Consider the following 72,089-nt stretch of genomic DNA (forward strand, 5'->3'; position numbering starts at 1 on the left):
CATATACCCATAAGAATCTAACTGAAGTCACAATGTAGTGAGTGCTATAATATCAATAAAGATTAAAATTTAAATGGAAGGGCCGGGGATTTAGCTCAGTGGTTTCGCTGCCTGCTGCACAAGCACAAGGACCCAAGTTTGATCCCCAGTACCAAAAAAAAAAAAAAAAAAAAAGAATTAAATGGAAAATACCTAGCAGAATATAGCATATTAAGGTTCTAGAACTTTCTGACAGGTAAAAGATGCTCAGTTACTTGTTGAATGAACCAGTAGTGAAGCCTCAGTATATTTGGTGGCTCAAATCCAGTAAGTGGCAATATCTTATCCCCAGTTGTGATAACCAAAATTCTAAAGATATATCCAAGAGTCCATTAGAAATAAAATTGTTAGACCCAGAGATTTAGCCCAGTAGTACTGCACCTGCCTCATAAGCCCAAAATCCTGAGTCAATCCCTGGTACAGGAAAAAAAAAGACAAAAAAATGTCCCTAAAGTATAAAGCCTGCATAGAGCAAGAGAGGTGGAAACATCTTGACTAAGTTGCAAATAACATTATTCCTTTGTATCTAGTTTGTAAGTTTGGCTAGATTGCTTACTTGCCTGAGCTCAGTATCTACAAATATAGTAGGCAGTCATAAAAGTATTGACCACATTGAATATATTTTTATGTTTAAATTTTTTGTTTGCTTGTTTATGTTTTAAGAGATGGTCTTTGCTATATTGCCCATGCTGACTATGAACTCCTGGGCTCTAGTGATCCATCCACCACAGGCTCCTGATTAGCTGGCATTACAGATGCATATCACCATATCCAGCTAGAATGGATTTTTATGAGTAAATAAGAATATATTTATGAAGTAATAGTCAAGACAACATTCACAAAAAGATTTAAGTGCATAACTTATACATCAAACAAGGAGGGTTATGTGTAGCCTTAGGAAAAACCTGTTGCTTGCGCTTGCAAGGCAGCTGCTGGAACCTCTGAGCTAATTCCCTGGCCTTCAATCAAGCTTTTTGCTGAGACATTGCACTTTGTAGGGTAATTCTCTAACTTGATTAATTGTTTAATTAATTAATGTATTTGTTAATAATTTTAGAATGTCAAATATTTAAATTCAATGGCAATCTTATTGTTGACAAGAAAGTGAATGTTATGGATGTACAATTACATGAGGGACTGGAGAGGTGATATCATTTCAGTAAAAGTAAAACATGTTTCCAAGGATCCTTGACTTTAGCAGGAGTAAAAAATTGGGGCATTAAAAATGAAAGGATATTTAACTCTTTAATCCACTTCAATCTTAGTTTAGTGCACAGTGATAGGTATGGGTCTAGTTTTAATCTTTGCCAGGTTGAAATCTAGTTTTTCCAACACCATTTATTGAACAGGCTGTCTTTTCTCCAGTGAGGGTGATTGGCTCCTTTATCAAAGATAAAGTGGCTGAGTATGTTTGGAGTTGTTTCTGCATCTTCTAATCTTTCCACTGATCTTCAGGTCTATGTCTTTGCCAATACCATGCTGTTTTTATCACAGTAGCTTTGTAGTATAGTTTCAAGTTGGGGATTGTGATAATCCCAGTCATGTCTCTGTTGCCCATGAAAATGATTAAAATGAATAATTGATAATTTGAAATAGGAAAAGGTCCAAAGGTGGAGGGGTGGTGGGAGGGGAAGGGGAAAGGGAAGAAAAGAAAGGAAAAATTATATGAAAGAAATAAAATGGAAACAAATTTTATGTAAAATAGAGAAGGGTGGTGGGGATGAAGGGCGCACAGGTAATGGGGAAAACATAAGAACTAAGATGCATCATGTACAGGTACAAACACCCAATGATAAATGTAAATGTACTGTATACCTAAAATGTACCAATTAATATATAAATTTAAAAAAATGAAAGTATAGACAGTTAAATGAGAGCACTTCCTTTTTATTTGTAAGATTGGGCATATTTGAATTCTATATGGATGAGGAAGACAAAGGAAGACCAATAGATTTCTTGCAAATACTACCTTTTAACATGACCTCCTGTGTCATACATACTATGATATGTCTCAAACTGTGAATTCACATTTAAAATTATTAAAAGTGAGAATAAGTAGAGGTTATACCCATGAGCTTTACTGTGCAATTACTTTTTGACCCATGAAGGGTAAATAAATCTATGAGTTTTTAAAATGTTTACCTTCCATACAGCGAATTTTTTGTGGGAATTCTTTTCCTTTTCTTGAATGGTAGAATGTGTTGCACCCATTTTTACAGCATTTTTTCAAAATTAATAATTGGACTTCTGCCAAATTTTGCACTAGGTATTTTGTTCCTTTATATATTGTATATGTAAATGTATTTGGAGGGAATGTATGAAAATTTATAAATTATGTTTCATAAAAGATAAGAAATGTTGTATATTATTTCTTAAATGTGGAAAGTTATGCATCACTGTAACACATAAATCACTTGTTATGCATATTTCAAATTTGCTTTCATATCTCTGTTTTTTTGCTGTTATTTCTTATTATGCCTTATGTGGTTTGGTGATTAGATTTAAATGTTGCATTTATTTCTAAAAGTTCCATAGCTTTCATTCATAATTTCACAAGACTATCATTTGGTTAAAATCACCTGCATTTTTAATAAGCATATTTGAATCTTTATGTGTTTATATAAGGTGAAATTATACTTTCAGATCCTTTTTACTCCCAGCAGTTTAAAGATTCCTTTGTAATTTACTTCCAATTCTTTGTCAATTTAACTTTGAATGAGTGCCTCATACTGATATCCTTAAACAATCACTATTTCACATTTTTTATAGTTAACGTTAGATTTTAAATACATTTTATTTCCTACATATTGCAACCACTGTAATCTATTATAATCTCACTGCTGTTTTAGTTCCTTGGATTCTTACATTCTCTTAAGACAGCTTTCTATGTTATATACATGCTCTTGCTCATGCACTTTTTTTGCTCGTGCACTTTTTAGACATGTATGAAGAGACTTCTATGTACTTCATGAATATTCTTTATGCTAGCACTGTATTTTTGCTAGCTTTTTATCCTTACCTTGAAGTCTCTCCTATGACTTAGTGTAGTGTTTAGTTATTTCAATGACTACATCGTTTTTATCAACATGTTTTCAAATACTGTTTATATTAATGTTTCCACTTTTGATAGTCATTGATACTTCTTTAAATTACTATCATAAAATCAATCTACAATGATTTATGTAAAGATATTTGAGGATTGTTAATTTAAAACTGGTTCTCAGCAGGATGCAGTTTGACCCTTAGGGAACACTGAGAGGTAGCTGGAGACAGTTTTGACTGTGCCATTGGGAGGGATGGTGATGCTGTTAAACTTCCTGCTGTATCCAAGACAGCCCCACCAGGAGTGTTCCTTCAGGTTCAGAATGTCAATAGCTCCATGACTGAGAAAACTTGAGTTGATTATTTACATTTTTGATATCAATAGCTTTCTTAAGATTTTCCCCCATGAAATTGTAATATTTCCTATTTTTTTAAGAATAAGAGCATGCACCTTCCACTTCACATCTAAAATGTCCAACCCCTCAGTGCAGTATGTCTTTGTGTTTTTGCATGCTGATGGGTATGAAAGAGATTTCCTCCTTTATCCTGAAATGACTACTGGATTGCAAGAATGTTCATATACCTAGGCATAAACTTAAAATCTCCCAATATAACCAAATATTAAGTACTATTAATGTACAGTAATACCATTTCTAATTAAAAAAAACAGATATTTAAGGAGATGGGAATGTTAAGTACCTTGAACTAATTAGCATATACTGTGTACATGTATCGGGTTATCACTGTTCACCTCGTATTTTGCACACTTTCAAGATGATCAAATAAGACTGCATATAAAGGCATCTATAAACATCAAGATACATATTCCTTCATATAAAATCCTTTTCTTCTGTAACAAAAACTTGTTATATACTTAAAAAAGAACTTTATGTAATTTTCTAACATTTATTCTTTACTTTCATAATGAGGTCTTTTTTTTGTATATCCTTTTATTGGTACATTTTAGGTGTACAATATAATGAAATTCATCATTGGAAATATGCACCTTTACATACTCTCTTGGTTCTTATTTTTTCTCCTTCCCCTGGCGTCCCTTCAACCCCTCCATCCCTCCCTAGTTACAAAGACTTTGTTTCCTTTTTAAAATTTTCTCATATTAATTCCATTCGCTTCTTTCCTTTCCAATGACCCTCCAATTTCCCCTTCAAATTTGCCCCATTTCTTCCTAATTTACATTATCTATTATAACTTTAGGTCCTTATTTACACTTTCAGTCTCACACTAGAGAAACTATTCGGTATTTAAAAGTGTGTCCTATTTATTTCACTTAAGAGTATCACCTCATTGTGCATCCATTTAGCAATAAATGTCTCTAATTTCTCATTTTTGATGGCTGAGTAGTACTCTATTTTATTTAAAAACCACACTTTCTTTATCCAGTCTCCAGTTGATGGGAATTTTGGCTGCTTCCAAGTTTTAGCTATTACAAACTGTGCTGCTATGAACATGGGTGCACATATATCACTGTGGTATGATACTTTTAATTCTTTTGGGAAGAAACCCACCAGGAAAATAGCTGGATCAAATGGGACTTCCAGTCCTAGTTCTTTGAGGTATCTCCATACTGATTTCCACAGTGTTTGCACCAGTCAACACTCCCACCAACAGTGGAACAGGGTTCTGCTTTCCCCACAACCCTGGCAGCATTTGTTATTGGTTGATTTAATGACACCAGCCATTCTTTCTGGAGTGAGGTGAAATCTCAGCGTTATTTTCATTTGCATCTCTTGAATGACCAGTGATTTTGAACATGTTTTCATATATTTATCTGCCATTTCTGCTTCTTTGTGTAAGCAATGTTTGTTCATTTCAGATGCCCATTTTTGGATTGGGTCTTTAAATTTGGGAGGTCTGAAATATATATATATATTTTTTGGTACCAAGGATCAAACTTGGGTCCTTGCACTTGCACAGCAGGTGGAGAAACCACTGAACTAAATACCCAGCCCAAGGTCTGATATATTTAACTCTTTATAGATTCGAGATAGTAGAGCTTTGTCTGAGGAACTACTGTTGAAAATATTTTCCCACATTGTGGACTGTCTCTTCACACTGCTGGTGGTTTCTCTCGTTGTGCAGCTTTTTAGTAAGAAAAGATCCCACTTGTTGATTGTTTGTTCTAGTTGATGGGCAACTGAGGTTTTGTTCATAAATTATTTTCTTACATCAAAGCCTTCAAGAGTTCTAACTAGCCTCTTTTCCGGCAGATTCAGCGTTTCTGTTTAATATTTAGATCTTTAAATAAATTCAATTTTAGTTTAGTCCGTGGTGAGAGCTATAGGTCTAGTTTTAGTATTTGGCAAGGTGAAACTCAATTTCTCCAGCAGCATTTATTAAAGAGGCTATCTTTCCTCCAGTGAGGGTATTTATATCCTTTGTCAAAGAAGTGGTGGCTGAGTTGTCTGTAGTTGTTTCTGCATCTTCTAATCTGTTCCACTGTTCCTTGGGTCTGTTTCTTTTCCAGTACCATGCTGTTTTTATGACAGTAGCTTTGTAGTATAGTTTCAAGCTGGGGGTAGTAATACCCCTGGCCACGTCTCTGTTACCTAGAATTGCTTTTGCTATTCTGGGTCTCTTCTTATTCCAAATGAATTAAAGGTCCATGAAGTATGGTGCTGGGATTTCAGTTCCAATTGCATTGAATCTATATAGCAACTTTGGAAGTATGACAATGTTCACTATGTTTATCCTTCCTACCCAGGAGCAAGGGATGTCTTTCCATTTTCTGATATCCTCTTCAATCTCTGTTTTCAAAGTGCTATTTTTTTCAGAGAGTAGGTCTTTGATTTCTTGTGTTAGGTTGATTTCTAGGTATTTCACTGTTTTGGATGCTATTGCAAAAGGAATTTTTTGCCCTATTTCTCTCTCAGTGAGTCTGTTGTTCATGTAGAGGAAAGCTATTGATTTTTGCGTGTTGACCTTGTATCCAGCTACTTTATTGAATTGGTTTAAGTCTAGAAGACTTTTGGTGGAGTTCTTGAGGTCTTTGATATAGAGTATCATGTTATCTGGAAATAACTGACAATTTGAATTCTTCATTTCCAACCTTTATTCTTTCTCTTTCCTTCTCTGCTCTGATTGTTGTGTCTAATGTTTCCAAAACTATATTGAACAGAAGTGGTGATTGTCAATATATCCTTGTCTTGTTCATGATTTTAGTATGAAGGATTTCGGTTTTTGACCATTTAGTATCATATTGGCTGTTGGTTTTTCATAGTTGGTTTTTATCAGATTGAGGTAGAGACCATGTATTCCGATATTTATAGGGTTTTTATCATAAATGTGTGTTGGATTTTGTCAAATGCTTTTTCTGCATCTATTGAGAAGATCATATGGTTTTTGTCCTTGGCTCTAATGATATAGTGTATTACCTTGATTGATGTGCATATGTTGAAACATCCCTGCATCCCTGGGATGAATCCCACGTTGTCAGAGTATATGATCTTCTTGATGATCTTCTGCATTATATTTGCCAGTATGTTATTAAGGATTTTTGCATCTATGTTTATTAGTGAGATTGGCCTATAGTTCTCTTTTTTGGTTGGATCTTTCTCTGCTTTAGGGATCAAGGTGATGCTTGCTTCCAGGAAAGAATGCAGGAGTATTGCTTCCCTTTCAATTTCGTTGAAGGGTTTAAACAGTAGTGGCAGTAGTTCTTCTCCAATTATCTTTTATAATTCAGTGGTGAAGCCATCAGGACCTGGGCTTTTATTGGTTTGTAAGATTTTAATTACATTTCCAATTTCAATGATTGATATTGGGTTGTTTAGAATATTTGTGTCTTCTTCATTCAACTTTGGTAATTCATACATGTATAGGAATCTGCACATTTCCTATGTGTTTTCCATCTTATTGGCATATAGGATCTCAAAGTAGGTACTGGTGATCCTCTGGATTTCTCCTGGGTCTGTTGTAATTTCACCCTTTTCATTCCTACTTACATGGATGTGGGCCTTTTATTTCCTTTTTCTGATAAGGTTGCCTAAGCATTTTTCAATTTTGTTTATTCTTTCAAAGAAGCAACTCTTGGTTTCATTGATTTTTTTGTATTATTCTCTTAGCCTCCATTGCATTGATTTCTGTCCTGTTCTTCATATTTTCCTCCTTTCTATGGGTTTTTGGTTTCTCCTGCTCTTCTTTCTCTAGAAGTTTGAGGTTCAACATCTTCTTATTTAATTGGTCTCACTCTGTTTTCCTAATATGGGTATTCTCTGCTATGAATTTCCCTCTTAAGACTGCTTTCATTGTGTCCCATATATTCTGATATGTTGTATTGTCATTGTCATTTAATTGAAGGCAGAGTCTGATTTCTTCTTTAATTTCCTCTGTGACCCGTTGGTTATTCAGAAGTGTGTTGTTCAGTTTCAATGCTTTTATGAAGTTTTTGTGGATTCTTTTGCTATTGATCTCCAATTTCACCACTCTATGGTCTGATAATATATAGGGGATTACTTCAATTCCTTTGCACTTACTTAAATATGTTCTATGAGTGAGTATTTTGGAGAACAACCCATGTGCAGCTGAAAAGAATGTGTATTCTGATTTTGGGTGTGGGAACACTCTGTAAACATCTGTTAAAATGATTTGTTCAAGAGTTTGTTTGAGTTCTAGTTTTCGTTATTGGTCTAGTTCATCTATTTATTTGTGACAGTGGGATATTGAGGTCCCCCACTACTATTGTATTAGTCCTTATATGATTTTTCATGTCCGTTAGTATTTGTTTTATATAGCTGGGTGCACTAGTATTTGGTGCATATATATTTATGGGTATCATCTCTTCTTCTTTGATTGTTCCCTTTACAAGGATATAGTGTCCTTTGTCTCTCTTAAAAATGGTGGGTTTGAAATCTACTTGATCTGCAAAAAGGATAGCTACTCCTGATTTTTTTTCAGGTTCCTGTCACATGGAGTATTGTTTTCCACTCTTTAAAATTCAGTCTATGAGTTTCTTTTTGTATTAAGTGTGTTTTCTTTGATTTTTTTTTTTTTTTTTTTGGTACCAGGAATCATACTCAGGACCTTGCACTTTTGAGGCAGGTGGTGGAACCACTGAGCTAAATCCCTCGCCCCAAGTGTGTTTCTTATATGCAGTATTTTGTTGGATCTTGCTTCTTGACCCATTCTGCCAGTCTATTTCTTTTGATTGATGATTTGAGACCAATAACATTGATGGTAATAACTCATATGTATTGAGTTATCATTGTTATGAATTTTGTTTTTGTCTGATTCCCCTCCTTTGCTTTCAAATTCTTGTCATGCCCAGTGGATTCATTCTGTGGGGCTTCCTGAGGTTGTGATCCTCATTGTCTTTTCCTAGGATTTTGTCTAAAATTTTTTGGAGTGCTGGTTTTGGTATTCACAAAGCTCCTAAGTACTTTTTGTCATGAAAGTATCTTATTTCTCCATCAATTTTTAAAGATAGTTTTGCAGGGTACATCAATCTGGGTTGGAGGTTGTTTTCCTTTAGGGCTTGAAATACATCACCCCAAATTCTTCGTGCCTTGAGGGTTTGCGTTGAGAAGTCAGCTGTGAATCTGATGGGCTTTCTTTTGTATGTGATTTCTTTTCTCTAACTACTTGTAGAATTTTGTTCTTCTGTTTGATTTCTGGAAACTTAACAATTATATGCCTATGTGTAGATTCTTTTTCATGAGGGCTAGTTGGAGTCCTATATTTGTCGCTTATGTGTATGTCAAGTTCCTTTCCCCTGCTTGGGAAGTTTTCTGCCATCACTTCTGTGAACAGGTTTTTTATGTCATCTGCACTCCTGTTTCTTCATTGACTCCAATCAGTCTTATGTTCTTCTTTCAATCATCTAGCTGCTGCTGGATTTATTTCTCATGGCCCAATACAATTTTAAAGAAATTTTTCTTTTCCTGGGCACTAATTGCAATCATATCTTCTATATCTGAAATTCTGTCTTCACATTGGTGCATTCTGCTGCATGGAATTCAATGGAGTTTTTAATCTCTTGGTAATCTGTTCGGATCTGTTTGATGGATTCAATTTGTTTTCTATGTTGGGATTCTATCATGTTCCTCAGTTCCTCAATTTTTTTATTTGTGTCCTCTCTAGATTTATTAATCATGTCTTGCACTATGGGCACAATCGCTCCTGTTATATGAGAAATTATTTCTGATTTCCATTTTATCCAGATCCTCTTTTGTTGCTAGTTCAGGGAGTCCAGTTGGTTGAGTATCACAGTGTTCCATCTCCTTTCCCTTTGGGTTGCTGTAGGTGATCTGGAAGTGTGGTTCTGGGGCTTGTTTATGTGTCTTCTCATTTTAAAGGTAGGGGTGTAGTAGTGCTCCTGGGCCTGGGCAGCTCACTTCCTCTTTGCTGGAATCTGTGGCATACCTACCCAGAAGCCTCCTCCATGCTGGAAGCCAAAGCATGCCTAACTGGAAGCTTCCTCCTAGCTGGGAGCCATGGCAAGCTGACCCATATGCCTCTTCTGGGCTGGGAGCCATGGCATGCCTACCCAGAAGCCTCCTCTGAGCTGGTATCCATGGCACACTGACCCAGAAGCTTCCTCTGGGCTCTGAGCTGTGGCACACTGACCCAGAAGCCTCCTCTGTCTAATGAGGTCTTTAATTCTTCTGATTTCCATAAGATGTATGACATAGGGAATCAGCTTCCCTCTCCTTTTAAGAGATCCTCATTTGCCAGCTTTGGTTTTACTCTCCAAGATTTTCCAAATAAATTGAAATATAACCTTGCCATGTGTAATGTCTGTATACACTTAGGTAGAATTCCTAATTCAGTAAATAAATAATAACTGAGTATATGCAATGTGTGACATTAGAAGAATTAGTATTATATTATTTTATGTGTTTGTATTTGTCTGTTAATTATCAATACATCTTATCATTAAATTATTGATATTATATATCTTCTTTGACATAAGGCTTGATTTTTTCCTTTCAGTTTTGAGTTGTTTAAAATCTCTGTGTTTAAACTGATTCTATTACTTTGCCATTATTTTAAAATCTTCTCTTTTCCTTTAAATATGTTCTATATAATCATTACATATTTATATACCACTGTGAAAATAAGAAGATCATTAATGTATATAAAGTGCATACTCATTTTTAGTTTGCATTAATTCAGCTAAAAAAGAGAACATTCAAATATATGTAAGTGTAATGTTATGTCTATATGTCATATATCATATAGAGACCATTATTTGATGTAAACATTTATGGTCATGTTTTGTGCAGTATTTTTTTGATATGATGAGTGGAACTATTTATATGTTGAACAAACTTTAAGTCCAGGAATAGAATGTGCCCATTGGGGTTGTGAATAAAAATATTCTTCATAGACTTAGAGAGTAAAATAGTGGCTGCTGGAGACTGGGAAAAGTATAGGAGATTAAGGAATGGAAATGTGATGGTTAACAGATATAGGGGTGATATGCAGCTTGATAGGAGGAATCACTTCTAATATTCTGTAGTACAGTAGGGCAACTATGGCATTGACAACAATTAATTAGATTAATTACTCCAAATAGCTGCTGAGAATATTTTTGACAATACAAAGAAATAAGTGCTTAAGGTGATGAAAATGTCACTCTGATGTAATCATTACACATTGTATACATGAATTAAAATATCACACTGCACCCCCTAAACACTGCACCCCCTAAACGTATACAGGTATCATGCATTGCTTAAAAAATACAGAAATCAACCCCAAAGCCTAAGAATAACAAAGAGAGGGGCCCAATGAGAAAAGCATGACAGGGTGCTCTCTCATCTGCTGTCACATTATGTGAAAACCACTTGATCAACTAAATGTAGAAGGGTCACGGGAAACACAATTCCTCTGCATTCTCGTGAAAAAGACAAGAGAACATTTTCTTCTTTTCTGTGTGATTTTTTTCCATCAATTGTTAACTTATTCTCAAAACTCACTGATTTCTTTTGTGGTATTAGATCTGTATGTTTCATGACATCAAAATGTATTGTTACATTTTTCTTTCTGATAAATTTATTTGTAATCTTATTATTTAATATTTTTGCTAGGCATGAAGGAGATACCATAAAAATTGGAATGCTGCCAGAAACAGGAAAGCTTTTGCTTCCTTACTTTCTCTCAGGTTCCCCTTGAGCTTAGTAGAACTTTTCCCCTTATCAGGGCTATTTGTCTCCATTCATTGTGTGTACTTCTTAAAACATAAGTCATTTGTTGTTGGTTGATTTCTTGATAGCAGCCATTCTTTCTGGAGTGTGGTGGAATCTCAGAGTTGTTTTCATCAGCATCTCTCAAATGACCACCAATGTTGAACATTTTCTCATATGTTTATTTGCTGCTTTTACTTCTTTGCCTGAGAAATGTGTTCATTTCCGATACCGATTTTGAATTGAATCTTTAAATTTAGGGTGTCTGATTTTTTCTTAAAGTTCTTTATATATTCTAGATAGTAGTCCTTTGTCTAAGGAACACCTGGTAAAAATTTTTTCCCACTTTGTAGGTTGTCTCTTAGCTCTGTTGGTGGTTTATCTTGCTGTATAGAAGTTTTTTAATAAGATGAGATCCCAGTTGTTGATTTTATGTACTAGTTCCCATGCTACTGAGGTTTTGTTCATAGAGTTCTACCTAACCGACATTTCAGCAAGTTTAGTTTTTCTGTTTTAATATTTAGATCTTTGATCCAATTCGATTTTAGTATAGTGCATAGTGAAAGATATGGGTCTAGTTTTTAATCTACTCAGCAATAAAGAATGAGAAACTAGAGATATTTATAGCTAAATGGATGCACATTGAGGCCTTACTCTTAAGTGAAATAAATAGGACACACATGTGTAAATACAGAATAGTTTCTCTGGTGTGAGAAGCTGAATGTGTAAGGATCAAAATGTATAATAAATAATGTGAAATAGGAAGAAAATGTCTAAAGGGGAAGGGCAACTGGGAGGGGTAGGGCAAAGGAAAGAAAAAATATTAGAAAAGGAAAAAATTGAAACTGTTTTTGTAAATAGGGAGGGCAGGGAAATGGTGAAAAATTAGAACCAACATATATCACATAAAGGTACAAATTTCTAATGATGAATGTCATCGTATTGCATACCTAAAATACACCAATAAACAATGAATAGAAGAAACATAAGGCAAATGGTATGCATGCAAAATTGGAGCCCCAAGGCTACATGTGATGGAATAAAAATGAATTGGATAACATTTCTACATTCCTTAGAAGAAAGTAATTTGATAATGATAGATTGCCTTGTATATATTTCTTTTGAATAATGCAGCTAGGAAAGAGAAAATTATGGAATGAATACATTGTGCTGTATCTCTACAATGGTTGCATGTGTGTGTGTGTGTAATGAGAGATGCAAGCATATTTCAGAGAATGAATACTTAGCCTCAGTATGAAGAAAGTTTTCAATTTACTGTATAATGGTTTGACTTGACAATGTTTCAACTTTACAATGTGTCCCGGCCCGCGGGTAAGTCAACGGAGACCCTAGAGGGGGAGCGAGGATGAGAGGGGACAGGGGACACGAGAGATGGAGACAAGACAGGTTTCTGATCAAGTCTCGTTTATTGCAGAAACTGTTACAACATATATACCGTAGGGCTAGAGGGGAGGAGCAAGAGGAGGGTACTGGGGCTACTTCCTTGTTGCCGGGTAGATTTGCAGCAGGCCCGGATATGTCCGTAAAAGGCACTCAAGAGTTCTAGCGGGGGGGCAAGGCCCCCCACAGGTCCTCCCTTTAAAATTATAATTTTAGAAAGGCGTCAGGAGAGCCAAGCCTGCGGGGGCTGAGCCTGTCTTGGGTCAGAGCAACACACGTGTCTGCACCGTGCACCTTACCCGTCATCGGTTAACCAGAGAATCAAGGCTCTGGCACCTGTCTTAGGCGGCACACGAGGGCTCTCTCATTGCATGGCACGCTTGCTCAGTTGCCCGTCATTGGCTTGCCAGCCCACTCACCAGGTGGGGCGAGAACACTTTGCCACGGCAAGGACCTAATCGATGGTCCGACATTCGTCCTGGTCAGCCATTGCCAATCTATTATAGTAGACCTGTATGGGCGCTGTTTTTATTGCCTCTATCTGGGCTCTAAGAAAGGCCATGATTTTGTTATAAAGTACGGGCCCTAAAGAAATGAGCAAGAGTAGACCCAATAAGGGTCCCAGCAAAGGGAGGAGATAAGGGAGGAAACCATTGAGGCCAGTCCAGAGGGGATTTTGAGTGAATTTTTGTCGTCATCTGTTTAAATCTTCCTGAAGTTCGCGAATTTTTCCCCTGACGATCCCAGATTTGTTGGCATAAAAACAGCAATGTTCATTTAAGGCTAGACTGTGAATAAGAGAGTTAAGCTACCCTGATTAAGCTTTTGAAGATAACCAATGTGGACATGCTACAATAACATATTCAGAACTTAACCAATATGAACGTTTTGTAACAACATATTTAGTGCTTAAATATCAAGGACAACCAATACAATCAATTTATAACATATTTAGATAATATTCATTGTGATATGTCTCCCATAAGATTATATAATATAAAATTTACTAGGGGGTCCCTTTAATGAATTAAGACCAGAATAATCATTTTCTGGGTGGCCACTTCTATATTCATCAAAGGGAGTTCCCATCTATAATCGTTTTGACAAACAATTAAGAATATATATCTTTTTATTTTATAACTGTTAATTGTAATTTGATTGTTGCGTGTGGGTAACAATGCACGTCACTTTCATAAAATAAATTTCAGTGGTACTTTGATCAATTAACAACCTGGGAAGAAAAGCATGTCTTTAGTTTAATAATATTATCTATAAGTCAATTTAACAATAGGCGAATATCCTTTGAAGAGGAAGGAACATATTGAGCTCAACTGTACAAACACAAACAACAGACAATAGACAAACATATAAGACAGTGTGTAAAATTAGGGTGCACCCAAATATAACTAGCCAAATTGAATTATACTATACTCTTGATGATTATTAGATTGTAATTGTAGGTGCCATTGTTAACTGGTTAAGATTGGACAACGTCAGGTCATCGGCATCATCAGCACACCTATCAACTTGTTTTACTAGGCGTTCTGGGAGCCACCTGGCTGACTTCATTTCCTTGGAGTAAATACACACCGATCCTCAGCCCCAGATAAGTACAGGATCCGGCCCGTGCCATGAGTGGTCCAGGGGGTCTTTCCACATCACCGAGGCAAATTGTCGTTGCGTCTCTGGTTGCCAGAAACGATTGGCTGCAGATAAACCTTTGGCATCCAAATTTAAGAAGTTAAGAATAAATAGTGCATGTGATATCAGATTTCTAGGAGACCCCTTAGTAGGATACCATTCCCCCTTTTTTATTTTGTCTAAAGTAATTTTAAGTGTGAGATTAGCCCTTTCTATAATGCCTTGTCCCTGTGGATTATATGGGATTCCCGTTATATGTGTTATTGTAAATTGTTTGTAAAATTTGGAGAAGCCAGAGCTGATATAGCCAGGACCATTATCTGTTTTAATTTGTTGTGGGCAGCCAAGCACTGAGAAGGCAGTGAGGAGATGAGCAATGACGTGTTTAGTAGCTTCCCCAGATTGCAGGGTGGCAAATATGAATCCACTATATGTATTAATGTTGACATGTATATATTTAAGATTTCCAAATTTAGGGTAATGTGTGATGTCCATTTGCCATAGGGCATTTGGAATCAAGCCACGAGGATTAACTCCCAGATGAGGTGTAGGAAGGTGCAGAGTGCACGTAGGGCAGGCCTTAACAATTTGTCTAGCTTGTTCTCTAGTAAGCTTATACATAAGGCGAAGCGTGTGAGCATTAAGATGATGGAATTGGTGTGCCTTCTGTGCTTGGTCAATCGGACTGGGGGCATCAGTATTTATTGAATAGGCAAAAGCCTGAGGTCTTGTGGCTAGGTCTGCTAAGCGGTTGCCCTCTGCAAGTGGGCCGGGTAGGTTAGAGTGGGCTCGAAGGTGCCCAATGAAAAAGGATTTGGATCGTTTTCTGATTAGATCTTGTAATTGGAGGAAAAGACCACCAGTCTGAGAGGCAAGTTTGATCAGTCCACATGTTTCTAATAAGGGAACAGATTGGGCAATGTAAGCACTGTCAGTAAAGAGATTAAAAGCTCAGGCAGGAAATGCGGTAAAGACCGCTATGACTGCCTGGAGCTCGGTTAACTGGGCCGAAGAGTGGGCGGTTTGGAACTGGACAATGTTATCATCCCACACATAGGCAGCCATTCCAGTGGAAGAACCGTCTGTAAAAACGGGTAGAGCCTCTGGCAGAGGAAAGCAAGAAGTGATCTTCGGGAAAATGAAGTCATGTCTGTTGGCAAAGTCAATAAGTTTGCTGGGAGGATAGTGGTTGTCCAATAACCCTGAATAAGAAGCAAGAGCAATTGGGCAGGAATCGGTGGTTTGTATAAGCCAATCGACCTGGTCCTTAGGGTAGGGTTGGATAATGACATCAGGTTCTTTTCCAAAGTACATCTTTCCATGGTCTCTGCCCAAGATAACTAGGTCTGCAACTGCAACATAATAGGGGTAAAAGACCCGCTTGGGGGAAACTGGGAGATGAACCCACAAAAGGGGAGCGGTTTGCCAAAAGACAGCAGTGGGAGAGAGGGAGGTTTTGCAGATGATATACTGTAAAGGAGAGTTATAATCCATAAAAGTAATTGTTTGATTTTGAATGGCTTGTTCCACTGTACTGATGGCTTTGCGCCTCTCGGCAGTGAGCTGTCGAGGTGAAGTAGGGTGGTTATCACCTTGTAGGGTATCATAGAGAGGCTTCAGGTCATGTTTAGTGAGCTTTAAATAGGGCATAAGCCAATTAATGTCTCCTAGCAATTTTTGGAAGTCATTTAAAGTCTTAAGACCGTCCAGCCGCAAGGTAAGCTTTTGGGAGGAAATGTGACGTCCCTTCATCTGAAATCCAAGGTAGTTATAAGGGTCTTTTAGTTGAACCTTATCAGGGGCAATCTGGAGGCCATGAGATTCAAGTGCCCGTCGAAGGTCAGCATAACAAGCTAAAACCTCACTTCCTAATTGCCCCGCTACAAGGATATCATCCATGTAATGGATAATATACATTTGAGGCCAATTGTCTCGGGTGGATTGGAGTGCCGCGGCTACAAATGACTGGCACAGGGTGGGACTATTGGCCATGCCTTGGGGCAGAACCAGCCACTGAAAGCGCTGCATTGGGGTACAGAAATTGGTCGCTGGAAGGCTAAATGCGAAGCGTTTTTGATCAGCAGGATGTAAGGGAATGGTGAAAAAGCAATCCTTTAAATCAATAATAATCTTGTAATACCCAAGGGGAATGGCTACCGGCGAAGGGAGACCAGGTTGTAAAGCTCCCATGAGTACCATGGTTTTATTAACTGCTCTAAGATCTTGTAAGAGTCTCCATTTTTCCGACCGTTTTTTAATGACAAAAATGGGAGTATTCCAAGGGGAGTGGCTAGGAATAATATGGCCAGCATGAAGCTGTTCCTGCACCAACTGTTGAGCTGCTGACAATTTCTCCTTAGAGAGGGGCCACTGATCGACCCACACTGGATCATCTGAGAGCCAGGTAATCTTTTCAGCATGGGCCGCAGGAGTGTCAATGGCCCCTATGGAAAATGGCCTAGTCCTGCCCGAGGGGGCCGAGGGACAGGCTCAATGGGGTGAGTAAGGTTTGTAGGGTGTTTCCCCAGTCCCGTTCCTGGAATGTACCCATTTTTAAACATCTGCATAGTGACAATTTCATTGGGGCTGGAAATAATTATCCCCATTTGTGATAGTAAGTCTCTTCCCCATAGATTAATAGGTAACCCTGAAATGATATAAGGTTGAATGGTGCCCTGATTACCATCTTGGTCTCTCCAGGTCAGATCTTTGGCACTTTGTTTAGGATTTTCACTCTGACCTATACCCCCGAGATGGGTGAGGGTGTCTTTTAATGGCCATGCCTGAGGCCAATCCTCTCCCTTTATGATAGTTACATCGGCACCAGTGTCAACCAGCCCAGAAAATTGTCTCCCATCTAACCACAAGGTCACGAGAGGCTTTTGTGCTGAAAGTATCTCTGACCAGTAAACATCAGATGAGCCGAATCCCTGGCTGCCTCGGGCGTTGTTTAGAGCCTTATTAGAGGTAGAGAGAAGGGGAAGGAGTAGCAATTGAGCAAATCTTTGGCCTGATTGAATGGTATTAATAACTTTGGGAGAAGAAACCATAACTTTAATTTCCCCAGAGTAGTCATTATCTATCACTCCTGGGTAAACCAACAGCCCATTTATGGTACTACTGCTTCGGCCTATTACGAGGCCAAAAGTCTCTCTAGGTAAGGGTCCAAAGACTCCTGTGGCGAGGGCCTGGACTCCCATTTCTGGGGTCAATACTGTGTGGGTGGTGGCACTGAGGTCCAATCCGGCACTTCCTTTTGTGGCTCTGATGAGGTCTGAAATGGATTGCTGTTTATTGGAGCAAAATTGAGCGCCCCGTAAATTTGTTTGGAGTTGGGGGCCTGGGGCTGGCCCCCTTTCCCGTTTCCCGAATTCGAATCCTTAAGAGGGGGAAGGGGTCGGCCCTGGGCATCAGTTTTGGATTGGCACTCACTCGCCCAATGCCTCCCCCGATTACATCGGGGGCAGGGCCCGGGGGGCGGAGCATTGGGGCCCTGCATTTTAGTGGTCGGGCATTCTCTAGCAAAATGGCCGGTGGCCCCACACCGGAAACACTTATTGCCGACGTGGCGTTGCAAAAATTGTTTGACTGTGAAGCCTTGCATGGCGGCCGCCATGGCAAGGCCCTGTTGGTAGGCGGCCCCAATCTCAGAACAAAGGCGAATGTAGCCGGAAAGGTCAGTTTTCTTTTTATAGGGGCGGATAGCGGCCTGACAGGCGGCATTGCGTTCTCAAAAGCAAGCTGTTTAACAAAATCTGTCCCTGTCTCCGCGCTCCCAAAAATCCGGCCTGCCGCCGTGAGAAGGCGGTGGACAAAGTCCGCAAATGGCTCGTCTGGGCCCTGCCGAATGTTAGTGAGGGAGGCACTCACGTCTCCTTTGGAGGGGAGCTTTTTCCAGGCCCTAGTGGCGGCTGTCTGAATCTGGGCATATAACCCCGCATCAAATTGTATTTGTTGGTCGTTGGCGGCGTAGGCCCCCTCCCCAAGGAGCATGTCAAGCACCCATCCATTCCCCGCCTGAGCATTGCGCCTAGCAGTTTCTCGGCAATTTTTAACATATTTAGATTTCCATAATAAATAATCACCTCCTGTAAGGGTGGCGCGGGCCAGAGTCTGCCAATCAATTGGGGTGAGCCAATTTTCTGCCACCGATTCTAAAATAGCCATGGTGTAAGGTGCAGTGGCCCCATATTGAGCTGCAGCCGTTTTAAATTTTTTAATGACCTTAAAATCAAAACCACTGTGGTGTCTTCACGCCTGTCTCTGTGCGTCAGTAGTTTTAGTTACGGGAAAGGCTTCCGCATTTTTAAGTTTCAGGGATACTCCCGACCCGGATGGCACCCTAGGGGCCGCCCCTCTAACGGGGGGTCGTGGTTTAAGTTTGTCTTCTCTACGGACATTTTTATGGGCTTTGCCTGTTCTTAAGCCTTCAAGCTGGGTAATAAGTTCTTGGTGTTCCTTTTCTAACCTTATCTGTTCTTTTAGAAATTCTATTTTGTCCCGGAGTTCCTTTTGGGGATCAACAACAGGACATGCCAGAGTGGGAGTGTCGGGGCCTGAAGAGATATAAGGAGGGGGATATCCGGAGTCGCCCCACAATGCTCCCCCCGCGGGCTCCTCCGACCCGGAGCCCTCTTGGGGCGGATCTGGGGGCGGAGGCGGGCCACGATAGGCTTGAAGGGAGGGATATAGGGGCGGAACCTTCCGCGAGGGTGGGGCTGTCCTAGAGGCGGTGGCGGAAAGCAAGGAAGCAGGGGTTCGGCGAGGCCCTGCCCTACAGGGCTTGGCAGGGTTCGTGGCCGTTTGGGGTTGGTCCGAAGGGACGTCATGTCCGTCGGGGGCGGGATCGTCGTCACTGTCAAAGGACATCAAGTCCTCTTCTTTGTCTGACAAAGAAGTCGTGGTCTCAACGGGCCTGGGCCCCGGCGCCATATTGGCCCGGGAGACTGCGTCAGAATCACTGGCGGGTGTCAGCCCCTTACCATCTCGGAGAGCTACCTCCCCAGCCTGTATAGCATGCGCCACCAGTGGATCCCTCGCTTTATGAGAAATAATATCATTAATCAAATTCCAATATGAGAACGCCGCAATAGGGACCTTCCCGGGTCCGCAAGTGGCATAATAATCCTGGAGAGCTTCCCCCACCTTTTTCCATCTCTGTTCGTCAATGGTTCCCTCAGCAGGGAACCAGGGACAGAGATCTTTAATATAATCAAAAAATCTTAACAACTGTTTGACTGTAACCTTTACCCCTCGTGCCTGTAATGTCTTCTTGAGACCTTGCACAAACAATTCGTGCTGACTAATGCCCTGTCCCATAATCGCTGCTCAACTTACCGAGGTGCAAAAAGACGGCAGGTCCACGTCAATTGCAAGCCTCTCCCGTGTCGAGTGTGCTCTTTGTTCCTCAATCTTAATCTTAGGGCCCCTGAGCAGCGTCCTTCACTGGATCCCCCGTTCTCTGGCCCCACGTTGGGCGCCACTTGTCCCGGCCCGCGGGTAAGTCAACGGAGACCCTAGAGGGGGAGCGAGGATGAGAGGGGACAGGGGACACGAGAGATGGAGACAAGACAGGTTTCTGATCAAGTCTCGTTTATTGCAGAAGCTGTTACAACATATATACCGTAGGGCTAGAGGGGAGGAGCAAGAGGAGGGTACTGGGGCTACTTCCTTGTTGCCGGGTAGATTTGCAGCAGGCCCGGATATGTCCGTAAAAGGCACTCAAGAGTTCTAGCGGGGGGGCAAGGCCCCCCACAACAATGATGCCAAAGTTATAAGCTTTTCATAAAAACAATACTTGAACTTTGAATTTTGATCTTTTCCCAGGGTAGTGCTATGTTATATGACACTGTTTCATGATGCTGTGCACTTCCCATGAGCCCTACTTCCACTGATAAGCCACTTATCAGGAAGGTGAACAACTGATACTCTGGAGCACACTGTGTTGCTAAACTAAGATGTTTGGTGTGTTAGATGCACGACATGCACTTTGAATTGTTATATTTTCAACATACAAGGAGTTTATCAAAATGTAAATGGATCTCAATTTAAAAAAACAATTGATTTCTAAATGGTGGTTCATAATACAGAGGCCAGATCTGAAGACAAAAAATGGAAATTCAACGAAAAATTTTGTAGCTAACCTAATATAATACAAAGCCAAAACCACTGGGCACAGTCATTTTACCTTCATATTTCAGCAGCAATAAGGCCTTCTTACCTCAACATTTTAATACAATTTAAAGTACATTTTAATTTAGTGTAATTTAAAATATATTTTAAAATAGGTATATATTTATGGTACATATGATGTTAATTTGATACATCTGCACAGTGTGTGTTGACCAAATCAGGGTAACTAATATATCCATTTCTCAATCATTTTTGTGTGTTGGGAAACTTCAGAATCATCTAGTTGTTTTATAATACATTAGATTGCTGTAGATTACAGCTAACCTACTGTGCTATAGAACATCAGCACTAATTCCTTGTAACTAAAGGCGTTTCAATACCCCTTATAGGTCTCTCTCCATCTCTCCTGACTCCTGCACTTCCTGAAATCCAGTGGCCACTATTCTACTCCCTGTATAACATCAAGCTTTTTACTATTCATAAATGAATGACCCAATTATTATTCTATTCTTGGCTTTTTTGTTGTTTTTGTTTAACATAATGCCCTCCATTTCTTTTGGTATTCCCACAAATATCAGAATTTCATTCATTTTATGACTGACTGGAATTTGTTGTGTTCTTTATACATGCTTGCATTGATGCACATACTCTTCATCCATCGATCAACTGCTCAGTTGATTTCATATCTTGGCTGATAAGAATAGGGCTGCAATAAACATAGGAGGGAAGAGTTCTATTTACATATGATTTTGCTTCTGAATAAAAACACAACAGACCATCTTCTGAGAGCATCACTCATCACTCCCCTATTAAAAATTAAATTGTTTACATCTTTCTTATTTACTTCTCACAATAGCCTTATGAATTAGGTGCCATTATTATTATATATTACCACTAAAGAAATCAAGATTACAAATGCTTATTATCCTATGCAAGAAAAATTGATATAGTTAGTAGGGCTGAGATTGTTTAGTTCACATTTTTATTTTAACTTACTTTGGATTTTTAATTGATACATAATTATTACATATACCTAAGAGGTATAATGAGATAGTTTGATACATACATGTTATGTGTAATGATCAAATTAAGTTAACTGCCACATTTACATCTTTAATCATGTGTCATTTTTTGTGTTAGGAATGTTCAAACCCCTCTTCTCCAGTTATTTTGATATGGACAAAAATCTATTGTTGGGCCAAGGATTTAGCTCAGTGGCACCATGCCTGCCTTGCAAGCATAAGACCCTGAGTTCAGTCCTGAGGAAAAAAAAATAAAATCTATTTTAGCTATAGTTACACTACTGTGCAGTTGATCACTAGAAGGAATTTTCATATCTATGTTTTTGTACCTATTAACTAACTCCCTTTATCCCCCCTTCCCCTTTGAGTCCCCAGCTTCTGTTCATCAGTATTCTGCTCTCATTCTCTTATGAGTTCAGTGTTTTTAATTTCCACATCTGAGCCCTCTCTCTCTTTCTTGCTTATTTATGCTGCCATTGTGGCTCCTTGTGGATCTTGAACATCTGAAAGATGCCCCCTTTTCAAGGTTTTCACCGTGTCTGGTTTTTTCCTGCCAGACATGTACTTCCCCCAGGAATATATAAACCTTGGGATCCATATTCAAGTGTCACCTTTTTTGCTGCTTTTACCTGAATCCTAATTTAAAAGAAACACCACATTCATTCTTCCCCCCCAAACATTTGCCATGATCTTCCATGTTATACACTTTTTAATAATTCTTCATATTCTTTCTCCATAATTAGATTTTAGGGATGTTTGTTTTCTGCACTATTCACACACTGTCACAAAATTCCTGTACAAAGTTTACATTTGATTTGTATTCATCAAATGAACAAATTTCTTATTATACTTACAGAACACAGGAGGTCTTGAGGAAAGGCTGAGCACTGGAAGGTAATATCTAATCAGACATGGCAGGATGATCACTTACAGGATATCAATTCATATGTGAAACATGAAAACAATGTCTTACCTGTAAGATACAAATGATAAAACTTCGGAAAGTTAAGTAATTTGTGTCAGTTCTCTCTCTCTCTCTCTCTCTCTCTCTCTCTCTCTCTCTCTCTCTCTCTCTCTCTCTCTCCCTTTCTCTTCTGTTCTTCCCTCCCTGTCACACCCCCTCTTATAGTCCCATCAACAACATGGAACCAAGGAATGAAACACAAGTTTCAGAATTTATTCTTCTGGGGTTTTTAAAGGAATCAGAACTGCAGCCAATTCTTTTTGGAATATTCCTCTCCATGTATCTAACCACTGTTATTGGAAACCTGCTCATCAGCCTAGCCATCATCTCAGAATCCCACTTGCACACACCCATGTACTTCTTCCTCTCCAATCTCTTCTTTATGGGCATCTGTTTCACCTCCACAACAGTACCAAAGATGCTGGTGAATATACACACACAGAGCAAAGTTATAACATATAAAAGCTGCATCACCCAGATGTATTTTTTCATACTCTTTGTAGGTTTGGACAACTTCCTGCTAACTGTGATGGCCTATGACTGCTATGTGGCTGTCATCCCCTGCATTACAAAGTCATCATGAATGCCAGTCTCTGTAGCTTGTTAGTCCTGGTGTCCTGGATTGTGAATGCCCTACATGCTTTGCTACAAAACTTACTGATATTAAGGCCGTCATTCTGCATAGACTTGGAAATCCCACACTTTTTCCGTGAACTCAATCAGGTGATCCACTGTGCTTGTTCTGATACCTTTCTTAATGATGTGGTGATGTACCTACCATTTCTGCTGATGTACATACAAAGGAGAAACACTTGTGATCAGTGAGCTGATGGGACCACTCTATTTTATTTTGTCATATTTTGATTCATATGTATTAACTATACATATTAATAGGCTTCAATGTGATAGTTCCACACATGTATATAGCAGGCATTAGTCTCATCCAGTCTACTTTATCTACCTAACTTTTCCCAGCTTTCTAACTTCTTTTTTTTTCCTTTGGTACCAGGGATCAAACTCTGGACCTTGTGCTTCCAAGGCAGGGAGTGGAACCACTGAGCTAAATCCTCGGCTTTAACTTCTACAAATCACTATTTTATATATTAAGGTATACTTTTTTCAATAAAACAAATTTCATCACATAAGAGGAAATGTTATAGTAGTTCTTTTTTTAATCTGGCTTATTTCACAAAGCATAATGTCCTTCAATTCCATCTACTTTCCCACGAATGAAAGGATTTCATTTTTCTTTATGGCTGTTTGATTTTCCATGGTGTATATATGGTCCACATTGTCTTTATCAATCCACATGGTGACAGCCCTTGTTTTGTTCCCATCTTAGCTACTATGAATAGAGCTACTATAGACATGGGAATCCAGGGAACCCTTTGGTCTGCAGGCTTCATTTCTGCTTTCAACATTATCATCGTGGCTATGATACAGTGCTACAGATTTCCTCAGTGAGTAAATGATATTTGGATCTGCATCACTTCTTACTACTCCATGTTAACCTAAAATTACCTCAAAATAGAAAGATAAATTAAAAGTATAAAGGAAAAAGGAAAAGTTATCTGAGCAAGCAGTTTTTAAAACAATTAAATTTTTGAAATATGCCTTTTCCTTTTGAATTCCCAATTCTTTTGTGGTTTTTCCTACATTTTTGCTGTCTTAATTTATCCTATGCTTAAAATTGCCCTAACACACTTTCTTCTTATCAAAGCAAGTAAACAAAAAAGAACATAATTGTGATGATTATGCCTTCAAACCATTTGTTCATGAGGGGAACATCTAGATGTACAGTAGCCTGTGATGAAGGTCATTTTCATATCTATGTATAAAAGAATGATAAAATAAGCTGAGTCATAACAATAAGCAATCTTGAAATCTGAGCTTCTATTGTGGAGAGACAAAGGGAGACAATAACGCAGATCAAATTTTGATCTAGTAATGTGGCTTTAGTATATGTACACATTTTCCCCTCTTTTGGGAAATATAGAATCTCTACACTTTTGATACATTTCTCAAAATCCCAAGCTCCGCTGTTCAGTCAAGATCATCAATAACATGTCAATGTGTTTTGTCTCTGTAATCCTAAGTATTTTCTCCTGCTTCAAAAGTGTGGAAATTGCTAATTCCTTCTGTGACTCTTCTTAATTCCTTAGCCTTTCATGTTCTGGTCCTTTACTCAAAACCATAGTCAAATATATTTGTGGTGTTATCTTTGTCTTTTTACCATTGCAAGACTTTTTTTTTCTCTTACTATAAAATTATTTCCTCCCTTCTAAATATGCCATATCTAGCGGGAGATGCAAAGCCTTTTCTACCTATAATTCTCATCTGTCTGCTTTTTGCTTATTTTCTGGAATGGGTATTGGAATGTATCACAGTTCAGATGTACTGTATTCTCCCAGCAAGGACATGGTGGCCTCATTGATGTATACTGTGGCCATCCCTATGCTGAATCCCTTCATCTACAGCCTGAGGAACAGAGATATCTGTAGTAACCTGAAGAGGATCTACAGTTGGAGTCTTTAATCCCAAGATGTTTGATATCCATTTGGAATGTAGGTTTGATAATACTGTGAAATTAAACACTCTAAACTCACTTTTAAAAACTGGTCATTTTATTTCAGAATTTTGATAAATTCAATATTTTATTATTTTCATATTGGAATTGTAGCTATTTGGGGAAGGTGGAATTCACATGGATGCAAAGTTTCATTTTGGAGTTGAAAAAATTTTTGGAGATATAGAAAGATTGTTTGCACAATAATGATACCAATACATGCTTGAAAATTGTAAAAATTAAATATTTAATTATGTGTAACTTGCCCTAATGAATAATGGAAATAAAACACTGAGGATCTATCTTTTTATTTAAAGGAAGAAAATAACATGTGAGTAGTATACTTGAGATTCCTCTTGAATAGCAGATGATCCAAAACCTTTCATGGAAATTCATTTCATCTCTTTTCTTCAATTTTCATTACATTTCAGAAGTCACTAGAGATTGGGATAAAATGGACCAATTTTGGCAGTTAAAAGCTCTGCACATTGAGCCTCCAAGATCATAGTATAGAATCAGCCAGTTTCTGCTGCCTTGCATTTCGATTGTTCCAATCAGTTTTGTACTGCTATGTCTCCTTCACCATGGTTGAATAAAATAGGCTGTCCCTACCTGATATTGTTGATGTCAATGCTCTGGGTTTATGTAGAGCCTTCAATGGTTCTCTGGCATGTGGGGGGTATGGGTTTGTAGATTTTGAACATAACCCCATAAAGAAACTGCTTAACGGAGTACAGTAAGTCTCCAACTTATGAACATTCCAGTTACCAACTTCCACAGGTGTACTGTATAAGATTTGATTTGTCAGGTAGGAACAAATGAATGTGACCTATGAACATTCTTCCATAAAGGAACTCATTTTTAGGTAATTAGGGAACTTATTTAACTTTTAAAGGGAAAGATGGATGGAGGAAGGACTATTGGAGTCGTTGTTTTCCATCATGAACACACATGAAAGTTTGGATAGTGAGATGTTATAATGCATTGTGCGCACTCCTCACCGCAAGAGTTTTTAGTCTTATGTACTTGCATGTGATGGGGTCCCCAAATTCTCAAAGTTTTCTTTTACTCCCACACTGGTGTTGCTTCCTAGACATTTAATCCACAGCAGTAGATTTTTGGTTGTCTGTAAACTGTCTCCTCAGCTCCTCAAAAGGGAGGAGATTTCTACCTAGGGTACTGATGAGAATGAGCATGAGGATGGAAGTAACCAAAGCATTGTGAACCAATACGGAGGTATTCCTAAATGGCAACATCTGAGTTTTCAATTACTTGTACTTTTTTCATTTTAACGGGACCATGTTTTCAAGCATAAGAGAGACATATTAATATTTTTAAAGAATTAAAAGGATACATTATTTTTTGTGTAATCTCTTACACATTGTTGGGTAGAACAGAGTGAACATATGTTTACACATGGCTGTCTGATATCACACACAGGGCATCTTCCCAGCTGAATCCTGGCACTTAGACCCTTTGACAGTTAAAGTACCCATTTGTTTTTCCTGTCTCTTCAAGAAGTGATCCCCTTTTTACATGGCTCTACCCTTTAGGAGTTCCAAGTAAATCACAGGGGCAAGGGATTGAGAACTGCTGCATCCACTGTGGGAAGGATTTCTGAGATCAGAGGTGATGACAAAAAACAGAGAAAGTCCATAGTGGTTAGTACTGATACCATTTTTTTTTTTTTTGTATTTTCAAAACACCTCACTGTGTAGTTCATAATGGCAGTAAATCACTATGTAACTTATCCTTAACTCAAACTCATGGTGATCTTCCTGCCTTCAGCTCACAAGTGGTAGAATTATAGGCATTTGCCACCATGCACATCTTAATACTGATCTCATTCTTGTTCCACATTGCAGACTTTCTTTAAAGATGTTCATATTGCTCCCCCACTTTTTAACCATTCCTAATAGCAACAAAATAAATCAACCCAGGGTTTGATTTCATTCTTCCTCTGGAAAATGGAGGTTTTTAAATTAAAAAATTATGGGAGGCCAGGCCGGCGGGCTGCAAGGAGGAGCCCTGCCTGCGGGGGGGCCTCCTTCCACCCTCCCCTGCCCCGCACCCGGGCCGAGTGTGCTGCAGCGGAGCGGGATTGCGTTCCGGGGAGAGCGAGACTGCTTGTTTGAGGGGCAACTCTCCCTGCCACTTCTCTCCCGGGAGTGTTGTCGTCCTCAAGTGACAGGGGCCGCCTTGCATCTCCTCACTGGGCCGGTTTTCCCCAGGGCTCCTGTGGCAGTTCCTGAGGTATGGCATCACAGCTACAGGTGTTTTCCCCCCATCCCCCCATCGGTGTCATCGAGTGCCTTCTGCAGTGCAAAGAAACCGAAAATAGAGCTCTCTGGCTGGGATGTTTCAGGACAGAGCAGCAACGACAAATATTATACCCACAGCAAAACCCTCCTGGCCACACAAGGGCAAGCCAATTCCTCTCACCAGGTAGCACATTTCAGTATTCCTGCTTATGACCAGGGTCCCCTTCTCCCACCTCCTGCAGTGGAGCACATTGTTGTAACAGCTGCAGATAGCTCAGGCAGTGCTGCTACTTCAACCTTCCAGAGCAGCCAGACCCTGACTCACAGAAGTAACGTTTCTTTGCTTGAGCCATATCAAAAATGTGGATTGAAAAGAAAAAGTGAGGAAGTGGACAGCAATGGTAGTGTGCAGATCATAGAAGAACATCCCCCTCTCATGCTGCAAAACAGGACTGTGGTGGATGCTGCTGCCACGACCACCACTGTGACCACAAAGAGTAGCAGTTCTAGTGGAGAAGGGGATTACCAGCTGGTCCAGCATGAGATCCTTTGTTCTGTGACCAACAGCTATGAAGTCTTGGAGTTCCTAGGCCAGGGGACATTTGGGCAGGTAGCTAAGTGCTGGAAGCGGAGCACCAGGAAATTGTGGCTATTAAAATCTTGAAGAACCACCTGTCCTATGCCAGACAAGGCCAGATTGAAGTGAGCATCCTGTCCCACCTGAGCAGTGAAAATGCTGATGAGTACAATTTTGTCTGTTCTTATAAGTGCTTTCAGCATAAGAATCACACCTGCCTTGTGTTTGAGATGTTGGAGCAGAACTTGTACGATTTCCTGAAGCAGAGTAAGTTTAGCCCACTGCCACTCAAGTATATCAGACCAATCTTACAGCAGGTAGCCACAGCCTTGATGAAGCTCAAGAGCCTGGGTCTGATCCACGCCGACCTCAAGCCTGAAAACATCATGCTGGTGGATCCGGTGCACCAGCCCTACTGGGTGAAGGTCATCAACTTCAGTTCTGCCAGTCATGTTTCCAAAGCTGTGTGCTCAACCTGCCTACAGTCACGCTACTATAGAGCCCCAGAAATTATTCTTGGATTATCATTTTGTGAAGCTATTGATATGTAGTCACTGGGCTGTGTAATAGCTGAGCTGTTCCTGGGTTGGCCTCTTTATCCTCATGCTTCAGAGTATGATCAGATTCGATACATTTCACAAACACAAGGCCTGCCAGCTGAATGTCTTCTCAGTGCTGGAACAAAAACTACCAAGTTTTTCAACAGAGATCCTAATTTGGAGTCCCCACTGTGGAGGCTTAAGACACCTGAAGAACATGAATTGGAGACTGGAATAAAATCAAAAGAAGCTCTGAAGTACATTTTTAATTGTTTAGATGCCATGGCTCAGGTGAATATGTCTACGGACTTAGAGGGAACAGACATGTTGGCAGAGAAGGCTGATCGAAGAGAATACATTGATCTGTTAAAAAAATGTTAACAATTGATGCAGATAAGAGGATTACTCCCCTGAAAACTCTTAACCATCAGTTTGTGACAATGACTCACCTTCTGGATTTTCCACACAGCAATAATGTTAAGTCTTGCTTCCAGAACATGGAGATCTGCAAGTGGAGGGTTCATATGTATGATACAGTGAGTCAGATCAAGAGTCCCTTCAATACCCATGTTGCCCCAAATACAAGCACAAATATCAGGCCAGTGCCCTAGCTTCCAGTTCTACTGCAGCAGCTGCTACTCTTTCTCTGGCTAATTCAGATGTCTCACTGTTAAACTACCAATCAGCTTTGTATCCTTCATCTGCAGCACCAGTTCCTGGAGTTGGCCAGCAAGGTGTTTCCTTGCAGCCTGGAACCACCCAGATTTGCACCCAGACAGATCCATTCCAACAAACATTTATAGTATGTCCATCTGCCTTTCAAACTGGTCTACAAGCAACAACAAAGCACTCTGGATTCCCTGTGAGGATGGATAATGCTGTACCAATTGTACCCCAGGCACCGGCTGCTCAGCCACTACAGATATAGTCTGGAGTTCTTACGCAGGGAAGCTGTACACCACTAATGGTAGCAACTCCCCACCCTCAAGTAGCCACCATCGCACTGCAGTATGCGGTGCCCTTTACTCTGAGCTGAGCAGCTGGCTGGCCAGCGCTGGTTGAACAGCCTGCTACTGTACTGCAAGCTTGGCCTGCAGGAACTCAGCAAATTCTCCTGCCTTCAGCTTGGCAACAATTGCCTGGGGTAGCACTACACAACTCTGTCCAGCCCACAGCAGTGATTGCAGAGGCCATGGGGAGTGGCCAGCAGCTAGCCGACTGGAGGAATGCCCACTCTCATGGCAACCAGGACAGCACTATCATGCAGCAGCCATCCTTGCTGACTAACCATGTGACACTGGCCACTGCCCAGCCCCTGAATGTTGGTGTTGCCCATGTTGTCAGACAACAGCAATCCAGTTCTCTCCCTTCAAAGAAGAATAAACAGTCTGCTCCAGTCTCTTCCAAATCCTCTCTGGATGCTCTGCCTTCCCAAGTCTATACTCTGGTTGGGAGCAGTCCTGTCCACAACACATCTTCTTATAATTCCCTAGTCCCTGTCCAAGATCAGCATCAGCCAATCATCATTCCAGATACTCCCAGCCCTCCTGTGAGTGTCCTCACTATCCGAAGTGACACTGATGAAGAAGAGGACAATAAATATAAGCCTAGTAGCTCTGGCCTGAAGCCAAGGTCTAATATCATCAGTTATGTAACTGTCAATGATTCTCCAGATTCTGACTCTTCCTTGAGCAGCCCATGTTCCACTGATACCCTGAGTGCTCTCCGGTGCAATAGTGGACCACTTCTGGAAGGGCCTGGCAGAGTTGTGGCAGATGGCGCTGGCACTCTCACTATCATTGTGCCTCCACTGAAAACTCAGCTTGGTGACTGCCCTGTAGAAACCCAGGCCTCAAGTCTCCTAAGCAGTAAGACCAAGCCAGGGGCTTCAGTGAGTGGGCAGTCATCTGGATGCTGTATCACCCCTACAGGGTATAGAGCTCAATGCGGGGGGACCAGCCCAGCACAGCCACTCAACCTAAGCCAGGACCAGTAGTCCTCAACAGTTCCAGCCTCACCGGAAAGAAGCAGCAACCTGCTCCCCACAGACAGCAGGCATTTGTGGCCCTGTTCTCCCAGGCACCCTACACCTTCCAGGACAATAGCCCCCTACACTTAACCTGGCCCCAGCCCCTGCTCACCTGCCAAGCCAGCCTCACCTGTATACATATGCTGTCCCCACCTCTGGAGCTGCATTGGGCTCCACCAGCTCCATTGCTCATCTTTTCTCCCCACGGGGCTCTTCAAGGCATGCTGCAGCCTATACCACTCACCCCAGCACTCTGGTGCACCAGGTTCCTGTCAGTGTTGGTCCTAGCCTCCTCACTTCTGCCAGTGTGCCCCCTGCTCAGTACCAATATCAGTTTGCCACCCAGTCCTACATTGGGTCTTCTCGAGGCTCAGCAATTTATACTGGATACCCGCTGAGTCCTACCAAGATCAGCCAGTATTCTTATTTGTAGTTGGTGAGCATGAGGGAGGAGGGCTCATGGTTGCCCGCTCCTGGCCCCGAGTTATTAATAATGGGCTATGTATGGTGAGCACCTCCTTTACCCTCTCTTGAAACTCCTTAGCCAGCAGCTTGTTCTGCAGGGACCCACTGAAGCTGAAGGCTTTTCTCTGGGGGAACCTGTCTCAGTGTTGACTGCATTGTCTCCCAAAGTTTGCCCTGTTTTTTAATTCTTTATTTTTATGATAGAATTTTTGGTATTTGGAAGAATTCAGAAACCCATCTTCTAAAGTTACCAAGGAAGAGAGAGATCATTCTGAAGTTATCCTTTGAAAATTTTTTTCTCTCTCTCACTTGATTTCTATAAATGCTTTTGAAAACGAGCCTACTTTATTTAACTTTGTTTTATTGTAGTTGCTGGGCAGAGACAAAATGCTGATAGATTTAAAATCTGGTGACAAGTGAGAAAAGGAAAATAAGTACTTTTGGTTTATTTAAAATTCAAGGTTTCTTTACCTATTTTATTTTAAAGCAGCTTATACAAGTCTTTATTTTACTATCAGGCATCTCTCCTCAAAACTTTATCTTTGTTTATGGGACAGTTAAATTTGCATTGTTTTAGTTTTGTTTTCATGTTGCATTATACTTAATGGACAATTGTTTTTATTTTTTTTAACTAGTTACATATTGATTGGTCACATGTGTGATTATTGCAAGGTAGTGTTAAAAAGATAGCTTACCATTTTCTAGTCACTCAGTGTGAGAGAATTTGTGCCCACCATGGGAATACCAATTATTCTTTTTAAATGAAGTGCCATGAATTCTTTTTTAAATTATTTTTAAGAACTCGTTTTTTCTGATTCAACTTAAATTTTATTAGAAAAGCCATTAAAGTGATTATTATTGTATGGTGGTAGTGGTTTTATTACATGTAAAATCTCTTTCTATTATGAGATACTTGCATTGATGAGCTTTGCCAACATGTTTTTGGTATTGGTGAACTTTGCCTAAAGATTAGTATGAAATTTCAAGAATACACCTCTGTGTTTTTCTCATCTCTCCCTTCTGTTTTATGTGATTTATTTGGGGAGAAAGCTAAATAATCTGAAACTAGATAAGAACATTGTTATGTATAGCTTTTATACTTTAAAGTAGCTTCCTTTGTATGCCAGCAGCAAATTGGAAGCTCTCTTATTAAGACTTATATAATAAGTGCATGTAGGAATTGCCAAAAATATTTTAAAAGTTTATTACTGAATTTAAAATATTTTAGAAGTTTTGTAATGGTGGTGTTTTAATATTTTGCATAATTAAATATGTACATATTGATTAGAAAAATATAACAAGCAATTTTTCCTGCTAGCCTAAAATGTTATTTGTAATCAAATGTGTAGTGATTACACTTGAATTGTGTATTTATTGTGTATCTGATCCTCCAGTGTTACCCGGGAGATGGAATTAACATCTCCATTGTATTTAAACCAAAATGAACTGATACTTGTTGGAATGTATGTAAACTAATTGCAATTATATTAGAGCATATTACTGTAGTGCTAAATGAGCAGGGGCATTGCCTGCAAGGAGAGGAGACCCTTGGAATTGTTTTGCACAGGTGTGTCTGGTGAGGAGTTGTTCAGTGTGTGTCTCTTCCTTCCCTTTCTCTTCCCTTCCCCTATTGTAGTGCCTTATATGTTAATGTAGTGGTTAATAGAGTTTACAGTGAGCTTGCCTTAGGATGGACCAGCAAGCCCCCATGGACCCTGAAGCTATTCACTGGGATGTATCAGAATAGGATTAGTAGCTGTGTTGTGTAGATGCATTGTTCTCAGTTTCCCTGCCAGTGTTGAAAAATAAAAAGAACAGCTTTTCTTCTTTATTGCCAGCTCTACTCCTTTCCACTTTGGAGTCTTAGCTGAGTTCTCACAGAAGCGTTTTCCCCATGTGGCTCTCTCACTGTGCATTGCTACCTTGTCTCTGTGAGAATTTAGAAAGCAGGTGAGAGGAGTCAAGCCAATGTTAAATATGCATTCTTTTTAAAAAAGTATGTGCAATCACTTTTAGAATGAGATTTTTTTTTCTCCTTTTCCCATGTGGCAGTCCTTCCTGAAAATAATTGACCTTGCTAGTAAAATATTTGCTTGTTGAAAAAAAAACAAACAAAAAACATGTAACAGATGTATTTATACCAAAGATCCTGTTGTATTGCATACCATGTCCCCATACTATGAAGAGTTTTGTTGTGTTGCTGGTGATGAGAAACTCACAGAAAGATTTCTTAGCTGGTGAAGAATGTTAAGAAGAAACCGAAGCCTGTTGAATCACTGAGGCTTTTGACGTTTCTTTTTAACAACTTGTATATTCTTGGGGCCCTTCAAGCTGTGACATTGTCCTGGTACTCTCAGCTCTCCACAGATCTGGGCCAAGTAGAAGGTACTGGGGATGGGGACATTCCTGCCCATAAAGGATTTGAGGGAAGAAGGTTACCCTAAGATAGAAATGTGTTCCGAGTTGAAGATTATACTGGAGAGATAGTTCTAGGACTGGTTCTATATAGAGATGGTGTCAAGAAGATGAAGGCTGGAGATGGGAGATTTCATGTGTGAGACCAAAGTAACTCCATTTTGCTTATGTGAGACCAGAATGACTCCATTTTGCCCAAAATGGAGTAGACTCCTTTGTCCTCTCACATTAATGATTAAAATGTGCTTGATCTAGGACAAAAGACACAATCTGTAACACAAGATTCCTAAGTTTATTACTCAGCCATCTGTTCACCCAGGAAATGAACATCCTGGGCCGACTATCTGTAGGAACAATCTGTCAATGAGCTGACTGTCAGTACTGGGTGGTCATGACCATTAGTCACTGTGTCTGCTGACCATCAATACGTGACAGTCACCCACTAACCTTTGTCCTTCTTTTCTTCTGTAAAACCTATACATAATCACCCTTTACCCCTGATGAGTTCAGCCAATCAGAAATGTACACTTCATGCTCGCTAAATGTTAACCAATCATGTAACTGCTAAGTGGAAAATCTCCAAACCTTGCTGTAACCTCTATAAAAACCCCCTAATTTGGAACTCGGGGCTCTCAATCTCGATCCGCTGTGTCGGAGACAATTGAGAGTCCCTGCTTAAACTTGAATAAATGACCCTCATGTGCTTACATCGGAAACGGCCTCCTGGTGGTCTTTGGGACTTCGCATTCTGGGCACTACACATGGAGCCTGGTCAGCAAGCTTTGTACCGGGTTGAACACCGAGGAGCTGTCAAAGTATTTGGAGTTGCGTCAGCATAAGGAGTAAGGGCTTCCAAGACGGGACTGGTACTCAATACAGCTTACCAGGAACATGTTGTGTTTTCTGTATTTTTAAAAATCATTATATTAAGTTGTGTGTTCCGCACTATATTGGTCAAGACAGCCAGGCAGTTTGTGTAGTTTATAACTAGTGTTACACAGTTTTCTGGTCAGTGTGTATGACCAGGGTGTATGTTTCCTTTTTGCCAAGCACATTCTGGTATTCTTGTTTAAGGCAGATCTGGTTTCTAGTGGAAACACTTTTTGTTCCTATCTTTTTTTTGCAAGGGACAAAATTTGTTTTTGTAAGAAATAAGATGCAGGGCAAAATAAAACCCCACCCCTTCCCTTAGTCCAATAAGTAAATACCATTTAAAATAAGAGTCTTAACTCCACAGGAAAGGATAATACCTTAATCACCTGACTAGCAGTGTGTGGCATAAAAAATAACCTAGAGAGATTTTCAATCTCAGTCTGTAAATTGACATTTCAGGTTTACCAAGATAAAAATCCACCTTTGTCTGCTGAATGTGTATGCGCTTGGTGTGGCTTTCGATTCTGTCCCTGGGGTTTAACATTGCTGGCCCTGACAGCATAGGGGAAGCCCTGTGAATGTAGTGAGCAGGTGGTCTGGGTCATCATGGCCTGACCTCAAGGCAGCTTAAGGCTTTAAGTCCTCTGTCAGGTCCATTTCCAGCTTGTACCCTTCCAGGTGAGAGAAGAAGTGGGGAGGGGTCGAATATAGCCATCTAGCCTCATCAGGACACTTGATCACTCTTGAGTTTTAATAGCTCCCAAGAGGCTGATAACATTGTCAGTGTTCAGCTGAAATGCCAACCCCAGGAATAAGAATTCCACTTCAAAGAGTTCTGTCCTTTCTGAGCCTACTTTTGTGATTGCTCATCCATCATTCTCCACTAGAGGGGCTAAGCTTGACAGATCTTAGCCAGGCAAGCACAGTAGTGTGTTTTACTCAGCATTGTTATGCAGAAATCCACTAAATGAGATGATTTGTTTTAGGATGGGAAGTGAAACTGCCTCTCAGTGAGAGGAACAGCCCCAGCCTGCTTCCTATTTTGATTTTGTTTTTAATCTGATGGATGGTGCAGCATGTCTACATGGTTGTTTGTTGCTAAACTTTATATAATGTGTGGTTTCAATTCAGCTTGCAAAATAATCTCACTACATGTAGCAGTACATTATATGTACATTGTATGTAATGTTAGTATTTCTGCTTTGAATCCTTGATATTGCAATGGAATTCCTACTTTATTAAATATATTTGATATGCTAGTTATTGTGTGTGATTTAAACTTTAAACGTGTTTTGTTTTGTTTGCTTTTTCCCTTTTCTGGTTGTGAGCTTCCTTTTACAACAAACCTCTACAAACAGTTTCTGAGAAATTACTGAGCTATGTTTGTAATGCAGATGTACTTAGGGAGTATGTAAAATAATCATTTTAACAAAAGAAATAGATATTTAAAATTTAATACTAACTACAGGAAAAGGGTCCATTGTGTAAAACATAGTTTATCTTTGGATTCAATGTTTGTCTTTGGTTTTACAAAGTAGCGTGTATTTTCAGTATTTTCTACATAATATGGTAAAATGTAGAGCAATTGCAATGCATCCATAAAATAGGTAAATTTTCTGAAAAAAATAAATTAAAAAATTATGTTAATTAGTACATGTTTACACAACATCATGCTTACATTCATTGTAGGGAGTTGGTACATGTGCATAAGACTTCTGGATATTTTTCACCCCTTCCCCTCATTTCTACCCCCTCCCTCCATCTCTTGGTCTCCACACCCTTTGTAAAAGATCTAGCTCCCTGTTTCTTATTATTATTTCCTTATTTTATTTTTACACTACCCTTCACACTATAAGAGAACCCAGCTGAAAGAGTTTAATGTTCCTCTGACATGAACATGGTTTCAAACTCTGGATCTCTGTTGAAAACTTCTTGATGCTTAGGAAACAAAGTAAAGGATTTGTGAATCAGATTTCTTGTTGATATAATTGCACTGTAAGGCTAAACTGCAATTTAAGTATTCTTAGAACCAATGATAAAATGATTCATTTCATACTTTTAAAATAAAATATTCTAAGATTCTAGGAAATTTTATTTTTTTATTTTTTCTATAAAGTGGGATTTGGTTTTTACTTTTGTATAAATATATATATGTGTTTGGACAAGATCAATTGACTTTTATTTTCATTTCAGATTTCCTGGATCCTATCTCTATCTCACACACAGGAGGAATTAAAAATGAAAATCCTTTTTAAACACTTGGGTTGCAATAGGTGGGCATAATGACTGTGGCTTCTACAGTCTGGTGCTATGCTGTGTGGAGCTTATGTCCCTCCTGGGAATGTCCCATACAACAGAGCTAAGGTAAAATAGCTCTTGTTTTTGTATATATTAGAAACACAAGGCCCTTGTATCTTCATTCAGCAGCAGCTACTACATTTAATTATTCAAGAACATAGCAAAGACTTGCATGAGTATAAAAATAGTAAAATACACAAAAAGAGAAGTGGCTTATACTGTGAATGGGAGTAGTAATATTTTAGCTTTTTTCATCATTTCATCCTCCTGTGCCTCTTTTGACTTTTTCCAACAATAAACCTGATAGTTATAAAAAAAGAGAGGGCCTTATTTGAAGATGAAAACATGAAATGACTGAGTATTTAAGTTCCAAAATTCCTTTAGGTCCACACATGTAGTGGAGATGGGTGATATTCTCCATATTTACATCAGGCTGTAAGAGCAGGACGTGCACAGATTCACACACAGTGCACATTTAGTAACAGATCAATAGTACAGGTCTAAAATGTTTGCTTCCTCAATAACATTACAATTTTCACTGTTTTCTACTGGGCCAAATGAAAATATTTCTTATATAATATGAAATTTCTAGGGTAATAATCATTTAAGGTTTATTAACAGACAGACTTCAGGAATATTTTTGAATGTTTATCTTAAGAGTAACATGATGTATTTAATAGCACTGATTTTTTTTGTTGGGAAAAATACAAGTGCTTCCTTGTCAAATTGAATATATATCAATTATTGAGTTCAAACACACATCCTTCATGTTCATATTATCAGTTAATTTTCATTTGTATAATATAATTAATTTTTAAATTATATTTTCATAACAATAAACAATAATTATATCACACTTCTCTTTGGTAAGGTTGTGCAACTGTGAAAGCATTTCATGATCAGGAGTGACAAAAACTGATCAGAGAGAGATAAAAAGATTGGCTCATAATTTGGGGTTTGGAATCTCATGGCGCTAGTCCTTAATTAAGGAAATTTAATCCTTATATAAGAAAATTTAAAATGAGAAATAAAAGGGAACAGTTACAAAAGTTCACTACAGAATAAAAAAAATGATTATGCAAAAACATCCCTATAAGATGTTGCTGAAACTAGATCATTTTGATAAAAGTAAAACTGTATAAAATTTTTAAAAATTCAGTTCTCTAACATTTTATTATTTTCAAGCTGATAGGTCTCCCACCACCTCAGCAGCTATTATGTATAGTAGCTGTCCTCTTCCTATGGTGCTTTGCCCCCTCCCCTGTGTGACATCATGCCAAGATGGTTGCTCCCACCAAAGAATAAACCCTTCTTCCCAGTATGCCCCTGTTCCCACCTAGAGAGTAACCTAATACTCGCTCACCTCCTACCACCTAGTGACATCATGGGCTCCTCCATTCCCTAGTCACTACCTCACTCAACCCCACCTCTGCCCCTACAAACCCCACCTCAGTCTCTATAAAATACTCTCCCTGCCCAGGCCATATTGCTTTTGTCTCTCCTTTTTTCAGAGACAGCCCGGCAGATCTACTCCCCTAATAAAGGCTTCTTGTGGCCTGGTCTGGTCTTGGTCTTTGGCCCTTTTACCTGACACAAGCCAGGTGAAGTGTGCACTTATGCCACATTTTCGGTTAGTGATGTTATGTCTGGCTCTTGATCAGGGAACCAAAGTTGTTGCATCCAGAGGACAAACATCATAGTTCTGCTGTCCAAGTAGCCCACCATGATCATAAACTCAGCCTCAATAAAAAATTAGTGTGACAAAGTGCAATGAAAGCAAGACACTTTATTTTTAAAAAGGAAAAGGAAGGGAGAGGAAAGGCATAAATAGATATGTACTCTAAAAAGAAATAATAGGGAAGTGGAGCTCCTGAAAGATGGGGAGACCAGGGGCCCTCTGTTCCCAGCTGCTTTTGTAGGAGACTGAGTTACCCCTCCTCCAACACCCCTCCCTGAACTTGTCATATCTGGATTGGATTCTGGGCATCTCTGCCTAATGTCTTTCTTCTGGTGGCCTATGTGCAGCTTTTCTTTTCTGTTTGCTTGTCCTTGAATTATCTTTTAAGGTCTTATCTTTGAAGTAGACAGCTAATTGGCAAGGGAGTATCTTATGTGGTTATGTGGTTATCTATTAGACTCTATAATGAGCTAAGAGTGAAGGGTATAGTGGCTCTGGATATTTATATATCTATATCTATACCTATCTGTATATCTATCTATCTATCTATCTATCTATCTACCTATCAACCATCTATCTATCTGTATGGATTTGTACATAGGTGTGAGTACACACTGCCTTAAAGTTCGTTAACCACCCCTTTGCTTTTCCTATATTTTATTGGAGGGAAGGCAGTTTATTGTTTATACACTGGGCTTTCTCTCTCTGTCCCGCCTGTCAGCTCTTATTCTGGTCACTTGGTGCAAGTTCCAAGGCCATTTGGTGCCTTTATTTATCTGTTTGTTTGTTTTTTCTCTTTCTCTACCCCCATCCTAGACCTGCTTCCTAGGGGAATTTTTCTAGTAAAATTTGTTTTTAAATTTTTCTAATCAGGATTAGCTAGAAGACCTAAAGAAGCCCCTATTTTATTTTCTTGTCTACAGACACTTGGCCCTACAGTGGTGCCACATTAGTGTATGTATTTAACTAAAAATATTCATTGAGATCTGGAGTCCTTGAAAGCTAAGGAGAATATTTATATAGAAACAATTTTATAAGAATTAAGGTCAGGCTGGGGATTTAGCTCAGTGGTTCCACCTCCTGCCTTGCAAGCACAAGGACTCAAGTTCAATCCCCGGTACAAAAAAAAAAAAAAAAGAATTAAGGTCAGAACTTACACACACAAAGGAGGGAAATCAGTAACCACAAAATGATAAAAATACTTTTGGGAACTAACTAGCACATAACAATATTTTTGATGATGAATTGTTGATTTTATTTGTGGTCATATAATGCAAGCTAAATTCTCAGTGTTTACAAATATTGTAAGTTAAGGGAATTTGTAACATTTTTAAAGAATAAAATAAGGCATATTTCTTGGTTTCCAAATTTCCTTTAATGAGAAAAGTTTTCTTCTAGCTAAAGAATATTTCTTATTCAATAAGATAAGATGCCTTTCACTGTGATTTAGACTAAGAAGCTCTGATATTAGTGAACTTCTACATTCTGCAGATGAGCGTCCCAAAGTACATGTATAAAAAAACTTGGCCATTAACTCACATACTAGTATTTAAAGATTTCTAAGGATATGGGGTGTTTCACAACTTAAAGATTGCTAAAGATGTATGGACCTGAAGAGTGTTCATGTTACCAGTGAGAATGTGGATTACAATGTATAGAGCATTTGATACCTGCACATTTGCTCTTTTGTGTAACCATCTTCTTTCTTGAAGACATCCAAGCTATATAGAAGGATAACATCTAACATTTGCTTCAGAACTCCATCTCCTGGGAATCTAAGATATTCCATACCTGCAGCCTTTCCTTTTAGGACTGTTTCTGTCCATGTACCTGGTCACTGTACACAAGAACCTTCTCCTTCTTGCTGTCAGATCGGACTCTAACCTCCACATCTCTATGATTTCCTCTACTTCAACCTCTCCTGGATGAACTGTTTCATCTCCACCATGTCACAAAGATGATTGTACACATCCAACTTCACAGCAGTGATCCCCCATGTAGGCTTCTTGAAACCACTGTTTCTTATTGTCTTGTTTGTGGTATGGATGTCATGGTCCTGACTCTGATAGCCTAAGGTAACCCTCTGTAACCCACCAAGGTACTAACTAGATCATCAGAAACCTTGCCTTTGCAGCTTCATAGTTTTGATTTTTATTTTTGCACAGAATTTGTATTCCCATTGCCTAATTTTATTCTCTTAGAGTTTTTGTATTCAAGAATGTGAAAAATTGTTAATTTCTTATATAACACTGCCCAGCTCCTTAATCTTGTTTTGGACAACTTCTCCATAAACAGTCAAGTATATTTCCAATGCCATGTTCCTCCCCACCCTCAATTTAATGGATAATTTTCTCAGACTACAATATTGTTTTGTCACTCTGAAAATCATCATGCTGAAAATAAGAGTAAAATCTTCTCTACTTATTGGTCCCAACTGTCAGTTATTCGCTTATTGTATGGAAAAGGTATTGGGGTATATGATGGCTCAACTGTCTTAGAATTTCCCAGAAACAGTGTGCCAGCTCCAATGATGTACACTATGATCATACCTGTTCTGAATCCCTTAGTTTACAGCCTGAAGAATAGAGGTAATGTAAGTACACTAGGAAGACTCCACAGACAAAAATTCTAGACTCAGTACTTGCGACATCCATTTAAATGTAGTTTGGGAAAAGCAGAGTAACCTAACATCTAGACTTGCAAGTTAATCCTCTCTGGTCATGTTAATATTGTACTTTTCCGGGCCAGGGATTTAGCTCAGTGGCTCTGGCACCTGCCTTGCAAGCACAAGGACCCAAGTTCGATACCTGGTACAAAAAAAAAAAATTGTACTTATCTGACCAATTTCTAATAATTTTTCATAGTATACTGCTAGGTGGATGAACAGAGAAATTTAAAATTGGGTATTAATTTTCAGATTGGAAAATGAAAAGTTCCTGAAGATTTATAATGTCAAGTGTTTAAGGACAATGTGAATGTTGTTAAAGCCATTGAAGTGCACACTACATGTTTTATTATGTGTATTTTACTCCAAAATGAAATTAAGGCAGATAGATATTTAAACATTATATACAAATAACAGAAGTGAATAGGATGCATCGACTTTATCAGAGTAGAGGACGAATCCAAGACCTCTTGTGGATATTTCTTTACTTATTGTCTCCTTGGTCATTAGATTAGAAAGTCCTTAGAGATTGGAATGACATGCACCAATTTGGCCAATTATGAGCGCTGTGCATTGAGCCTCCAATGTCATATAGCTGTCAGTAATTTTCGTGTGCCTTCCACCTTTTAGTTTGGTGACTTCATTCCAGTGAATTCCATAGCTATAGTGCAGTCTCCATGGTGGTCTGAATCATACAGTTCCTATCTGAATTTGTATTTTAACTTTGAGGACAGAGCCTGAGCCTTCATAGGACAACTGACATAGGTGGGCCTTTGGGTCCACTGTCATTGACTACAATCCAGCAGAGAAACAGCATCACCCAGTAAGTGTAGAGGTAACTCATGGATATGGGAAGGATGCTTGAAATATTGTTTCCTTTCCATAAATACAAATATGACAGTTTGGTTAGTCAGTTGGGTAAGAAAAATAAAAATACCGGTTATAAGAAATGGAAATTTTATGTTCTTGGTGATAGTGGGGAAGGCAGAATCATTATTTCAAATTTACCTTCTATAGATTCTGTTTTCCCACTAGTGTCTCACACATAATAGCAGAAATAAGTCCCTTTGCAATATTTTCTAAGCACTCCAAAGGGATGATGAATAGAATGTGATGGTAAGGATATAGAGGAGGAGGATAGTAACCACAACATCATAAACTGTTTTGGAGAGCTTCCTGCTTTCCAGGCACTGACCCTAAATTTTATGTAGCTTGTTTTATTCCTTGTGTTTTGTTTCCCTATATTTATAAGTCACATTATTATTGCCTATAGAAATGGATGTCCCTGTAATTTTAACAGAACCTGGGTAAGTTGTTGGGTAGAACTGATTACAAACACAGAACATTAGAAGATTGTTCCCTTAACAAAACAACCAACCATTTCATTTTTCTGACACTCCAGGAAGAGATACCTATGCTGTTCCTTTTGCGGGTTCCTGTTAGTTCGTAGAACAGAGGAGGGCATGGCACCAGCTGCATCCAACATAAGGACAGATAAAGATCACAGGTAAAGATCACAGAAGAACACACACTTACTAATTCAGTGTGAATTTCACTCCTGTCACCATTGCAGTGTATTCTTTCAGTTTTCCACATCCTTTTCATGCATGGAGTTATTTCATACAATATCACTTTGGGACATGAAAGGTCTAGATTAAATTTTCATTTAGTGAATAAGAGAGTTAAAAAATATACCTTAGATGCTCCTATGGTTAAAACTGCACTAAATTTGCTTAAACATTTCCATTGCTTAGGAAACAATGAAAATTTTAGTTCATTGGACAGAATATGTGAGACCAATTTTTAATCTTTTTAGCTCCACTTATTAATTTTGTGATACAGGACAGGTCAGTAGTATCTCTCAGACATAACATTGTCATTTGTGTTGAATTCTAGTTGACACAACTACCCTGAGTATGGGTTAAACAGATAATGATGGATCCACATGGAATTAGTGTATATAAAATTAGGGCAAAATAAAATGTAGATATAAAAATTGATGATAAGGATGTTTTAATATTGTACAATAGGTCCTGTGACCTGAGGTTACCATTTTCCTCTTTTTGTAATAGGGCATTTTATTTTTCTTTGTGTAATTATATGCATAAATTTGGAGAGAAATAATGTATTATTCCTTTCATCTATTTCTCCACAGTCTATTCATTATTGACACAGACGAGGCATCCACAATTTAAAAAAATGTCTTTCAAATACTGAATGGACTCTCTCTTGTTCACAATAACTGTCATTGGTCAGCATGACGTGGACACACTTGGTATGTTCTGTCTGCACATTTCTTCCTTTCATGAATGCCCCATAGAGGTAGAGACATGATAAAACAGCTCATGTGTATGTCATTTTTTTTGTGTTTTTTTTTGTACCGGGGATTGAACTCAGGACCTCGTGCTTGTTAGGCAGGTGGCGGAACCACTGAGCTAAATCCCCGGCCCATGTATGTCATGTTTATGTTCTTCATTAATTTGGTTATATCAATCAGTTAAAACACTGCAGAGATGTTCATGACCAAAAAAAGAAAGGGAGGCACAAAGAAAAGTCAACAGGTGAAGCTGTGCCTAAGGTTGAGGAAAATTTTAGAGCTTCACATCGTTATGTGCCCCAATGCCACTTGAATACAGTTTACCATATTTTCTTCTGCTTGCATACGGGTGTGATTCTTTATTTATAAAACAAAAACTCACAATGATTGAATACTGAAATTCTGAACTTCTTTTCATTGTCACACCCGAGGAGATGGATGTAATTCTTTTCATTCTCCTCAAGTAGCATGAACACAGAGAAGGGGATAGATTCGCACATATTCTGCCTCTCAAAGCATGTCAGTAATATGGAACTAAAGTGTTCATTTCCTGACTCCCATCCCAGAGCAATCTTCTCCACCATAGCCAAATGGAAATATACTTCCCTATATGATGATAAAATTTTTGGTTTATTTTCATGAATGGGTCATTATGACACATACTCTAGAGATATTCCTATAGCATATCTTCAGAGAAAGAGAGTGTAAGTGATAATGCAGGACAATGGTTTTGCAAAACAAATGTAATTGAATAATTGTAAAGTTTGATACACATTAAGTTTTGGAAATCAGAAGTATTCCCCATGAATATATTTTATACAGATTTTTAAGTCACATGGAGTGATGCAAAAACAATTGAAGGTTTTTTATAATAAACTTAGAAGTTAAATGAGGTCATTCTCAAAGGTAATGCTTTGCATCAATTAAAACATTTGCAGTAGATCTGTGTTCTTCTCAGGGAGTTTTACAACCATTTCCTGATGGAACCTAGTCCATTTCAGTTGCAACAGGTGTTATATTGTACACTTCTTGTGTGAGCTTTAATTACTTTAAGGCAAGATTTTGGAAACTTGACTGGAAAATCATCTACTCAACAAATTTATGGTAGTAAATACCCATGGGACAAAATGTGTAGGAGAATAAAATCATGTAGAGATACAAAGAATGGCAACTTGTAGGTCATTTTTCAGATCTCTATAATATATTAGTTTAATGTTCATATTATTAAAAGTTTGTATTTGTTACTAGACAGTGGTTATTATTTAATATAGTATTAGATAATAATAGTGGAACATTTTCTGAATGCCAGGAAATATTCTATGACAGTGGTTCTCAACTCTAATCTATAAAGTAGCACAAGAACTTAGAATGCATATATCCTCATTAAATTGGTTTTCATCTGAGACCTGAGTATCTGGATTTTAAACAACATCTCGAAGTAAATCCATTCATAAATTATACTAAACTAGTGTTTAAAATCAATTTAAAAGACAAAAAAACACTCAGAACAACCATATAAGGTCCATTTTATCCATGAGCAGGAATTACAATATTTGTAGAAGTATTTGCATTATGTTATGTACATTTTTCTTGTGCTGGCATGATTTCAATTGTTTCTATATTATTGTAATTACTTTTCTGTTTGGCATGTTTTCCAATTAAATCACAGAGTGACCTGAAAGAAAAACAATGTGCGTAAATTCCCTTCATGTAGCAGAAATAAGAGAATTGAAATACAGGATGAGTCTTCTACTTTAAGAGGAATTATGATCAGGAAAACAGTAAATTATATTACCATGCCAGTGTCGAATATAGAATCAAAGAAAATGCAAAGAGTGTCTTATAAAACAAGGATTTTATTGATATTGTATAGAGTTGATTAAAATAATCCTGTACAAACTTAGAAATGTCAGAGGTGCTTCTTATCATTTATAATTATTTGAATCTTTGATACTTGAAAGTGCCTGATGTCATGTTCGTGGTCCACATGTTATTATATTATTTAAGCTACACTGAAGTATCATTATAAAAATTTTAAGTGTGCTTAAGCCAAGGATGGAAATTATGCTAAATTTTTAAATGAAACAAAATTTGAATGGGTAATTACATTCTTCAAAGGGAAAATCAGAAATCCAAGATTAATGAAAAACTAATGGGAGACAACAGGCTCACCATAATGTGTTCTGATTATGAAACATCAGCTTTAATTTAGTATTCAGATAATAAAGTCCTAGATCTTAATACTTATCTGCACCCTAAATCAAGGTAATGGCTATCATTTTTAAATGATATATTTGAATGCTTCTTAATTTTTCTCTGACAGAATTATTTTTTCTTCCTTAAAGGGGCATGGCTTTACTTTTGCTCCTTTATTTTCCTTGAAAGAGTTGGATGTATATTACTGAAATCATGATCTTCTGAAATGTAATGCAACATTGTTTAGAAGAGTGCTTCTAAAGCAAGTGTGTATAGATGGAGATGGATAACAAAAATTTCAATAATGAAAGAGGCTTGAGGAATTGGGTTTTTCATGACTGAGCGATGTTGATAAAGCCTTTGGACCTCAATTGTAAATAGCTTACTTGAAAATATTTCAAATGAAAATACATAATATTGTGTTCCTGTTTATTTATTTATTTATTTATTGGTAGCGGGGATCAAAGTCAGTACCTTGTACTTGCAAGGCAGGAGCCAGAACCACTGAGCTAAATCCCCAGCCCTTGTTTCATTTTTCTAATGACATTTCTTTTTGAAAATTTGCTCAAAAAAACATGGAAACATACAATCTCACAAGTGTCTCTGAATTCCATCTCATGGGCTTCTCAGAGGACCCAGACCTGCAGCTGGTCCTCTTTGGACTGTTCCTGTCCATGTACCTGGTCACAGTGCTCGGGAACCTGCTCATCATCCAGGTTGTCATCTCTGACTTCCACCTCCACACCCCCATGTACTTCTTCCTTTCCAACCTGTCCCTCTCTGACATCTGCTTCATCTCCACCACGGTCCCAAAGATGATTGTGGACATCCTAACTCACAGCAGAGTCATCTCCTATGTGGGCTGCCTGACACAGATGTCTTTTTACACCTTTTTTGGATGTATGGATCACATGCTTCTGACTGTGATGGGATATGACCGGTTTGTGGCCATCTGTTACCCTCTACATTACCCCATCATCATGAACCCTTTCTTTTCTGTCTTCTTACTCTGCGTGTCTTTCTTAATTAGCCTTTTGGAGTCACAGATGCACAATATGATTGCCTTACAACTTACCTGCTTCAAAGATGTGGAAATTGCTAATTTCTTCTGCGAGCCTTCTCAACTTCTTAAGTGTAACTGTTCAGATTCCTTTACCAATACTATATTAATATATTTAATTTTTGTTATATTTGGTTTCTTTCCCATATCATGGAATCTTTACTCGTACTACAAAATTGTTTCTTCCATTCTGAAAGTTCCATCATCAGGTGGCAGACACAAAGCCTTCTCCACCTGTGGGTCTCACCTGTCAGTTGTTTGCTTATTTTATGGAACAAGCATTGGAGTGTATTTTGCTTCAGCTGTATCACAATTTCCCAGGAAGTATATGGTGGCTTCATTGGTGTACACTGTGGTCACACCTATGTTGAATCCCTTTATTTATAGCCTGCGGAACAGGGACATGAGTAGTGCCCTGAAGAGACTCCATGGAAGAACAGTCTGAGATTAAGACTTTGCCATCCAATATATATGCGTGTGTATATATGTGTGTGTATATATATATATTCATGTCCTTGATTCTGTCATATATATATATATATATATATATATATATATTTTCATGTCCTTGATTCTGATCATTCTGATCAGAAACAGATCTGGGAGAGAGCTAAATAAATTAAATATGTTAGTTTCAAATGTGACATACCACAGTAATACTCATAAAAAGGGAGAAAAAGAAAATAGAGCAAAACGGAACACCTAGGCCTCTAAATTTGGCCTCTTGATTATATTATATTTGATGTTTGGTGGTTTTAATTCCTCATCATGTTTCATAGTGGAAAGTAGGTTGAGAGTTGGGGGCTGGAGGAACTGTATTTTTAAAAATTAATACAAGGGGTTTTTTGTAAAATGAAAAATTTATAAAAATGGATGAGAGTATTTATTGCACAAAAATGTTGACACAATGCCAGCAAAATGTCCACTTAAAAGTAGTTAAAATGATACCTTTTTGTTATGTATAGTTTCCCAAAGTACAGTGTAACTAAAAACTAAATTTTTAAAAAAGAAAAAAATGAACAGAGTGATTAGTACACCTGATGCTCAGCTTGAGTAGAAGAACCTAAATCCTTTTGTGGATATTTCCACTTTTTCTACTTCCTCAGTTATTGTCCAGAAGACCTTAAGGAATGGGATAATATGGGCCAATTTGTGTAATTATCAGCTGTGTATAATGAGCCTTCAAGCTTGTACAATAATCAATAATCAGTCTGTACCTCCAGCCCTTCATTTAATAGTTCCATGTCCAGGGTGCCCATTTCTGTATCCCTCCAAACCATGGTTTTCTGCAGGGTACACTCAGATCTAAGACTGCATGGATGTATTGCTGAAGGCAGAGATTCCATCCTGAGCCTCAGACAATTGAAGAGTGTTGGGGTATAGTTTGAGGTCCTCACTCAACAGAGAAAAAGTGTAAACTGATAAGTGTGGATAGGGAGGATGGATGGATGAGAAACTATGAGAACCAGTGTTTCTTCAGCATGAAGACAATCATGAATGCTTAAATAGTTAGAGGATGAAAATTTGCAAAGTTTCAGCTGCAAGGATGGTGAAGTTTATGTACATGGTTGTTGTGGTGGTCTTGAAAGTGTCATCACAGTTTTCCTTTCCTCCAACACTGACCTTCCATCTGCTATACAACTAATCCTTAATAGCAAAAGATGGGTGTCTGTAAACTGTGTCCTAAAAAAAGAATATGAAAATGAGGATGAGGATGATGAAGAGGATGAAAATAAGCATCAAATTATGAACCAATATTGAGTAATGTCTACACGACAGCATCTGAGTTATATATTCTCTGTAGTTAGTTTCATTCAATCTGCAAAACATTTTCAAGTATGAACTCTGATATTATTATTATTTCACTGAATAAAGGGGAGCAGCAGTTTTGTATAATTCATTGCAGATTGTTCTCGTATAGAAAGACATGAAGAGGTCTTTGAATTGGGCTGTATGACTTCTGACCCAGAGAATTCTAGAATATAGTTTCTGACAACCCAGGCACACAGTTCACTTCCTTGCCTCTCCAGTAACAACTCCTTTCTCACTGTGCTCTTCTACCCGGGGGTGGTGGTGGTGATAGAGGACAAGAACAATCTGTGGATGTTAACTGGTACAGCAATTATTGCAGAAGGCTGTGATGATAGGAAAGTTCCAGGAGAGAAGTCTCACCAGTCAGCACAGGCCTCTCCCTCTGTCCCACCCCAGGGGATCCTTGCAGCTCTGCATCCTTCTCCTCTAATGGGCCAGCACTCTCAATCTCAGAAGGAGTCTCCAGGTCAGGGATTCAATTCACTACTACTTAGGGAATGGAAATAATTTAAAAATGACCCTGAGTTGGACCTGGGTTTAAGATGTCTGTACCTCTGCATAAACTTTCTGGAGCTTAGAAAGCAATAGAAAAGATTAGTGCACGTTGCCTACATACTTAACAATTTAATTTGAAATTCTGCTGGTCCAAATTTTATTTCTGTTAGTATCTCTGAGACTGGACATTTTCTTCTGAGTTGATTTGTAGTTAAGACATCTGCCCTGAGTAAGGAGTAAGCTAATACTGAATACTCTCAATGAATTCATATGTGATAAAAAAGAAAAAGCTTAACTAAGACTTGAATATTATTATTAGTAACAATGGTAAGATTAGTCTTGCCAAAAAAAAATCCTGTGAAGTTAGTTTTCCTATTTTTTGTGACAGAGAGTTCTCTTTTGTCATTTGAAAATGAGTAATTGTTCAATGATTTTATTCAATGTATTCAATTATTTTTAAAAGAAAAACAGAAGATGAGAGGGCTTTGATGGTGAAAAAGGATAATACACAGAAAATGCAAGAATGACGAAAAAGTACTGGGCATTCAGTATTATATAACAACAGCTACTAATTATGAGCCATGGAATTGAATTTATTTTTTTTTTAAATGTAGTTAAAAGCAACATGATTTATTGTACTAGAATGAAAGAAGCTTCTGAATTTCATTTAATAACATTGATATTTTGTCTTAAAGCAGGAAGGATGTTTATTATTCTCCACTTTTCTGAAAATGGTGAATTACATTTTAAGGTAATTATGGATTTGTTCTTTTTTTTTTTTGGTACCAGGGATCAGACTTGGGTCCTTGCGCTTATGCTGCAGGCGGCAAAACCACTGAGCTAAATCCCCGGCCCAATGGATTTGTTATATGTGACATTCTTGGTTATCTAATATTGCACAATTACATATCACTAATGTTAAGTATGAGAAGAATTAGGTGAATAACATAGGAAACAACAATAAAAATTTTTAAATAATACTGGGTTTGTCCCGGATGACTTGTATTTCTGAAGGTATATGGAAATCAAATGTGGATACTTTCTTTGTGACTACAGGACATCATTCCTGGTATCTACTTTTCTTGTTTTCTTATCCTAACATTTAAGAAGGTGCCCAATCAATACAGAGAACAAAATCTAATGCACAGCTCAGAATTTCATCTCATGGACTTTCAGAGGATCCAGAACTGTGCCATGTCCTCCTTGGATTGTTCCTGTCACTATAGTTGGAGACCTGATCATCTTTCTGGCCATCGACTGTGACTCCCTCCTCCACACTACCATGTATTTGTTCCTCTCCAATCTGTCCTTGCCTGACCTCTGTTTCATATCTATCCCAGTCCCAAAGATGATTGTGCTCATCCTGTGTAGAAATCCTTCTCCTACAGCCTGTGGAACAGGGACATTAACAGTGCTGGACTTTAAAGTCATCCCAAAGCCAAGTGTGGTAGCACACATTTGTAATTCTAGCACTGTGTGAGGCTAAAGAAAGTGATGTAAAGTTTTAGCACAGCCTGGGCAGTTTGATGACTTTGTGAGACCCTGTCTCCCAACAAAAAAGAAGTATCTGGGGACACAGCTCAGTTCAAAGGCCCCTGGTTTAACCCCAGCAGTAAAAAAAAAAAAAATACCAAGAAAAAAATGTCCCAAGGAGGCACCACAGTAGAACAATCTATTCTCAAGACTTGTGACATTTATTTGGAAATATAAGTTGGATAAGGTGAAAAAGTAAACTTGCAGTTCTATAATTTCAGCATCCTCAGTCATATTATTAAATAGTTTGTATACTTAATTTCTCATCAAATTTCATAGTAGAATGGTGTTGGATGTTAGACTGATAGAGGGTGGCATAGTTTCTTTTTGAAATAGGTACAAAATTGAGAATAGAAAAATCTGTGGAGCTATTTAATGGAGATAATTGCACAACAATTTAAATATGATTAATTATATTTAAATGTAATAAACTGTAATTAATTACAGTTAATTAAAATTTAATGTTATTAATGTCAATGTGTTACACTTAAAATATTGCAATGTTAATTTTTACATATTTTTTCCAGAATAAGGAATGGGAATACAATGCACATGGCTTTTGAAAAATTAAAGACATGAAAGAAAGAATTACTACACATACATTTTCTGTTCAGTAGTAGAGGATCTAAAAGTGTTGTGGACTTTCATTGTCTTCTTCCTGAACTACTATGAGGAAGTCTCTAGAGATTTGGAGAATATGGATTAATAGCTGATTATGACTTCTGTGCATTAGGTCTCCAAATTCACGTGATCATCAGTAATCAGCCTTTACCTCCAGATCTTCAGCCAATGATTCTAGTATATTGGGTTTACACCTGTTTCTGCTCTGCCCTCTTTTAGATTCAGGAAGCTTCAATCTGGCATACTACACCCATCAATCTTGAGGATGGAGCCTGAGTTTTCATTAGGCACTGATGTGGGGACAGGTTTGAGTCCTAGTCTTTGGTCATGATCCAGCAGAGATGAAGCTTTATCCAGTAAGTGGAGGAAGGGTCATAGAAAAGGTTGTTTCCTCTCATCAGTGCAAACATCACATTGTGGCTAGTCAGATGAGGGGACACTTATGTACAAACTTAACTTATCAGGGTTTTTGTTGTTGTTGTTGGTTGTGGTAGAAGTTCAGATATCTCATACAAATTTTTTTCCCTCCCAAACTGGTTCTACTTTGCATTGATATTTTATCTGGAGGGCAGAATGTGGCTCCTTTCTATTGGTTTCCTAGGTACTCCAGAAGAATTATGTAGGTGATGATGACTATGAGAAGGGAGGTATTTTTAAGGGCTTCCTGAATGCTAGTCAATGAGGTATGTGTTCTATATAGTTTGTTTCATTGCCTCTGCATAACATTCCCCTAGTTACAGCTATGAAATTATAATTAGTTTACAGAAAAAGCAATATGTATAATAAACTAGATTGTTAGATTCAACAGACTGAATTCATGTTTGAATTTTTCAATTTGAGTAGAGTCATGAGGTAACATACCAGAAGAATTGTTCCCCTCACAAATGTTCCCATGATTCCACAAATTGGTCCATGTTCCCAAATCTCCAGGGACTGACTTGTATTTGTGTAGGAAGAACTGAAAATGAATGTCCTCAAAGGTTATTTCCTGTCACACCAGGAAGAGTTTTTCTCTTTTCTTTTTAATATCTTCAGAGATTACAGGGGAGAATCATGTTTGGCACTTGCTGAATTTGCTGTAGGAAGGACAGTGACAGATCACAGGCTAACACCTCATAAAGGGTGGATCCATAATAATTCAGCACATGCGTCTCTCTTGTCCACATCCAACATACCACTGTGGCTCTCCACATACTCCTCTATTCTTCAATACTTACGTAGTGTGACCGATGCTTCTCTGCAGTCTGGACTTTGGCTGAAATCTTTGTGATAATTCAGAAAAAAAGTAAAATTTTCATCTCATTGGACCCTGAGTGTGATAACTTCATTTCTAGTCCTGGTGGCTCTACTTATTATTGCTGTGACACAGGGCAGGTTGTTAGCATCTCTGAGATAAGTGTTTGTATTTCTAGTTGATACATCTGCACTTAGTGTGGAATAAAACACAACTCATGGCCACTATGTGATCAAATATGATAAATCTATAAATAAGTGAAAAGAAAAGACATTTATTATTATTATTATTATTATTTATTGCTAGTCATTATATAATTAGACTTAAATATCCTGTGACTCAAGTCATGGTTTTCCCAATTCCCTAGCAGGTTGCTTCATTTTTGTCCTCCTGTATGTAAATCCTGAGTATTTGGGGAGGAATACCCAAGTCTGTTATTTTAATTTCCCCAGTGTTTATACCTTACTTGGCATGGAGGAGGCATTAACAATTTAAATATTACTAGATTTTTTTTCTTGGTTCACAGAAATGAAGCTGAGTTATGAATTCCCCATTCTCAGACAATTATTGCTATATATTCCTTCTTGCAAGGATGTTTTGATGGATCAGATATAACGAACTATAGTGTTATTTGTATCTATGCTATAAACATATGTGATTCATTATTTGGAAAAACAAGAAAACATGGAAGAAAGCTGGGGATGGTGGTGCATGCTGTAATGCCAGCACTTGGGAAGCTGAGGCAGGAGGATAGCTGTGAGTTCAAGACAATCCTGAGCTAAATAGTGAGTTCAAGGCCAGTCCGAACTACAGAGTGAGACCCCATTTCAAAAAACAAAAACAAAACAAAACCAAAAAACCAAAAATTTAAAATTAAAAAAAACATGAAAGAGATTTCATAAATATGGAAGACAAATACAGAATTGTGGCCAGTATTCCTACTGTTTTTGTTCTAGGATTTAATATTCTTCAGTGAACATGAAATATCTACTGATCTTTTTAAAATAATGTTATTCGTGTGAGTTTGTCACACATAAAACACTCATTAGGCATGGAGAATTGGTACACACACATATTCAGTCTTGGTCTGTTTTTACTTCTTGTTTCGTTGCCATCTCTCAACCCCAATCTCCAGCTCCTCTTCCCTTCTCCACAAAGTTCAGCTCCCTGTTTCATAATACCTGTCCTTCATTATTGCTTTCAAATTATCTATTCTTTGCATTTCTCATGTCAGAGAAATCATGTGATTTATTGCACTTAAGATTATGGTCTGAAGGTGCATACATTTCTCAAGAATGACTCCTGTTTATCCTTATGCATAGCTGAGAATTACTCCAGTGTGTATATACACCACATTTGCTTAATACATTCATGTGTTGATTGGTATATAGGCAGTTTTATGATTTAAATACTATGATTTGGGCTGATATAAATATGGGTATGCTTGATTCAATGTTTTACAATTCTTTTGGGAAAGTACTTGGAGAATGTAGAACTGGTTCAAATGAAATTATTGTTTTTAGATTTTTGAGAAATCTCCACACTGATTTCCACCATTAATAGTTGATTAGAAATCAATAATAGATTAAATTAAACAATTAAAATTTAAAAAAGCTTCAAAGCATCAATTAAAATAGAGGAGTGGTGAAAGGCCAAATGTAAGAAGATACAAAATTTGGAAAGGAAAGAAGGATGAAAATGAGGAGGAGTGAAATGTGAGACAAAATTTAATTAAATACAGGAAAATAAGTAGAATTAGGCAAAAATAACACAAAAAAACAGAAGAAAAATTAAAACTAAGAAAAAAGATAAAGCACAAAAGAAACCAAAAATCAAAGCAAAGCAAAACAAAGAAACAAACAACAACAAATCCAAACAAAAAGAGATGTCTGTCAAAAAAATTCCTCAGCACTAAGATATTTGGGTGAATAGTTTGTATCTAGGAGCAGTTGTATCAATCCATCACAGTCTTAAAAAAATCTCTTGTCAAAACAGCTGCTGTTTATACCACTTCCAAATATGGAGGTGCAGTGGTGGATTTCTTCTGCAGTGGTGGAATGAGGTATGGAAGGAGTCATTTTCAGATGAAAACATCACACTGCATGACAGTTCACAATAACTGTAGGCTCATCTTGGGGGAGTGCCACTGACCCATTGTTTATCCCCAGCCTGCCAGCCCTTTCTAGGCTTTCTTGTGTCTCTGGAGCCAGGCTTGGCTTTCCAGACTGCTTCATGCTTTTCTCAGCATTTACTTCAGTTACTCTATGATCTATAAGTCTCATTTCTTCTCTTTCTTGATTCCTGAAGCTCTCCTCTTTGTTTTTTATGCATTTTGATTTCCAAGTATCTCAATTCCAGGTCCTAGAGACAATGATTTCCCACTGGCTCTCACTCCACTATTTTTATCTCTCTGTGCTCTGCTGACCTTAGATAGGAGATCCTAATAGTATTCCTGAATAAACTGGCTATTCCTGTAATGATTGCATTTTTTATTAAAAGTGACCACCCTATTATAAAGTTTCAGATTTACATGAGTTGCAAGCCATATCCTAGATATTAGGTTATTCTTCCAATTTCTTTCAATAATCATGAGCAGGAAGAGAGAGAGAAATTTATACATGTTCCACTTATAAAGGAAGAAATACCATGACTTGTATATTGATCTAGTGATTTCAGTACCAGGGCTCTGCTTTCTCCAGAGGAGCAAAGGATGGACTATTCTCTGTACAAGATGAAGAAATTTCTTTGTGCCAAGTAAGGCACAAACTCTTTTAAAAATCATTTTAGATGCATGGATGATTACTTCTGAGTGTGATAGCACATGACTGGTCTGTGTCCGTCTGTAGCCCCCCATTTTACTCAGCCATCATAAACTCTGACTTCTGTGGTTTCCTGGTTTGGCATTTTTTTCTTTTTGGGGGGGCTTTTATATTCTTAGCTCACAAAATTTAATTGCCATACAGTTTACTTATTTCACTGAGGTAGAAATTTCTAATTTATTTTGCTATCTTGCCCTAATTCTTTAATCTTTCCCATTTTGACAGCTACACCAATAGTGACTTATTGTCTTGGAACCATATTTCTTCTTTTTGCCATCTCAAATGTAATGTCAGTTCATTCATTTCTCTTACTGTAAAAGCACTTTATCCATTCTGAGCATGATTGTTCATCTGTCAGTTGAATGCTTATTTGTGAAACAATTTTTGATGTGTACATTTGCTCAGATATATCACATCTAGCATCAGGGATGTACTCTGCTGTCACCTGTACACTGAATCCTTTCACCTATGGCCTGAGATACAGAGACATTATTTGTGCCATCAGGAGACTCCACAGCACAAGTTAATCTCAAGTGTCCATTCAAAATGTACTTTGGAAAAAGCAATGAAACAAGATCTCCAAATCCTACTTTTCTGGCTCATAATATTTTTATAAATTCATGCCTTTATTTTCTTATTTTTTAGTTTTTAAATATTTTAAAAGTATTTAAAAACACTTTTTTTTTCATTTTTAAATTATAACCATTCTAAGAACACATTAATTATTGTTAATTATTGTGAGGAAGTCCTTAGAGATTGGGATGACATTGACCAATTTGACTAATTATGAGCTCTGGGCATTGTGTCTCTAAGGTCATATAATAGTAAATAATGTGCTTGTGCCTTCAGCCCTTCAGTTGGTGGTTTCAGTCCAGTTGTTTCCAAACCTGTTTCTCCTCCCCACTGCTTGGATCCATGAGTAAGATCTCATCTAATATCCATCCCAGGGACAGAACCTGAGACTTCACTGGAAACCAGACCTGGGAGATTCTTCAGACCTGCACTCCTTGCTCATGACCCAGCAAAGAAAAAGTGAAAATGAGCACATGCAGAGAGAGCCCAGTGTTGTAGACAAGAACCTTGCAACAATTGTTTTCTCATCATGGGCACAAACAAGGCAGTTCTAAGTAGCCAGATGGAAGGAAACTAATACGAAATATTACTGTTATGAAGAAAGTAAGGTTTACATTCCTGATTGCAGTGCAGGTATCAGAAATCTCATTCAAAATTTGCTTCCTATGCATCCTGGTTCTACTTTGAATTTGTGTCTCACCCCAAGTAGCAGAAAAGGACTTACAAAAATGATTTCTATGGTCATAGTAAGGATAAGCAGGATGAAGTCAGTAACAGCATCAGAAGCTGTTTCTTAGGGCTCCCTAAATTCCAGGTAGTGAGTAAATTGTTCCACATAGCATGTTTGATTCCCCTGGGTTGTCTGCTTACAGACACAGGTCACTGTACCAGAAGGATCCTGGCAGCTTGTCTCTTTTGCAACTCAAATATCCATTTCACCTCCCTGTCCCTGGAGGAAGTGACTGCTTGTTCACTGTGCTCTTTTTTGTGTGGAGTAGTGTTCCTGGTAGATCACAGAGTAGAACATTTGGAAGCAGCAGCTGTACCCACTATAGAAAGGACACACACCAGTCACAGGAAAACTTCACAGGAAGAGCATACATTGATAATTCAGCATAGATTTCTCCCCTCACAACACTGTTGGATATTCATTCAACTTCCTATATTCTGCTCAGTGCTTGCAATCTTGTCACAAAATCTCAAATGTGGACATGTCAGCTCTTGATTTCATTTCCATGTAGGAGATGAGACAGCTCAAAATGTAGCTCACATAGCTAAAAACGTACCTGTGGTTACAGCTCTGAGCTCTGCTTACATTTTTCTGTGGATTGGAAAAACAGGGAAAACATTTAGTGGATTGGGCAGAAAATAATTTTTAATTTACTATTAATTCAATTTGTTTTAATTATTTCAACTCTACTTAATATTTCTGTATTCAGATCAGGTATTTAGTATCTATGAAACAGCTTGTCATTAATGTTGATTTGTAGTTGCAACAAATGCACTAAATGTTATACAGATAAGGAGAGCACCAGATGGGGTTCATGGGTATGAAATCAGAGCAAAATACAATTTAGTTATAATTTTTAGTAATGATAAGAATGACCTTCACACCAATTATTTCCTGTGACCTGAAATTAGTCTATCTGTATCAGACATTTGATTTTCTTTTTGCATAACTGCACATATATGTCTGCAGAGGAATGAGGTGCTGTCCTTTGCACCTTAGTCCCAGAAGCCTGTACCTTGTTTGGCACACAGGAGGCATCAACAGTAAAAACCTGTGTTAAACATTGAAAGGACCCTTCCTGGAGTCACAGTACTTGTCCTTAATCAGTATGATGGGAAGATGCTTGGTGTGTTCCTGACTTCACCTTCATTCCTTTCACAAATATATCAAAGATGTAGAGATGAAATAAACTAGTTCTTGTTTGTGCCTATGTGGGCTGTATAATTCTTTAATTACATCTCTATCAGTCACCAACAGGGCAGAAATTTTCATGGTTTAAAGAGGAACAATGAGAAGGGAGAAGGCGAATGTATGCCTCAGGAGAATGTATGCCTGAGATGCATTACAGAACTTCATATCATTCTAGCTCCAGTGCCATTTGAACAGTTTACTGTGTTTATTGGTAAACTTCAAACTTGCATGGTGATATAATTTTTATTTTTAAAACAAAATCTACAGTGAGTAAATACTTAACTTCCATCCTTCCTTTAGATAGTATATATGTGTTGACAAACGTTATTCTTATTTTCCACAAGCAGTATGAACACAGAGAGAAGGAGAAATTCACACAAATTCTGCCTATTTTAGTGAGTTAACAACAGAGGACTCAAATATTTATTTCCTTACTCTCATCCCAGGGCATGGCATCCTATGAAGTTTCTTGGTGTGTTTCATAAAGAGATCATTATGGAACAAAATGCAGGGATGTTTGGTAAGTAAAAGTTATGAATAATAGAATGTAAGTGATAATGATTGATTTTTTCGAAAAATTGTGAAATTAATAAAATTTTATACAAAATATTTGTTGGAAATCAGAGAAAAATTTGTCATGATATATTATGTACACTTTTTTACTTGTATGTCAGGGAGACAGGCACAAGAATTTTGAATAGATTGTCACAGTGATAAACTTAGAGATTAAGTGAGGTCTGTGTCTCTCTGGCAATGCTCTGCATCAGTTAGACATTTGCACTTGATCCATGTTCTTCACAGGCAGACTTAAAACTGACTGTGAATGTAACCAGTTCCTTACAGGTGCAATAGGTGTTCTGTTGTACACTACTTATATGAGATTTGAGTAAATTTTAGATGAGCTTTTAAGAAAATGGTTTGGGGACTAACAAAACAATGTTATCCTGGAAACCTTGACAGGAAAACCTACAAAGAGAATTCTTAACAACAGAAGCAATTAAGGACAGGTGAGCAAGATAATGGAATTAGGGAGAGATACGAAGAACACAAAATTTACATGTAATTTTTAGATCTCTAAAAATATTAGTTATGATGTGCTATTATTTATATGTTGATATTTAGAAAGATAATACTTGTGGAACATTCTGTAAATTTCAAGCAATACTTTAAGGCTGTGTTTCCCAACTCTGTTGTGAGGAAGTGACAAAAATCGCTAAAATGCTGACAGTCTGATATGTAGATTAAATTGATTAAATCAAATCATAATTACATACATGCCTAGGGCATCTGGATATTTCAATATATTCTCAGATATTTATTAGTGAATTAGATCCAACAATGAGTCTAAATAAATGATTTTCAAAACACTTTCCTTCAGTAACCTTATAAGGTAGATAATTTGATCCCTATTTTAGAGATGTGAGAAATTACATGAAGTGGTTTACAATTACAGATAAAGCTTTTTATTTTGCACATGAGTTTTCAGGTACATTCTTTCCAATTAAAACAATGTGAGTTGACAAAATTATGTGACCAATTTTCTTCACATAGATGGCATAAAAGAGATGAAATTCATGTATCAGGAAAATCTGATGTGAAAATCTGTCATTTCGAGCTGCAGGGGGTGGGATTCAGCCAGGGTTTGAGAGTTTCCTTATTTCTAATGTCTTGAACTGGACACAATAATGTTATGATCACAAAAACTGAAGCAAATTATTCTCAAGTAGAGAATCAAGAGAAAGAGGAAAAGGCTGTCATATATAGCAAATATTTTAATGATAATATATGAAGTGGTTAAAGTGAAGCCGTGTAAAATTTGAAATCTCAAATGTGCTTATTATCACTAATTAATTATTGATGGAAATAGTACCGCTTGAATGTCACTTTTCCTGATCATATGTAATCAGATTATGTGCGTGTATTTTGATTTGCTTTATACAAATTTGAGTTCATCAGAGAAAATAATGAGTTAAATAATAAATAATATAAAATGCTGACTGAGCTCTTACAATCTTGAAAGAAGGAAATCAGAAAAACCAATAAGGATGAAAAATTTGTGTGAGCTAACTGGCTCAACAAAATGTGTTCAGACTATAAAAATTTAATTTAATTTTCAAATACTGTAGTCATAAATCTTGTACTATTTGTAGATACCCCAAATCAGGAGAATTTGTACCATATTATGAAAATAAAATAAGATATATTTTATTGTTTTAAAAAATTTCTTCCAGGGTCCGGGGATTTAGCTTAGTGGTTCTGCCACCTGTCCTGAATGAGCAAGGACCCGAGTTCGATACAGGGTACCAAAATAAAATTTTTTTTCCAATAGTATTCCTTTTTTTTTGTACTGAGGATTGAACTTGGGACCTTGTGTCTGCATGGCAGGTACCAAAACCCCAATAATATTACTTTTTAAAGAGGGATGGGATAACTTTCTATTCTTTTTTCTAAAAAAGAGTTAGCTGTATATTTCTGGGATTATGGACTTCTGAACTCTATAGTTCTTGGTCTCCTAACAGAATTCACTGCAGGGTCTGAAAATTAGGAGTGTGTTGATGGAGGTGGATGTCAAGAAACCATATAATGAAAAAGCCCATGAGGAAGAGAGTTTTTCAGAACAGAGAAATATTACTGAAGGTTTTAGTCTTCAAATGTAAGGAGTTTACTTGGAACTATTTCAATTCAAAGTACAGAATCCAGGGTGCCTGTTTCATTTTTCCAATGAAATTCCTTTTTGTTAGGTTGCTCAAACAACATGAAAACATACAATTTCACAAGTGTCTCTGCATTCCATCTCCTGGACTTCTCAAAAGATCCAGACTTGCAGCCCATTCTCTTTGGACTTTTCCTGTCCTTGTACCTGGTCACAGTGCTTGGGAACCTGCTCATCATCCTGGCTGTTATCTATGACTCCCACTTCCACACCCCTATGTACTTTTTCCTCTCCAATCTGTCCATGGATGACATATGTTTTATCTCCACTACTGTCCCAAAGATGATAGTGGACAGCCTAATGCAGAGCAGGGTCATCTCCTATGTGCGCTGCCTGATATAGATGAATTTCTTTATCATTTGCATGTGTATGGATGACATGCTTCTGACTGTGATGGCCTATGAGCGTTTTGTGGCCATCTGCAACCCCCTGCATTATGTTGTCATTATGAATCCTCACTTCTGTGTTCTACTAATATTGGTCTCTGTCTTTTTTAGTTTTTTAGCTTCTCAGGTGCACAATTTCCTTGCCTTACAACTTACTTGCTTCAAGGATGTTAAAATTGCTAATTTCTTCGGTCACCCTTCTCAACTCCTTATGCTTTCTTGTTGTGATACATTAATGACAAACATTGTCACATATTTTGCTGGTGTCATATTTGGCTTTTTCCCCCTGGCAGGGATCATTTTCTCTTATTCTAAAATTGTATGCAGCATTCTAAAAATGCCATCATCAGGTGGGAGGTACAAAGCTTTTTCTACCTGTAGTTCTCACTTGTCAGTTGTTTGCCTATTTTACGGAACAGGCCTTTCTGTGTACCTTAGTTCAGCGGTGTCATATTCTTCCAGCAAGGCCATGGTGGCCTCTCTGATGTACACTGTGGTCACCCCTATGCTGAATCCCTTCATCTACAGTCTGAGGAGTAAGGATTTTAGTAGCACCCTGAGGAGGCTCTATAGTGGGACAGTCTAATTCCAGGACCTTTATTATCCATTTGGCATGTAGATTGAGAAATGTAATAAAACTGAACACACAGAAATCACTGCTTCATTTGTTGTATTACTTCAGATGTTTGATGCTTTCAATTTCAGATCACATTTCATGATAGAATAATGACTGCTTGAGTGGATGTGGTATGTGTGGTTTTGCACATTGGTGAAAATTTCTTTTAAGAAAGAGAAAACTTGAGAGTTGCACAAAAATAACATTGTAATGTATGTTTCCAAGTCGTGCTTAACAGTGGTTAAAATTATCCACTTACTTATACATATCTTAACACAACGAACAATAGTCATAATAAGCTGAGAATTTTTTTTGAAAAGTAAAATTTTAAAAGTTAATAGTACCCTTGAAATGTCTTCTGAGTAGGAAAAGATACAAAACCTTTTGTGGACATTGATCTCTTTTTTTCTTTTCTTTAACTTCCGGTACATTTCAGAAGTCCTTAGTGCTGGTATGACATGGACAACTTGAGTAATTAAAAGATGTGTGCACTGAGCTCCCAGTGTCCTATAATTAATAGTCTACAATCAGCCTCTTCTCCCAGGATTTCATTTGGATGTTTTCAGCCCAGTTTTCATCATTGGTGTGTCTCCTCCTTCATGATTGTCAGAAACAGGAAGCCCTTATCTGACATGGTTGATTCTCTGCATTGTTCTAGAATCTTTACCAGTTCTCCAGCAGGTATGGGATTGGCATCACAGTTTTGTTTTGTTTTTTTAACATAACCCAGAAAAGACACAACCTAATCCAGTAAGTGTTGAAAGGGAGGAAGGCTGGAGAAAGGACTGTTGGAGAAATTGTTATACATCATGAAGTGATACTTGAAAGTTTGCGTGGTGAGATGGAATTACAGTGTTGTGCACAATTTCAGTTATGAAGACTATGAATGTTTCATATTTGGTTGTCCTGAGGGATAGAATATCTCACTCAAAGTTTCCCTTTCCTATTACACTGTTCCTGTTTTCCATAGACATTAATCCATTAGAGCAGATTATGGGTGTCTGTGAGTAGTTTCCTCAGTGCCTCAGAAGCGTTATGATGGTGATGATGAAGATGAAAATAACCATACCATCCTGAACCAATATTGAGGGATTCCCAAGTATCTGAATCTGAATTATATGTTCTATGTAACACGCTACACTGTATTTGTGAAATATTTCTTAAGTATGAGTCTTAAAACTTTAAAAGAATAAATGGGTTTTGGTAGCCTGACAAAGGAATACTAATAGAAAGACTTTCAGCTATGCAGTGTGCAATTTCTATCCTGTGTTGGGTTAAGGGTCCCAGATAAGTCATTCACTTTTGCTTTCCTCCTACACTTGTTGCACTTCATAGACATCTCATCCACAAAAGGTTAAACTGGCCCCTTCTTCACTGTTCCCCACCATTCCAAAGGGATTATGAAGAGGATGAAGAAAAACAGGAGAAGCATGAGGGTAAACACTTTATAATGAACTATATTTGAAAGATTCCTAGATTCCAGGCTCTGAGCTATGTGTTCTATAACTTGATTCATTTCATTTTATTTCATTTTTTTGTTCTTTTATTGGTACATTTTAGGTATACAATTCATTTACATTTATGATTGGGTGTTTGTACCTGTACATGATATATCTTGGTTCTTTCTTTTCCCCCTATTACCTGCGCACCCTTCACCCCCTCTGCCCTTCCCCATTTGCATAGGTTGCATTTCCATTTCTTTCTTTTCTCATAGTTTTTCCTTTCCCTCTTTTCCTTTCCCCTTCCCCTTCCTTCACTCCTTCATCTTTGGACACTTTTCAAATTATCAGTTATTCATTTTAATCATTTTAACCCTTGTTTACACTATCAGTTCGTCACACTAGTGAAACTATTCTATATTTACACATATGTGTCCTACTTATTTCAATTAATAGTATGGCCTCAATATGCATCCATTTAGCTATAAATGACTCTAGCTTCTCATTCTTTACGGCCGAGGAGTACTCCATTTTATAAAAAAAAAATTCTTTTTTTTTTTAAGAATATTAAATTCTTTTATTGGTACATTGTAGGTATACAACACAAATACATTTCTCATTGGGAATTGTACCTTTACATAATGCATCTTGGTTCTTATTTTTTCCCCATTCCTAGCCCTCCCTTCACACCTTCCACCCTTCCCTATTTACAAAGACTTTATTTCCATTTTTTCCATTTCTCAGCATTTTTCCTTTCCCCTGCCCCTCCCTATACCCCTACCCATTTGGACCTTTTCTTCCTATTTTACATTATCGATTATCCATTCTAATCATTGGTACATTTTAGGTATACAATATAATGACATTCATCATTGGAAATTTGCACCTTTACATATACTCCCTTGGTTCTTATTTTTCATCCTTGCCCAGCCTTCCCTTCAACCCCTCCATTCCTCCCTATTTACAAAGATTTTGTTCCTATTTTTCCATTTTCTCATATTAATCCCATTCCCTTCTATCCTTTCCCCTAGCCCTCCCACTTCCTCCCCCTTTCCCCCTTTTCTTCCTATTTCACATTATTTATTATACATTTAGTCCTTATTTACACTTTCAGTTTCTCACACCAGAGAAACTATTCTATATTTACACATGTGTGTCCTATTTATTTCACTTAAGAGTATTGCCTCAATGTGCATCCACTTAGCTATAAATGTCTCTAATTTCTCATTTTTTATGGTGGAGTAGTACTCCATTTTATAAAAAAAAAACACAATTTCCTGATCCAGTCTCTAGTTGATGGGCATTTGGGCTGTTTCCAAGTTTTAGCCATGAACATGGGTGCACATATATTACTGTGGTATGATTCTTTTAATTCTTTGGGGAAGATCCCCAGCAGTGGAATAGCAGGGTCAAATGGGACTTCCAGTCCTAGTTCTTTGAGGTATCTCCATACTGATTTCCATAGTGCTTGCACCAGTCTACACTCCCACCAGCAGTGGAGCAGGGTTCCTCTTTCCCCACAGCCCCGCCAGCATTTGTTATTGGTTGATTTCATGATAGCAGCCATTCTTTCTGGAGTGAAGTGGAATCTCAGTGTTGTTTTCATTTGCATCTCTTGAATGACCAGTGATGTTGAACATTTTTTCATGTATTTATTTGCTATTTCTACTTCTTTGTCTGAGAAATGTCTGTTCATTTCAGATACCCATTTTTTGATTGGGTCTTTAAATGTGCGAGGTCTGATCTTTTTAAGTTCTTTATAGATTAGAGATAGTAGACCTTTGTCTGAGGAAGAGCAGGTGAAGATTTTTTCCCACACTGTGTGTTGTCTTTTCACACTGCTGGTGGAAAAACCACATTTCTTTATCCATTGTACAGTTGATGGGCGTTTGGGCTGCTTCCAAGCTTTAGCTATTAAAAACTGTGCCGCTATGAACAAGGGTGCACATATATCACTGTGGTATGATTCTTTTAATTCTTTGGGGAAGATACCCAGCAGGGGAATAACTGGGTCAAATGGGACCTCTAGTCCTAGTTCTTTGAGGTATCTCCATACTGACTTCCACAGTGGTTGCACCAGTCTGCACTCCCACCAACAATGGAGCAGGGTTCCTTTCTCCCCACACCCCCACCAGAATTTGTTATTGGTAGATTCCTTGATAGCAGCAGTTTTTCTGGGGTGAGGTGGAATCTCAGTGTTGTTTTCATCTGCATCTCTTGAATGTCGAGTGATGTTGAACATTTTTTCATATATTTGTTTGCTGCTTTTACTTTCTTGTCTGAGAAATACCTGTTCGTTTCAGATGCCCATTTTTGAATTGGGTCTTTGAATTTGGGGGAAGTCTAAGATTTTTCTTTTCTTTATATATTCTAGATAGTAGTCCTTTGTCTGAGGTACAGCTGCTAAAAATTTTTTCCCATATTGTAGGTTGTCTGTTAGCTTTGTTGGTGGTTTTTTTTTGCAAACCAGGGAAATACCCAACCCAGAAAGAGAACTACAGGCCAATCTTCCTATGAACATAGATGCAAAAATCCTCAAGATACTGGCAAAGAAAATACAGAGGGTTATCAAGATCATACACCCTGACCAAATCAGATTTATCCCAGAGATGCAAGGATGGTTCAACATTTGTAAATCAATAAATGTAATACACCATTTTAGCAGAGTCAAGGAAAAAAACCATATGACCATCTCAATAGATGCAGAAAAAGCATTCGACAAAATCCAGCACCCATTCATGATAAAAACCCTACAGAAAATTGGAGTAGAAGATCTTTATCTTAACCTGATTAAGGCTATCTATGAAAAAACCAATAGCGAACATCATACCAAATGGTCAATAATGGAAAACTTTCATGCTGAAATCAGGAACATGACCAGGATACCCACTATCACCACTCCTGTTCAATACAGTTCTGGAAACATTAGCCACAGCAATTAGAAAAAAGAAAGAAATAAAATGAATAAAGATATTAAAAGGAGAAGTTAAACTGTCATTATTTGCTGATGATATGATACTTTACATAGAAGACACAAAAAACACTGCCAAAAGACTTCTAGACTTAATTGACAGATTCAGTAGAGTAGCTGGATACAAGGTCAATACTCAAAAAACAATATCCCTCTTGTACACAAACAACAGACTCACTGAGAGAGAAATTAGGGAAAAAATTCATTTTATAATAGCATCCAAAAAAATGAAATATCTAGGAATCAATCTAACAAAGGAAGTAAAAATCCTCTACACTGAAAACTACAGCACTCTGAAAAAAGAGATCGAAGAGGATACAAGGAAATGGAAGGACATCCCTTGCTCCAATAAAGAACCAATATAGTGAAAATGACCATACTTCCAAAACTGCTATATAGATTCAATGCAATGTCAATTGAAATTCCAACAATATGCTTCACAGAACTAGGAAAAACAATCCAAAAATTCAATTGGAACCATAAGAGACCTAGAATAGCTAAAGCAATTCTAAGCAACAGAGACATGGTTGGGGGTATCACAATCTCCAACTTGAAACTATACTACAAGGCTACTGTGATAAAATCAGCATGGTACTGGCAAAGGAACAGATCTGAGGATCAGTGGAATAGATTAGAAGATGCAGGAACAACTCCAGACATGCTCAGCCACCTCATCTTTGACAAAGGAGCCAACCACCCTCATTGGGGGAAAGATAGCCTATTTAATAAATAGTGTTGGAAAAACTGGATTTCAACCTGCCAAAGATTGAAACTAGACCCATACCTATCACCATGAACTAAACTAAGATCAAAGTGGATTAAAGATCTAAATATTAAGACAGAAACACTAAACTTGCTGGAAGATAAGTTAGGTAGAACTCTTGAAGACATTGACATAGGTAAAGACTTCATGAACAAAACCTCAGCAGCATGGGAACTAGCAGAAAGAATCAACAACTGTGATCTCATCTCATTTCATTTTAAATAATAATCAACTGTTTAAAATAATAAAAGACTTTTCATTTCTGTACAGTCTTTCCCAAAAGAAAAACATCCATTTTATTTTCCAGAAAAGGAAGGATCACTCTATTTTTATGTAACTATTATCAGGTTGTTGGATAGAAAAAAAGAAAGAAGTTTGAATTGCTTGGTCAAATACAGACACGCGGCACTTTCCTGTCACTCCATGAGGACACCCCTTGCTCGCTGTGCTCCTCTTTTGTGTGTTCCTTGTTGATCATAGGACAGCGCGATATGTGTTACCTGATGCAACCAGCATAGAAAGGACAGTCATAGAATAAAGGAAATGATCACAGGAAGCACAGGCATGTGACCATTCTGCACACAACTCCCTCCATCGCCTCTGAGCTACATCATTGCAGTAGTTCACATTTCTTAATTTTTAGGAATCTGCCTACTTGATCTTAAAAGGAGATATACAGTCAGGTGTTGATTTCATTCATGCTCAGACAACTTGCCAGTACCTTAAAGGTGTACCTCAGATGTGCTTGTGATTTATAACTCCAGTAGGTTAGAAATTTCCCATGATTGGGAAACAATGAAGGTTAGTGCATTGGATCCACAGCAGTCTGTTTATGGTTTCTGTGATATAGGGGAAGGTGTTAGAGTCTCTAAGACTCAGAATTGCCATGAGTTTATTTCTAGTTGACACAACTGAACTAAACAAACAATAAACAGATACAGGGTGCTCCTTGTGTTATTAATATATGGTTAATGTATAAAATAAGGCTAAAGAATAAATTAGATAATATTGTAATGCTACTCTTCATATCCCTCAACTAAAATATTCCATACTTAAATTATTTTCCTATTTATATAATGAGACATTTAATATATTACTTACATCATTATATGCTATGAATTTGTAGAGAAATGTCTAACTTTCATTTCTGTTAATTGACATCGCTACAGTATATGGAGGAGGTATCAAAAATAAAATTTTTATTTATTTGTTATTTCTACTTTTTTTTTTGGTACCAGGGATCAAACTCAGATCCTTGTGCTTGCAAGGAAGGCAGCGGAACCACTGAGCTAAATCTCCAGGCCTAATTTTACTTTTTCTGTCTGAGAAATGTCTGTTCATTTCAGATGCACATTTTTGAATTGGGTCTTTGAATTGGGGAGGTGTGATTTTTAAATTTTTTGTATATATTCTAGATAGTATACCTGCATAGATACTTCTTTTTTATCCACAATAATTCGCTGTAATCAGTGCTGTTTTCAACACATTTGGTGATTTCCTTTCTGCATTTTTATCCTTCAAAGTATCCAAAAGAATAAGAGATAGAAAATAATAGCTCTGGTTTATGTCTCTATCATGGACAATAGAGACCTAAAATTTAAGCATCTACACTATTCAGTTATTCAGAGATTATAGTGGAGGTATTCTTGGTTAAAAAAAAAGAATAATAGATGATAGAAAACAGAGAAACAGCCTTTGTAGTGATGACAAGGAGATTTGGGGTTAGGTAAGAAGGATGGTTAAGGGGACTGGGAGAGGAAAAGGAAATGAAAATGAAACAGATGATACATATGTATAATATAAATATATATATATATTTGCTATATAATTCTAATTATCATTTTTACAAACATAGACCAGTAAAATCATTGTTCTGTGAATCGACAGAGTAAACTGCCAAATAATGTACCAAATTCATTATAGATGCAAATCATGAGATTCTTTAATTTTCCAATTTAGTTTTTGGATTGACAGATATATTTGTACACATTAAGGTATTTTTAAAACTAAAAAAGAAACAAGAGGAAGAAGGACATGTTACTTCTATGCTTAATTTGGCTCACATCTTGATGCCACCACATTCTAGTCTTCACTGGAGTTTGCCAACTGTCTTCATAAATAGACTCACTATTTATATAATGATGGAATTGTTTATTTGAAGAAATAATGCAATTACAATATTTTATAAAATTGGAAGTATTCCTGAGTTGCCACACACATTGTGAAGATGGGTGTTATTTTCCCTGTTTCTACTATGCAGCACGAGTATGGAGTTGGAGATATGGACACCTATCCTGGATATAGTGGAAGTCAGTGACAGAGACTTTAATGTTGAATGTGGCCTCTGAATCCAGGGCACTGTATCTTCTACACAGGACAATGGAAATATATTCTCTATACATGATAAAAATTTTTGGTTACCAATTGTGCAAATATTACTATATATAATCAGTGATATGTTTACAAGCAACATTAATAATAGTAGGTTGTGTTTGATTATAAGAGATTTTGAAACAACAAAAGTAGGTGATTAATAGTAAAATGAAACATTTCTTAATTATTTTAATTCATATATCAATTCCTGATCAATATATTATCTAGAACTTTCCATTTGTGTGACATTGAGAAAGAGAAAGATTTTGAAAAGACTATAAAAGAAAATCACAAAATGAAGTTTTTTCCTCAGGTAATGCTGTGGGTAACTTCAATTCCATGTATATATTTCACAGAGGGACTTACAATCATGTGTCAATGTGATATAGCACATTGAACTTGAGTTGTTACATTGTAGACAATGTAGTTAAGCTATAGGTACTTTGTGGGTAAGAATTACAAAAAATTCTATGAATGCACAAGTCAGTACTGACCAGTATGTACTGGTATTAAAATATACTCTCAGACTCTATGGCAACTCTTTATTTTGAAAATACAGGTATGAAGTAGAATGGAATCATGTAGTACAGTGGAAAAATGGGATGGTTCTTAGAAAATAGATATAGATATTATGTGCAAGATTCTTTTTGAATAAATAAAAGGCCAACATCTTCTGTAAACATTCATTTTCCTTCTTTTTAACTACAATTAAGAATTCCTTAAAGATTTGGATAGAATAGAACAATTTATCTAATAATGAGCTCTTTGGATTGAAACTCCAAATTCAGGTTATGGCAAATAATCAACCTTCTTTCTACATTCTCTAAACAGTTTTTAAATGTCATGATGAAGATGAGGAAGAGGATTATGGCAATGCTTACATTGTAATATGTAATGGACCTCTTTTTAAATGCCAGACCTGAGTTATATGTTTTATATAGTTTCCTTCTTTCCAGATACACAAACTTTCACTTGTTTTAACACCAATATTGTTATTTTACAGAAAATAAGGGAGCATGACATTTTAAATAACTGGTACTAGGTCATTAAGTAAGAATGAAAGAAGCTATTTTTTGAACTGCAATGCCAGATTTCATATAGAGGGGATGTTGACTGCTAATCCACTGATACATTCACTATAGGAATAACAGTGGTATATCACAGGCACATTACAAAAGAATGTAGACACATTCAGCACAGTTCTGACTCTGGTCCCTAAGCCAAGATATCCTTGGCACTGGCTACATCCTCTACATCCTTTGTCATTGTTTTATCAGTCCATTCAACTTCAGAAAGGACACCCAAAGTAAGGTTTACATTAAATCCCCATTAGGATAGCTAGAAAATCTAAAAGTACACTTTGGGTGTCTCTTAATCAAAAGATTTGAGATTGTTTGGAATCCATGAAAAATGTAAAAATCCTGATGCAAACATTGCCCATGCAGTTTTCAATCTACCTTCCATGTCCCATTGTCAGTGTTGAGGGTTTTAGAGTTTTGGGAGGTGTTTTGTTGCCTTGTCTTCTCATGTTTTTATTTTTTGGTTGTTTTTTGCTCTAAGGCTTGTGGGTTGATTATAGTGGATTCGCTTCGTTGTTACTATAAAGACTTCTTTGCTTAATGTGTACTTTTCAATGATGCCCTCTGGGCATGGTGAACTATTGGCCTTTGCCACTTGTAACAAAGATGTGGGAAGAAGAGAGACAACAACCTGGGCAGGCATTGTGTGGGCAGTGAGGCTATTAATTATGCTTAGGCTGGCTGGTTGTGAGTGGGCTGAGCAAAGGGGATCCAGGCTAGAGTTGTCATAGAACAAAGCATTTAAAAGAGTTGAAAGGTTTTTTTCTTGAGGAATTTGTGTGGGTAGAGTGAGGACATGCCTCTTTAGGTGGGTGGTGATTCAAATGTCATCAGATTTCTTGGAACTGCATTGGCTGGGTCATGATTTACTGTTTTTGTTCTTTCCTGCTTATGTGCTGCCAAGGCATGATGGTGCCCCCATCACACTTGGCACTATGCTCCTGCCCATGCTGTTGCCATGGAAATGGTGGGCACTATGGCCCACATCGTTTTTATTTTTATTTAGGCCAGGGTTCAAACACAGGATGTGCACTTGTGAGGCAGTTACAGTGTCACTGAGCTAAATCCCTGGCCCCCATGTTTATTTTGTTGTTGTTGTTTTGTTTTGTTTTACCAATGGGCATGACATTCTCATCTTTTTATTGTTATAAAGAAAAAGAGGAGAATAATGGAGTTGAGTCCTCCTTCTTATAGCTGCTTAATGCTGGAGATGTGAACAATGAGGATATCTTAATTAGGAGAAAGATCTTGGGGAATGGGACAGTATAAGGGGTTGTCAGATCTAGCATTTGTTGCATTGACTGATTGGTGATAACCTTAATTTGATTGTGTCAGAATTGTGAAAAGATCCCAAAGAGGCGTGGCCCAAAGAGGAGGAGGAAGAGAATACAGAAAAGAGGTCTATTTAACAAAAGGTGCCATGAAGCCCACCCCCCAAATATTGATCAAAGAATTGGAAAGATACTATCTAATTTTTAAAACCTTTTTAAGTAGCTTTTTGTTGTGTCTAGTACTATGACCAGCTAGTTGGTATAAAAGCAACATTTTGCCCTAGGAGGATATTTAAGCTCTTTTTGGCTGAGACAGTTTAAGCTGCTACAATTTTGGGGGGTTATTGCTGCCAGGGAATCTATCTGATGCTGTAAAGTAAGAAGGGAGTCATATATTTTTTGAGGCTGCTAGAAAGATCTTAGGAGAGGGAATGATAGTAGGTAAGGGAAGTAATAGGTCTCTATGTTGTTGGATTGGGGCTTTAAGCGTGACAGGCAGGCTAGGAGAAAGGAGGGAGAGAGGAAGTGAAATTTCCCATGGAGAGAAGAGAGAGGTAATGAGAGTGGCATGCAGGAACAACAGAAGACATCTACAGCTAGGATCAGGGCCTGATGGAGCATATGTGAGCGGCCAAGGCACATGTTTCCATGGTTGGCCAGAAACCAAAGGAAGATGGGAATGTTCCGTGATGAGTGCTGAATTTCAATGGCTTGGAAAGTGGAATGAGCCTCTCTGTGTCTTGGTGGGTGAAGGGATAGGAGAAGGAGGAGGAGGGGAACATAGAAACACAGGATGTTTAGGGACCTCTGTATTAGTTATTAAATAGAAATCAGGCTAGGAGAAAGAAAAGAATTTGAACTCCTCTGAGGAGAATTCATAGACTCTCCTGAAACCTGAGATCTTTTTTTAAGTAAGAGTAAGGAAGGACTGTAGAGAGGAAACCTCAGAATAAAACCAAGTAAGATCAAAGCAGACTGAATGAAGGAGTGGATGAAGCACAGGAGAGGAAGGGGCAAGGCATTTAAGTGTCCTCTGGAATCCAAGTCAGCTTGAGGGAATTAGGGGATTTTCACAAGGAAGTGTCAGGTGAGTTATCAGTAGGACACAGCTTTACCTGAGAGTGATGTACCCAGTAGGGAGTGTTG

At 37.8% G+C, this 72,089-nt stretch overlaps 1 protein-coding gene, 1 long non-coding RNA gene and 3 pseudogenes across 2 annotated transcripts; 4 read left to right on the forward strand and 1 right to left on the reverse strand.

Moving 5' to 3' along the window:
• Nucleotides 1-12,633: 12,633 nt before the first annotated feature.
• LOC147824761 (uncharacterized) lies at nucleotides 12,634-20,018 on the reverse strand. Its single transcript, XR_015442044.1, has 2 exons — nucleotides 19,605-20,018; nucleotides 12,634-14,344 (listed from the first exon to the last, which is right to left on the reverse strand). It is a non-coding gene; the product is annotated as an uncharacterized LOC147824761 (long non-coding RNA).
• A 2,545-nt stretch (nucleotides 20,019-22,563) lies between these two features.
• Nucleotides 22,564-23,210, forward strand: LOC147824762 (olfactory receptor-like protein OLF4; annotated as a pseudogene).
• Nucleotides 23,211-27,206: 3,996 nt separating this feature from the next.
• Nucleotides 27,207-30,811, forward strand: LOC101697017 (homeodomain-interacting protein kinase 1 pseudogene; annotated as a pseudogene).
• Nucleotides 30,812-45,804: 14,993 nt separating this feature from the next.
• On the forward strand, nucleotides 45,805-46,769 carry LOC101700318 (olfactory receptor 7E24-like). The gene has a single exon (XM_004874690.3). The coding sequence runs from the start codon at nucleotides 45,840-45,842 to the stop codon at nucleotides 46,767-46,769; it is 930 nt and encodes a 309-aa protein (XP_004874747.2). The 5' UTR covers nucleotides 45,805-45,839.
• Nucleotides 46,770-60,087: 13,318 nt separating this feature from the next.
• On the forward strand, nucleotides 60,088-61,017 carry LOC101700683 (olfactory receptor 7E24-like; annotated as a pseudogene).
• The last annotated feature ends 11,072 nt before the right edge of the window (nucleotides 61,018-72,089 follow it).

The sequence above is a fragment of the Heterocephalus glaber genome, unplaced genomic scaffold (genome assembly GCF_053883595.1).
Source record: "Heterocephalus glaber isolate CG9 unplaced genomic scaffold, H.glaber_assembly_v1.0 deba00001532, whole genome shotgun sequence".
In the NCBI taxonomy this organism is placed as follows: Eukaryota; Metazoa; Chordata; class Mammalia; order Rodentia; family Bathyergidae; genus Heterocephalus; species Heterocephalus glaber.

Excerpts from the sequence above, each read along its gene's own strand:
- LOC101700318 (XM_004874690.3), top strand. The coding sequence starts at position 45,840 with ATGGAAACATACAATCTCACAAGTGTCTCTGAATTCCATCTCATGGGC.